Here is a 71,381-nt window from a genome sequence, read left to right on the forward strand (position 1 = left end):
ACTTGGCTTAAGGCTGTACCTTCTGGCGTCTGCAGTTTGATCCCAATGCCTGTACCCATCTGATTTGAGGATCCATCAACGAAGAGTTTCCATAAGCACTTACAAAGATCCTCCTCCACGTCTTCTGAATCACATTCTAGTAAAAAATCTGCCACCGCCTGCCCTTTAACTGCTGTTCTAGGTTCGTATGTGATATCAAATGAGCTTAACTCTATGGCCCACTTCGTCATTCTTCCGGAGAGATCTGGTTTGTGCAGGATTATTCTGATAGGGAAAGTGGTTAGAACGATAATAGGATGGGATTCAAAATAATGCCTGATTTTCTTTTCACATGCACTAGCGAGAGTATCACCCGCTCTGCCTTTGAATAACGTCTTTCGGCCTCAGTCATTGTTTTGCTAACATAGAACACTGGATATTGCTTCCCTTCTGCGTAGCGGATCAGAACGCCACTTGTTGCGATGCTGGATACTCCGAGATACAAAAACAGCTTTTCGCCTGACTCTGGAGCTGACAGTACCAGAAGGTTCTGCATATATTTTTTCAGAGCAGTTAACGCTAGGCGTTGTTCATCTCCCCAAACCTGCCTGCCATGGCTTCGGATTGTGTCAAAAAATGGTTTGCATCGATCTGACAATTTGGAAATGAAACGGCTCAGTGCAGCAATCCGTCCCGTAAGTGTTTGCACCTCTTTGATTGTCATCGACTCGGCATTCTTAGTCAGAGCATCTACTTAGGCAGGGCTTGCCTCGATGCCTCTGAGATTAACCACGTGCCCTAGGAATTGGCCTGAACTTACACCGAACAAGCACTTGGTTGGATTGAGCTTCATTCCATACCACCGCAAAACATCAAACACGCCTCGAAGATGCTGCACATGATCGGCTTTCTTCTTACTTTTGACCACCATATCATCAATGTAAGCCTCCACTGTCTTCCCTATTTGTTCCTTAAAAATCTTGCTAATAAGTCTTTGGTAAGTTGCCCCGGCGTTCTTTAGTCCGAACGGCATAACTTTGTAGCAATACATCCCACGTTCAGTAACGAAAGAAGTTTTTTCTTCATCAGCGGGGTCCATGGGGATCTGATTATAACCCAAATAAGCATCTAAAAAGGTCAAGCGTTTATATCCAGTTGTTGCATCCACCATCTGATCAATCTTTGGCAGCAGGAAGCTATCCTTCGGACAAGCTTCGTTTAAATTGGTAAAATCAATGCACACGCGCCATTTCCCATTTTTCTTTTGCACAACGACCACATTCGATAACCAGTCGGGGTAGCGCACTTCTCTTACGAACCCCGCATCAAGCAGCCTATCAACTTCCTCGGCAATAATTCGGTTGCGCTCGGGGGCAAACCGTCGCTGCTTCTGTTTTATAGGTTTTGCATTGGGATTAACGTTCAAGGAATAACAGGATACCGAAGGATCGATCCCAGGCATGTCCAGGTGACTTCATGCGAACACATCTGCGTTTTGAGACAAAAAATCAACTAATTCCTGCTTTTCCTCCTCAATGAGTCGTTCCCCTACTCTAGTTGTCCGTTCTGGTCGGAACTGATCGATCTGCACATCAAGCAAGGGTTCTTCGGTCAAGCCCTCAGGTTCCTCCTCTCCGTTCTGCCTGGAGGGAGGTTCCTGTAATTGCTATCTCGGACTTATTGAACGAATGGGAGCTTTCCCCTTTCCGGCATGTTTCAGCGTTACAGAGTAACATTCTTTAGCTGCAACTTGGTCTCCATGAATGTCAATCACTTTGGTTCCGTCTGGTGCCAGGCATCTCATTACCTGATGCAGAGTGGAAGGAACACCTCGAACCCTGTGGATCCACCCCCTGCCCATCAGAAGATTGTAAGAGGGATGAATTTCAACAACTACAAAGGTTTCCATCAAAACCCTCTCGGCAGCATGTACCACTACCTCCACCGTGCCGACGGGCTCCACTCGCTTCCCATCAAACCCTACTAGTGGATTCCCGGTGGATTTCAGCTGATCTTGTTTGATCTCGAGCCAATCGAATGTATCTCTTGGCATGATGTTCGCACTACTTCCAGGGTCAATTAGAACTCTGCGCACCAAGTATTTGGCCACTGTCAAACTTACGACCAGTGGGTCCTCATGAGGGATTTGAACACGCAACAAGTCTGCTGCGTCAAACTTTATCTGCGTTGATACGCTCTGCTGGTGTAGAGTGTTTACACTGCCTATCCTTCTCTTCATCCGTGCCTGACGAAGGCGTGTTCGAAGCAATTCATCTGATTCTTCAGCAGGTTCTGGCCGACCGTGAATTGCATTAATTACTCGAACTGGTTGCGTGTTGTGAGAATTCGATTTCTGAATCTTCACATGCTCCATTGGCCGGTTCTGCTCCACCGCTGGTCCTTGAATATAACTTGCGAACTCCCCTCTGGCTATCAGCATCTCTACCTGTCTCCTTAGGTTCCTGCATTCGTTAGTCTGTTGGCCAAAATCAGAATGAAATGCACAGTGTTTAGACTGATCCCTCTGTTCGAGAGGTTGCCTGATTGGTAAAGGAGGTCGGAACTTATCTTTATTTTCTTGGTACAGTCTTGCTAGGGTAACTTTCAATGGAGTAATCAGCTCTTCCTCTCTGGGCCTCTTCTCAGATTTCCACGATGAGCGTTGCGGTTGGACCTGTTTTTGCCTGATCTTTGCTTTGGTCTTTTCTTCCGTAGATATAACAGATGTCTTCCGAGCGTTTGCCGCCTCTTCTTCTTCCAAGCGCACAAATCCATCGGCTCTTTCGTTAAGTTCATCCATAGTCCTCGGCGTGTTGACCACCAAGCTTGTGTGGAACGGGGTGCCACGATTCATAGCCAGAATGAATGCTTGAACTGCCGTTGAAGGGTGACATTCAATAACCATGCTCTTGGTAAGGTTAAACCTGGTTAGGAAAGCCTAGAGACGCTCTTCAGCGTGTTGCTTCATTGTGAATAAGCTCGAAATATCTTTCGCTGGACGCTTGTTTCCATAGTATTGGCTTATGAACCGATCGCACAGGCTTCGGAAACTATCCACCGAACCCCTCGGCAGGTTCTTGAACCAATTCAGAGCTGGTCCGGCTAGACTCGTAGGAAAGCACTTGCACATCAAAGAATCATTCTCAGTGTTTAGAGCCATTTTCAGCTGGACGTGATACACATGATCGATCGGATCAGCCGTTCCGTCGAATAGAATGAAAACGGGCATGGAAAATTTCCTCAGACTCGGAGCATTCAGAATCTCATCGGTGAACGGTGAATCCACCGTTCGAGCTGCTGAACGGAGTGCTTCATTCTCCCTCTGGAATCCCGCGGCTGCTCTCTGGTCTACTGATCTCCTCTCTGAGCTGTGATAATCGAACGTCGTCATGGAGGGCCGGTAGGTCGGATCGAAAGATCTATCCTCAACAAAGTCCTTGCGCCATGGAGGCATAGCTTTCTGACGAATCAACTCTGTTGCTTCACCTCGGCTGAGCGTCTCTTGATGTGGATCAAAAGTCATCGCTTCGTTTCGCCTGATCTGCTCACACTGTGGATCCATGTGAATCGATCCTTCACGATCATCCATACGACGAAGATTTTGAGGCAAACCGTCTCACCGGATTTCCTCACAGTGAGGATCAACTAGTTTGTTTTCAACCTCTTCACCGTGATGTGCTGCATCGGTACGTGCACCTTCTTCGCCTACCGGAAGTGGTCGTGGAATTACTGGAGCTTCTTGACGCTGTATTTCATTCCTTAAATCTGCATTTTCTCTCCGGAGAGCTTCGATCATGTTCATCAACTCATCAAGTTTCACTTGCTGGACGTTCTCAACCGTATTAGAGTTGTCACCCCCTATCATGATTCCGGATCGAAGCAAAGGCATGAATTACGAACTTCGAAACAGATCTAAGCGTTACCGATGCAAACTCCACTAGATCTGGGCTTAACTTTACCGAATCGTGATCGCTGTTTGCTAGATCTGAACTTTTCTAGCTTCAAACTCGTCGGATCTGACTGCAACTGAGCAAATCACAATTACGTCCTTCCAGAGTAAATGCCTCAGAATCCACAATAAGCAAGAATTCTCTCGGAACAAACTACAATCTCACTGATCTGGATTCAACTTCCAGAAGTCACACTACATATTCACAAACTCGATTGAACTAATATGGTACTGATCGGGCTCGAATTGATCTTCGTCCTCGTTTCCTACAGACGGCGCCAATTGAAGATACAACATTCCGTTTTATCTCTCTCACTCTTACTTTCTCTCTCACTCTTACTTTCTCTCTCTCTTCTCTCCACCCGTCATGATCTATTTATAGGCCATGACCCTTTTTTGCAGTTAACCAATTACATTGGGCTTATAGCCGAAAGTTCTCTTCCTTCTGGGCTGGGTCTTGTAATGGGCTTGACCTTCCTCGGTAGACCCCCCATGTTCGGCCCATTCCAGGGTGCTTTGGCATGGATCCTTCTTCAATCATTCGACCCGATCTCGTTTCCGCGATCCATATCCGGCCCATGCCACTTGCCGCATCCTCAGGAGCGGAGTTAGACAATGAAGTTCTGAGCGTCTCCCACGAGTCCGGTAATGAACCAAGCAACCATAACCATTGTATCCCATCATCAAACTTAATACCCATTCCAGCCAGCTGATTAATAATTCCTTGGAATGTATTCAGGTGATCAGATAAAGGAGTCCCGTCCTGGTATCTCAAAGCCATCATCTGCTTAATCAGAAACAATTTATTATTTCCAGTCTGTCTAACATATAGCTGTTCAAGCTTACTCCATAAAGAACGTGCATGTGTCTCTCCACTATCAACCAAATAATGGGTACACAAATTCTTCTCTAATTGCAATTAGAGGCTACAAAACATCTTATCAAGATAGCAACAATCTTGGCAAAAAACAAAGAGAATTGGAGAGAAAAATACCAAAAACCGGTTACTATTCACGGGCACGAATCACTGTTCTCGAGCTCAAAATCCAATCTTCACCGTTCAGATTTTAACTCATTGAGTCGTGAATCTCTCCTCCAAATTTTAGCTCGATCGGACCACGGACGAAGCAGGATCAGACGTTTGATGAAATCTGGGCAGAATAGAAAAACCTGCATTTTCCTACCAAAACCCGGTTACTGTTCACGGGCACGAATCACTGTTCCCAAGCTCAATCTCCACCGTTCAGATTGTGCATCACTGAGTCATGAACCTCTCCTCCAAATTTCAGCTTGATCGGACCACGGACGAAGCAGGATCGGACGTTTGATCAAACCTGGGCAAAATGGAAAAAAAACCTGCATTTTTCTTCTCTTTGTTCTTCTACTTGCAGCTAACCTCTTTCTCTCTTTATACTAACTTCCTTAAGGTTTTCTTTTCCCTAAAGGCTGGGCTTTGGGCTTTTAATAAAACCCACTTAGGCTTTTCTCCATATAGAAGGAAATAAACCCAACAGTTCTATATATTGACCAATTTTAGCACTACTTGGGTATTCATTTGCCACAAACGACAGTCAAAAATCAATTTGATCGGCGGTTGCAGGGTCTCAAATTGTTCACCCCACGTACTCTCCCTTTGGTCAAGAATCAATTCGATGGATGTTAGTTGCATAAAGATGGGTGCTTTCTTTCAAAAAAAAAAAAAAAAAAAGTCATAATTTTTATTTTATTATAAAACAATCAAATCCCAAAAATATATATTTCTTCATTTTTATTATATAAGGCCATCAAGTCATATCCATGAATAAAAATATGAATTTTTTTTTTTTTTTAATAATAGGATTTGATGGTCCTACAATATGAAGGATGAAGTGCTCTCTTACAAACACGACATTTACGTTGGACTTTTGCTTCAATTTTTAAGGTTAGTACAAAAACCAATCAAAATGGGAGCTAAACTACCAAGTAGATCCCACCAAAATAATTCAAGGTAGATTTGTTTATGTCACACAATACTTATATTTTCACCAATAAAAATGTATATCGTCTTCATCGTTAATGTAGATCAATAACAAATAGATGCAATCTCACCAGCGAGGATTTAAGTATTGTCTGTGTTTGACTCCCCTTCAAATACTCTCTAGCCTATATCACTATGGACAAGATGCAGGTCTTCACTAGTGAAGATCAACATCATCCTAAATGCCGATATGAACTAACAACAAATGAGCACGTCCTGTTTTAATTATTAAATTAGGGATAAGAATTAACTCATCATCTCTAATTTGATAAGTAAGTATGTACTCCACCATCTCTGATTTGTTAATTAAAGAGTACATGTCCATATGTGATTGATTCATATCAATAATAAGGATAAAATACATTAGTATTGAACCTAAGTATATTAAACCTAAGTATTGTCCGATCATTTGTATATTCAAAGTGTTGTGCGTCCACATAATTAGGTTTTTGACTAGTTTATGCCATGGTCAGCATAAGTTTCTCGTTGAAACTTTCTAATGTCCTTAAATTATATTGTCGGACTTTTTTTATTATTATTATTATAGGTAAGATGAGTTCAATTCATAGAAAAAATAGAATGTACAGCATCGAAATTGAAGCAAGCTTAATAATAAAAAACTAGATTACTGGGCTTGTCCTAGAATGGGCTTCTTGCCAATGTTTTGCATTGTCTGAAAGTCCATGCACTTCTTTGTTTTTTAAGGCCTAAAGCTATGAACCCTATGGTTTTTCAAAGGCTTGCTAGTTTAATTTTTAACGAATTTCATGGTTGAATTACTTCAAAAGGACCTGTATAATGTAATATACTTAGCCTTGTTTAGGGCACATGACCTCTGAAATTGCTAGATCCATTACATACTTTTCGGATTATTATTCAAAGATAATAAGGTTTAATAAGATTAATTATAATTAATCTAAGTCAACAAAGTAATGCTTTGCAAAAAAGGAGACGAACAATGTTCTTTGGAACTTGGAAAAAAATAAAAGAAAGTACGCTAGAAGAAGGGTTTGAACCTTCGACCTTGTGGTTAACAGCCACACGCTCTAGCCAACTGAGCTATTCCAGCTTGTGATGCCCTTGATTGCAAAATTTTAATAAATATATAGCGATATATAAAGTTTCTCTAGCAAAACCGTGATCTTGTGTTGTTTCTAGGGCCTTTGGGCCTGTTTGCTGGGTCCCCCTTCCCTCTGATTTGTGTAGGCCTTTGTCTGGGTCGCGCCCACTGGCTTTGCCAAAGGAGTAGCTTTTGTTTCACAATAAAACTCAGGTGGTTGTGCAATTTATTAGAGAGAAACACATTGGAAAAAATTTAAATATGGAATGGATTGAGACCAAAATAAATAAAATAAAAATAAAAAAGTAGAATAGTATTATTAGATCACGAATTTTTTTTAAAATGGCTGTATAACTTGAAATTAAATCACAACTAAATTCTCAATTTGCATGTGATGCTTCGACCAATAGACAATCATAGAAATTCTCAATTTGTCTTGATACATGAGAAATTGAGAGTTCTCAAGAAAAAAATATGATTGTCCATTAATTGTTACACATATCAGTGATGTTATGTTTGAAAATAGCGAATCAATGCATTGAATTTAAAATTAAAAAAAAAAATTATATTAAAATTCTTTCCATCCCAAATTCAAAATAAATGAGGGATGCTATCAACCCTAGCACGAGAGAATTTCAAATGATATTAATAAACCAGCTCACTGAAAGATATATGGGATGCCTTTGCCTGCTGTACTGAATGATGCTATTTCACCAACATTGTTACGTAACATCCCTTGAACCCACAAACACATATGGTTATGTAATAAAGTGGCTACTCCCTATATAACCTAGACTTGTCCGAAGCTAGAGAGAGAGCACTGAATGGTGCAATCTGAATTTCCATTTTTTACTAGCTTGCTTCTCAGGTTTGGCTTCCCATTTCATACCATAAATGCAATCTATTACGGAGTTGTATTTAACATTAACTATGTATTCTACATATTAACACTTCCCTCCCTTCTTTCCATCAAATAAATCATTCATCAATTTTCACACATACACATCAAAAATAAAAATAAAAAAGGGACAAAATTAAATGATGACAGTGTGATATGAAGTCAATTACTCTTGCATGAAAAGGTGCTTCAAAATGTAAATGAACTTATATTCCATTATTAAGTATACATGGATGAATTAGGATTATCCCCTCTTCACCAGACAATTTAGTTCAGTGTACAAAGAAGGATTGAGATTTCAACGACATTAAGTATGGAGTATGATTCTCACATATCAACCTTTCTTGTAGACGTCCAATACATAAGAAGGGATTCGACGGATTCAGTCCAGTATACGAAAGAGGATCCCGAGTTATGGATGAATTAAACCTCCAAATTACATAATTACAACGTAATGGCAGGTCACAGCAGCAAATTAGAGAGGACAGATGGATGGTCCAGGTTAAATGTAGGTACACCAGCCAGTCTGTTCATAGCCCACCAGCCTGAATGGAGTTGACTGAAGCATATATACTAACTTGAAAGTATTAACTAACTGATCAATCTTTTTGCCAGTAGTGAATGTCAGATCAGACACTGATCCTATATATATGTATTAAAAGATGTGTCTCTGTCAAATGTCAATGGATTACTTCTTTTTTACTGCAGAATGACACTATCAAGAAAAAAAAAAAAAAAAAGACTCTGCAGTCCTAGGCATGAGCCTAGATTTCATTTTTACACACCTTATCAGAGGTAGTACAGGTTTTCCAGACCCAAAAAGGGTTCTGTTAGCCTAGCTCATCTAATACTGTTTCAGACTGATTTTAGACACACAAACACACACAGAGAGGGGCTTGTTTTCAAGGCAAGTAATCAAAGATGAGAAAGGCAGAGAAATAAAGCAGATTAATCATAAGGTTTTCAAGTGAGTTGTCCAATGAGAAAAACAACCTTTTATACCATCTTTTAGAGGTTGGAAGGAATCACTTGTTTGTGAAGCAAGATCTCTCTCTACCAATGCAACTCTGAGGGACTGAGAAAACCAAGAAATTTTCTAGGTTGCTTCTTGGGGAAATGGAATTTGTTTTTCTAGGCCTTTTCTCCTTATTTATATGCCAGCAGCAATCATGCATGGCCTCATCCAGTTTGAGTGATCCAAATACCTCTCTCTCTCTCTCTCTCTCTCTCTCTCTCTCTCTCTCTCACACACACACACACAGTCACACACATTATCACTATCATCATTTGAGCTTTGAAGAAATGAAGGGAATTAGATTATGTTGTTTCCTAATAGCTATGCAAGTATTGATCAGTGGGGTATGTGTTACAAGCAGGCCTTTTCCACCAAATGATGATCATGGTGGTGTTCATCAACCAGGTTAGCTACTATTATTACTTGTCCTCCCTTTTAAACAAATATATTTAACCCTTTTCTTAATTAGTTTCCAATCATTTGCAAATAATTTCCCGTTTTTTCCCTCTTGCAAAAGTCACATCTCTATGGTTTTTGCTTTTTTACCTTTTTCCTCACTTGCCCAGACATTATTGTTTTAAAATTTCATTTGGAGTCTCTATTGTCAATATTGTATTAGCTGGTGTTTAAGTTAATGTACAACTACAGAAATAAGTTGTCCTCCTCTGCTTTTGAAGACCTCGTACTACCTTTGGCTTCAGCTCTTTTTTTTCTTTTATTTTTTATTTTTTATAATTCTCACAGGCATCCACAAATGCCTACTACAAGACTCGAATCCCTCAGCTCCTCGGAACACTTTTCAGAAAAAAAAAAAAAAAAAAAAAAATTCTTCTTTTCAACTTTTCCCTCATAGTGTCCACCTCTTGTTTGGCTTTAGCTTCTTGACCTTATCGAGGATCTTAATCCTAAATCTTTATTTACCTTGGAATTGCTTCTCCTAGTCAGTCTCTAGCTTCATTATTCAGAATAGATCTTCTTTTCAACTTTTCCATGTCATGCCAATTGTTTTGTCCTTAAAGTCTATTGTTTTTTTTTTTTTTTCTTTTTTTTTTCTCAAATCCTTAAAGTCTAATTGGAATTCCAATAAAATGAAAAGGGTGGTAGGTGTAAAGGAACACCATAACTACTTTTTACTGAGACAACTCTCTCTCTACATGTATACGCATACATATACACACACACACACAACACTTAATTGCTTTGAATTACTATCCTAACCTTACTTGCTTTATTTCAGGTCAAGAGTCTTTGCAAGCTACCTTGAGGTCTAAAGAGGTCTCTCTCTCTCACTTTATCTGTGTGTGTTTCTTTTTTCTTTATCTTTTTTTCTTTTAAAATATATATATATTAATTTATCTGAAAAAGGAAAATGTTAATTGTCTTTTGAAGGGTGATAAAAGCATGGAAGGAGTAGGAAAGATGAATGACGAAGCATATAATGAAGGGGTGAGGAAAATAGGGTCAAGGCCACCAAGTTGTGAGCACAAGTGTTTTGGATGCATACCATGTGAAGCCATTCAAGTGCCTACCAACACAGGCCATGTTGGTGTCCAGTATGCTAACTATGAGCCTGAGGGTTGGAAATGCAAGTGTGGTCTTTCCTTCTATACTCCATAAACGACAACACTGTCAAACTCTATCTCTTCTCACTCAATATGAACATGTCCATGCATGTCATGTGATGTGATGTATAATAGCTGGCTTAACAATTGTGCTTTATGATATTATTCACCATGTATATGTAATTCAAGGTAAATATATATTTAACTACTATGGTTAATGTGGTTGCTCTAGTAGTCAACCAGACATATAAATTGCACTCTACATTTCAAGAAGTTATTATATGGTCCAAGACCAGTGGTCTCAGGCCAATCACCAATGGACACGTAATTTATGGTTCGCCGTATCAATCGATGCGCGACCATTTTTCAAGTCTGATACGCGATCTGTATCGGTCAGTTTATATTAATTTTGTTCAAGTCCGTTACACCACAACTGTAAATGCGTTGGAAACAATTGTGTCGAAAATGTGTTAGCATTTTTTAGGTTTTTATCTTACGTGTTCAATGGTGATTAGCAGGTGGGACCATCTAAAATTTATCCTACATTTGACCCAACTGATTTGATCTATCAACAAGTACAAAATATAGGTGGAACAACTGCCCCACATAATATAAGTGTGCACAACAAGGCCTACCCCGGCCCACAGAAAAAAAATTTGGAAACCCAAGCCCACCCTGCGGGTTGTGGCTTGGAAAGCGCTTTTGAATTTTATTTTGAAATGGACTTTATTTGAACGTGGTTTGATTTAAAATACAAAAAAATAAAAAGCTATAAATTTAAATTACATTTTTTTTAAGATTTGTCAATATCTCACATAAATTTTTTTTATATTTTATAATCTCACTTACCTTCTCTGTCAATTAATTTTTTACCGTTTTGTCCATCAAATGTTTGCTGTCATTTAAGACATTAGAAGGACAATATGGTCAGGTAAAGAGAATTTGTTACATAAACAAAAACCTCACAAGTGAAATTATGAAATATAGAGAGTGTCTATATGAGATATTGACAGAGATAACTGAAATTAGCCCAATCAAGAATTTCGGATCTTCAAAACTGAGTCAACTGACACATGCATTCCCGAGTTTCGCATGCAATAAACTTCATCTCATATTAAATGTAGAGACAGAGATGGGCATTACGTATGAGAAAAGAGAGGGGAGATATGAATGCTAAAATAATAGAGTGAATTATAAATGTGCTTGTAATTAATAATAGTCGCACACAATTTTATCCTACATTCAAGCATTTAGATCAAATTTTGTGGGCGACTAGAATCATCACATTGGCTGGCATTCAAGCACGAGTTTTGACCAAAATTGTAGCTGCAAATACAATCCATTTACATCTAGCGAGGACCAATTATTTATTTGCTGTAATGAGAGATTTTATATGTAGGAAGATCATATATGTTGGGATTTGCTAAACAGTACCATATGATAATTGTTATGAGATTCACCGTGACAATATTATAATTGACTTTATTTGGTTGGAGGGATGGAAAAATGGATAGATGATGTATCTATAGGAAAAAGAAGGTGTTTTCCTCCCTTCTTTTTTTTTCTTTTTTTTTTTTTTAATGAAATGAATAATAGAAAAGATTAATGAAGTGATATTTTTTTTCTTATTTGGTTAGAAGGGAAAGAAAAAGTATTTTTATATTCTTTTTACCAATATACTCTTATTAAATATTTATTTCAAATTTTTTGAAAAGGTTAAAATTGTCAATTAAAAATTTATAGATAATTATGTCTTTTTTTTTCTCCTCTCTTCCCCCAAAAGTGAACGAATAAAAAAACATAAAAGAACGAGGGCATCCCTTCTTATTATCTCCCTCTCTTTATTTTCTTCCAATTAAGCACAAAAATATTTATCCATCCCCCCTCTCCTTATTTCCCCTCAGTCGTACTCTCCAACCAAACATAAGCACAAACTAACTCAACATACCTAACCTACATCTCTCTCCTTGACATGAACCAAGTTGGAATAACATATTTTCGGGTACCATTTGGATTAGGAAAATATGATAAAGTGGCCAACACGCCTTCCCACTTAGTTATTTATGTGGGTCCCGAACATGGACCCCACATTTTTTTCTATTTGAATTATTCTCACTAAAATTTATCAAAATCACACGAGCAACAATAATGTGGGGTAAGTCTTCGTCTTCAACACAAGTCTCTGGTCAAAGTGGAATTGAACCTATAAATCATTATTCATTGTATAATTAGTTTTTGTTGTCAAAATCAATTGGGGTAGGCCCATAATGTGTTTTGAGATGTGTGGAAAAATAAGAGCCGAGATAAATATTTAATAATATAAAAATCTTAGTGCATAATGTTAATTGAGATATTTTTATCATACGTGCTTTTCATGTATTCATGTTACGAAAATTTATCAGCATAAATATATTAGTGAGATAGAATTATAATCGGATGTAACATATATAGAGACATCTTGTCTCATTCTTAATAGTAGGAATTAGGTGCTTCACATAGTTAATTTTTAAGAAAAATTATAAAATGTCCATCACTATGAGATGTTGACGTATTGATTCTCAAATCTACTCATAATATAAGGATTTGCTTGATTTGTAATTTTGGTAACAATTTTATGTTTTTAGATAACTGAAAATATAAATTATACAAAAAATTTGCTTGATTCAGTTTTCTAAAAACTCCATTATAAAAATATCTAGAAAAAACAGATTTTGTCTTTCCTTCTTTTTATTGAGTTGGATAGAAGAAAAGAGAATAAATTCACAATTTACTATGTTGGTTAAAAGAGATGAAAAAAAAAAAATTTGAATTATTTTTATCATTATATCCAGTAATATCTATAATATTGTAATTTATGAAGAATAGTACTGTAATTTCATATCTATATAATTTAAGTCCTCCTCTCTAACGTCCATTTTTTTAATAATGAAAATTTATAAAGGAAAAAGTAACACATCCCTCCTATTATCATTTATTTCCTTTTATCATTCCCGTCCTATAAAAAAAAATTGTTCATTCTTATCTACTTTCTCTCGGTACCACTTATTTCCTTTCTTTTTATTTTCTTTTCACATCTCTTATTTCCTTCCTACCTAACAAATCAAAATCTTTTGAGTGTGAAAGAATTTTCATTCTAAATAGTATAGTCCTCAAAAAAGTACTATTAACATGATATTTAAATAAAACAAATTCTAAGGTTCATATTTCAATGTCCTTACCAAAGGACTAATTGCTTTAACTTCTTAAAAAACAAAAAAAAAATTCAATGTCCTTGCCACTATTGCCTATCAATGCCCTACCATCAAGAATAATAGTGGTGGCGCCAAATAAGCCAGCATTTGTTGACCTTCTAGTTCTTCATTTTATAAAAATTGGGTGGAAAATTAAGGAGGAGACCCAACCAAAGCCACTAGAGGACATTTTAAAAATGGATTGACCCAAACAGGACAGTCACACTAGATACGAAAAAAATAATAATAATAATATGAGTTTATATAAATATCTATTAGTCACCTGTCAATCAAGACTCGCAATGGGTGGTACGTTCGAGTTTGGTACTTCAATTGCCAAAGAACATGCCCTAGCTCTGTCGTTTTGCTGAATTTTCTCGGGAAAGAAAAGTTGAAAGGGAGAGATTTGCAGCTTCAAAGAAATTTCCTTGCAAGGTTACACAAATGACTTTTCATTTTGGAATTCCTTTCGTATTCACATTGTGATACAAGTTTCTTAATATTTATATACGAGTAATGTTAGACAACGTTCAAGAAAAAAATGCAAAAACTGTCAATCAAAACTCATAATGGATACATTCGAATTTGGTATTGCAATTGCCAAAGAAAATGCCATAGCTTTGTCGTTTTGCTGAATTCTCGGGAAAGAAAAGTTGAAAGCGAGAGATTTGGAGCTTCAAGTGGAAGGTTACACAAATGACTTTTCATTCTGGAATTCCTTTCTTGTTCACATTGTGATACAAGTTTCTCCAAAAAAAAATTCGTATATTTATTAATGATAATCAAACAAAATGCTCACCATTGAAATTTTTATTGTACGCGTATGTGTACTATTGACCATTTACGTACGCCCAAATATAATGTGAGAGAGTTTTTCCAGTGTCAATTTAGATTAAGTACTGTTTTGTGTATTTAAATTGACACCCCAACTTAAATGGAAAATGGTATAATTTTTTTTAGAAAGAAAAATGGCATAATTGACAACTTTTAATATCTAACTTAAAACCGACAAAGATAAAGATAAAATTTCAACTTAGATAAGCATCATTACTTTTTTTATTTGTTTTCATAAAATACTACTCTTATTTGTTTTTATAAAATAGGTCTCTTGTTTTTATTTTTCACATTGAGTTTGATGGTATTGGAATATAAGATTTTGATTTGTACAAAAGCTACAATGTTTTTGTAATTTTTATTATTATTATTATTTTATTTCTCTCCTTGTTTTTGTTTCAGGAAGTGAGATAGATCATTTAGTTTAAACCATTATAGTAATTAACAAATGCGCATATAAATATTAATGATCAAAGACACGTCTTACATATATAAACAGACACACACAGATATATATATATAACTATGGATACACACTGAAGTTGTATACATTATAAGAGACGCAATTTGAAACTCTAATAGCCAATATTGAGGGAAAAAAATTTAATGGCCAACAAATATACTATATTAAAATAAAACCCAAAAAAAAAATAACAAACATACTTAGAATAGGGACAAACAAACAACTTTCCAAATCTTTATTTACCTTATATTTGACACATGGGGAGTGGGTTTTTATTTGTGACGTTTTAAAAACTGATAAGGTCACAAACTACACAATGATGTTAAAATAAGGGTAAATTAGGCTGTCTTTCCTTGAGGTTTGGGCATATCATACATTAATGGACAATTTGGTCTTTATAACTTTGACCTCATTTTTTAGTGCAAAAAAATCAATAATGACCTTTATTTTTAAATATTTTTTTTATAAAAAGTTAGTTTTTTTTTGTCTAATATTATTAAAAACACCCCCACTCAAATGAAGGGCAATATGGCCATTTTATTCTCAAAAAATAAGTGAAGGAGTGTCGTTGAACACACACACCAAACTTCAAAGGAGGTCAAAGTAATAAACATCAAATACTCTATTCACATGTAATTTGACAAACTTAAAAGGAAATCAATGTAATTTACTTTTAAAATAATGATGGGACAGCTCTGTCACACAATTTAACATGTTGCATGTATAATGTAACAAGTTCATGTTGCATGTATAACGTAACAAGTTGCTTTTGATCAAGGACGGATCTACATAAATATTCCCTTGATGTTTTTATTTTTTAGTAATATATTCTTGTAATTTGTTCATTTTTAGTAATATACATATAAAATATTACTTTTATCCCCCTAAATTTTTTAAATAAATGCATTATTACCTCCCAAAATTCATTTCCCCTATACCTTACGTCATGGCTCCGTTCCCATTTGTGCTATAATGTGTTACACTATTGATTTAATAGTGAAGACAATAATATTCAAACGGAATTCCACAATCTTACTACAAGTGGCATGGCTCCGTCCCCATTTGTGCTATAATGTGTTACACTATTGATTTAATAGTGAAGACAATAATATTCAAACGGAATTCCACAATCTTACTACAAGTGGCAAATTTGAGATTTACATGTAGATTTTTTATTTATTTTTTAATAAAACAAAAAGAAAAAACCATATCTTAATATGTAAAAAATGACAAAAATTATATACATATTAGTTTCTAGAAAATGCATAGACCTTAGTGACACATTTGTGTGAAAACCTTAAAAAAAAAACACCCACTTGTATGGTGCAAACTGCAAAGATCAAAGTTAATGTGCGCGCGCGCGCGTAAATTCTTAAATACAAAAAATGAAATGTGTGGGAATGCTTGTAAAAATTCTTCTTCTAGAGGGTCAGAAAAAAATAGTTGCAAGTGCAGAGACGACTTTGGCAATCACGGTCCAACTGATTTAACTCTTGATATAAAGAGCTGTACGCGTTTAACGTGCGCATGTGAATCACCTGAATCAGAACATTCTTGGATAAACCTGGGACCACTTTTGTCTGGTTGTTAGCCCCACACCATCATACAAACCGTTAACATCACGCTCTACCAAATTGTTTCATACTCGTATTTGGCAACCCTAATATTGCGAATGAGGTCCCTTGTAGGTGCACGCGGTTTGTCGTGGTGTGCAGGGGTTTACATTCTCTTTATTTATATTACAAAATCGAAAAAATTCCAATTTTTTTTATAAAACACCTTGTACATGCTAGTTGCCCCTATTAAAGTGCCTAAATTTTGATAATAATCGAAATGAAAATACTTATAAGAAAAAATAAGTGAAATGAAAATATGAGAAATTTTTAATTAAAATATTAATTAATATTAAATTTCTTTTATTTATTACAATTATTTAAAAAAAATTATATCATACATATCACTCGAATACAAGCACAGTTGTTCGAAAAGTTTCGTCCTATATTTAAGCGGCCCCTTCTTAAATTTTGTTGGTAGTCACTGGTCATTCTCACAATTATTGTTAGGTCCACTGCATTATTGTTTTAGGGACATCAGTGGTGTTAAGTCTTTAACACATAAGTTTGGTGTGAGTTACACGTTTGAATATAGGATTTTGAGAAACTTGTGCATGATTCCTTTTCCATTGTCCTTTCCTTTTTCTTTTCCCTTTTCCCTTCATGCCCTCCAAATTCATTCAGACTCTTGAATCATGGCGGCTTTATCTGCATGAATTTCCACAAAGCAAGCTGCCGTTCAAATACATCCAAACAAAATTGTACCCCGAGGAAAGTGGGAAAGTATTTTCCCAAGAAAGTTCGCGGAAAAATTTAAGAATAATTATTGTCTAGCATAGCTAATATTAGAGCGATTGATATTATAAAATAATACTATATTATACAAGACTGTCAAATATAATACTAGTTTAATTTAACTAAAAAAAATAAACCGTGTAATTTATTTTATATGATTTTTGTTACAAATTTTTAACTATATAATTTTAATACAATCTTTAAAAAAATAATAATAATAATTAGATATTCGTATCAATATTTATACATGACCACAAGATTAAAGACAAAAAGATACGGCAACTGTCATGAGTTCGACCTCATGTTGCCGTTCAAATACATCCAAGCAAAATTGTACCCGAAGGAAAGTGGAAAAGTATTTTCCCAGAAAGTTTGTGGAAAAATTAAGAATAATTACATTGTCAAGTAGCCAATATTAGAGTGATCAATATTATAGAGTAATGTATTATACAAGACTGTCAAAGATGATAGTTTAATTTAATTAAATAAAATAAAAATATACAAATGTTTTAGTAGTCTGGGCTAACTGAGAAAACATACTTAATTATTTTGGGTATATAATTCCGTTGAGTTTGAAAAAATGAGTAAATAATGACTTATGTTGTGTATATAAGTATGTTAAGTTTGAAAGATAGCAAAAAAATGACTTGAAGTCATTGTTAAAATATAAAATTTCGAAAACATTTTTATCCCTTCTTATAATGGCGAGGAAAAGTGAAAAAAAAAACCCTCTAATTATATATTTTTGGCTAACAACACCAATATCCTTTATTTTGAAATAAGTCTATTAAGTTTGAAAAAATGTAGTAAATAAGGAATTAATGTCATTTTTTCGTTATTTCTTTTTATAAATGTAAAATTAAAAAAATACCCTTATCTCTTTTGATATGTCCTTATATATATATACACACACAGTTGTCACATTTAATTAATTTTTTTACCTAATTTTTATTCAATTGTAGATGAATATTTTAGTATTTCCATCATTTAGGTATTTGTTTATACCAAAATTGATGTTAAGGAGGTTCATAGGGGGTTATATATTATATATGCATACCACAAGGGTTTTTTTTTTTGTCCGCGGCCCTAAATTATATATATATAAAGAAGGACAGTTTAGTTATTTCACATTTATTAAGATTTTTTATCTATTTTTTATTCAGTTATAAATGGACACTTTAGTCTTTTCAATATTCAGATCCTTGTTTGTTCCAAAATTAAATATTAGAACATATAGGGGGATACACTCTATATGCATACTATATAAATGTTTTTTGGTGTGACCTATTTATTTTAAATTAGTTTTTAATTTTATAATTTTAATACAAATCCTTTTTTAAAAAAATAGGTACTCATCTCAATATTTATACATGATGAGGGGATTCAGGACAAAAATAAATAGAGCTCATGACAATACTTCTCAATATTTATACCATATGAGTGTTTGTGGTATCACATTATTATTATAATCACAAGATTCAGGTTAAATAGAGCTCATGACAATTATTATGAGATCGAACTCATATTAATATAATTAAAAAAAACAGAAGTTAAATATCTAACTATGTAGTATGTACTTCTATGATATCGTGAACAAATAAATTAATTAGGTTGATTCACTAAATGAGGTGATTGGGCCAATCTGCTGCACATTGGTTGAATAAATCAGCCTAATGGATCACTACCAAAATTTTCATTCTAAATCACTATCTTAAATACGTGATAGCATCATTTTTCAAATAAACAGGCTCATTAATGCTTCTTTTTGTTTTAGAAGCTAGGTAACAAAAAAGGTTAATCATTATATATATATACACACACACACACACACATAACATAAATATAAAGTTTGTAGAGCATTATTCAATCTCTATATTTGTCTTAATTTAAAGGCGTACGAACGCATGTTGGAAGAAAAACAAAATTACATAATTATCCTCAATAACTACATACAAATTAAAAGAAAATACAAATATTAAAATGAAAAATAATTAAGCCAAATTGCACTAAACCCCTATATAATTAAATAGTTGCAAAATACCCCCTACCAGGCAGGGATCTATGGTGGGTGCGTCCACCCCATTGAAATTTTTTGTTATTGCATTTTACATTTCTAAATTTGTATTTTTTTTCATTTATGCCTTTGAAATTTTAAAATTGTCTCCACTTAAATTATAAAAAAAAAAAACCTCTATATAAATTTGCTCCTCACCATATGAATTTTTAGATCCATCCTTGCTCCTACGCTAATTTGATTCAATGTACCAAAAGTTGCAAATGACTTTCTCATGGCAGACAAATGTTGAAATTTTAGCATTAGCGGTGACACATAATTTTTTTTTTTCCCTTAATTGGGATTGACACACGTTGTCTTTACTGAGGTTCGAACATCTAAACTCCTTTTGGGAAGTAGGAGCTTTATACTACTAGGTCACAGACTTGTTGGTATAGTGACACATAAATTGATTATTTTAATAAAAATACCCTTATGTATATTTATTCTTTAATTTGTAATTAATTAATTTTACAAATAAAAAATTGAGAGTGTTTGTTGTATCACACTATTATTATCACCAAAATAATTATGTGCCTGCTACTTGACTACTTCAATATTATAATTTCAACTTCAGGGCCAAAGGGGAGTAATATGAATTTTTAATTTTTTTAATAAATGAAGAGTATTTGTTGTAAAAGATAAATGAGGTATTTTAAAGTATTTTGTAGTACAGAAGAGGTTTGGTGCAATTTGGTTAAATAATTATATAAAAAATTTAAAATATCTGATCGATTAAAAAAACATTGATGAGAGTAGGCCAAGAATTGATAGACATGGAAATGGAGACCAAAGAGTTGGTAACATGTCATCCCAAATGCCAAGGAGCTTGATTAAAAGATATCGACAAAAAAGTGAAAAAGTGATCAAAAGTTAAACATATTATATGCACACAATTGTATATATCCTTTTTTTCTTTTGCGAAAAACAGGTAAAGAGCTAAGAAAATATGTAATATTTTTTTCACTAACTTTTTAACGTAGTGCTATCAAACGTGAGGGAAAAGTAACAATTAACTTATTTATTAGTAATATAATATTAAATTCTTTGATAGGTATTTTCAGAATTCTAATATTAAATTCATTTAAAAAGTGTCACTTCACCTAAAATAGAATCCCACTTTCATCGACATTCGAGTAAAGATCCGTATAAAAGGTGCCAAAAGTACTTGATTCGGATTAGCATAAGAGAGTCAAGTTTTATTGTATATCATTATATCAAAAAATAAAGAATTATTGCTCCAAATATTTTGTAACTTTCCAAACTATTACAAAAAAAGCTAATAATTTAACCTTTACTAAGATGGCTGTAAAATTGGTTTTTAAAATTACCAAATTGACATTAGAATTGCACCCCGCCCCCCCCCAAAAAAAAAAAAACCTAACCATAAGAAATGTTACATGCATTTTAAATTTTTTTTTTTTAAAAAGTGATTTTCAGAGTGAATAGTTAGCGCCAATGCGTGACCAAATCATTTATAAACATCAGATGTATCGAAATTAATCTATATAAACCATTTTAAGATATGTAATGATAACAATTAATTAGGTTAGACTATTCGACGCGACTATTCACAATTATTTATATTTTTAAAAGTTCAAATATTCTGATCTTTTATATTTTATCCATAAATTAGACATGAGGTAATTTTTTGCAAATCTTTTTTTGTAGTTAAGGGTAGTTAGATTATCTACCAAAAAACAATTATAATAACATACAAAAAAAAATATATTGTAAACATTTTATGGTTTTGAGAATTTTTTGCCCAATTAATTTAAAAATAGAGTGGAGTGGGAGGCCTTATTGTGGGCTCCACACATTCTAAACCCCCATAGTTTTAAATTCACAATCATCATATCTCATTGATACCTTAGCAAAGCAACGGTCATGATCAAACAAATACTCCGTATAAAGTAATCTAAATTTTAAATCACAAGCTTCTAGTATTAAATAGACAGTAGTCCATTTTGACGGTTTTAATCCCAATCAATGAGTGGGCCCCACCAAGTCAAATAGACCAATAAAAGCCTAGGTGTTGCCAGGTGGAAGTCCTTTTGGCAACTGCCACGTAGGAATTAAGTGGGACCCACCAAGTAAAAAATAAAGAGACTGACCCATTCTACGTTAACTCTTCACCAATGGCTGGCAATTCTAGCACTTTGCCAGGTCAGTTTTGACATGCCAAGAACTAGCTAGTTGTATATATAATACATATGTATGTACGTATATATAGGTGTATGTATTCATACATATGTTAATATTATATAGTATATTACAGCAAAAAAAATATTTTAATAAGTAAATAAATATAGAAAAACCCGTAAAATCCTGGCATTGGTTCGGACTTGGGACGGAGAGAGAGGTCGTCTTTGCCTAAACCCCTTTGTCTATCTCTCTCTAGATTTTCTCTCTCTAACCTAACCCCCTCTCACTCATTGCGATCTCTGCGACTACGGGACTATCATTGTTCGATCTCTGCATCTCCTTGACGGGCTTGTTCCATTTCCATGGACGAAGCTCGTTTTTCCAGGTACTCTTTCTCTTTTTCTCATTGTATATATGTCCGGATTTGGGTTTTTCTGGTTGTATAGTTTTGATAATTTTAGGGTTAATTTGTTACGTTTTAGTTAATTTATTAGGAGAAATCTACACGCGTCAATTAGAAGATTCTTTAATTACGGTTTTAGCTGGGAATGCTCTGATTTTCTTTCTTTCTTTCTTTCTTTTTCTTTTTTATTTTTATTTTTATTTTTTTCCCATATTTTCAAGTTCATAATTTTACGGTTTTTTTTTTTTTTTTTTTTTAATGTTTATTACAAGAGGGGTGTGGGTTTTTAGCTGTCTATTTTGAGTTTTCCAATTTTATTTATTTATTTATTTATTTGGGTTGATCTTGTTTCAAATCTTTGGATATTAAAAAGTTATAAGCATGTTAAAGTTGGAATTTGAATTTGAGTTTTCCATTTTTTTTAAAAAAAAATTGGGTTGATCTTGCTTCAAAGTTTTGGATATTAAAAAATTATAAGCGTGTTGTAGTTGGAATTTGAATTTGGGTATGATATTATTATTAGGATCGTTTTGTAAATTTTATTGCCTTAATTGACTTAATTTCTGCTTTTACAATTTTAAATTTCATGCTTGGCAAATTGTAAATATGCGGATGCAAGGGTAAATGGATGAAGTTTGATTTGCATTATTGGGTTTGATATATTCTCAGGCTATGCTTTCCTGCAACTCTGGGAATCTACATCTTGTGACTTAACTTCCTCTGGGTCTGTTGAATTCAGTCTTGGAGGAGGATATTATGCGTAGCTGGTTCATTCAGTTGCTGTGTTGAAGGTGTCATTTTGGTGGGAGGGTCAGGTTGTTGATCTGTTTATGTGGTAATACAGTTGTATTTAAGCTGAAAACCTGTAAAAATGACCGGGGGCAGGATAAGGGCGAAATTTCGCCAGAGCAGTTTGTACACATTTGGATGTGTTTGGCGGTCTCCTGCTGCTGAAGCGGAGGGGCCGAATCAGTTCCGAGGCCCTGGATTTTCACGAATGGTGCACTGCAACCAACCTCGCCTCCACCAAAAGAAACCTCTTAAATACTGCACAAATTATATATCTACCACAAAATACAATTTCATCACATTCTTACCCAAGGCCATTTTCGAGCAATTTCGTCGTGTTGCCAACTTATACTTCCTCCTGGCTGCAATTCTATCACTCACAGCCATTGCACCATTCTCAGCTGTGAGTATGATTGCTCCTCTGGCCTTTGTGGTTGGGCTTAGTATGGCAAAGGAAGCTTTGGAAGATTGGCGTAGATTTATTCAGGATATGAAGGTTAATATGCGGAAGGGTAGAGTTCATAGAGGCAATGGTGTATTTGGCCATAAGCCGTGGATGAAGATGCGGGTTGGAGATGTGGTGAAAGTGGAAAAAGATCAATTTTTTCCTGCAGATTTACTTATTTTGTCATCAAGTTATGAAGATGGGATTTGTTATGTGGAGACTATGAACTTAGATGGAGAAACAAACTTGAAGGTGAAGAGAGCTTTGGAGGTAACCTTAGCCTTCGATGATGATACAACTTTCAAGGATTTCAAGGGAACTATTACATGCGAAGATCCCAACTCGAACCTTTACACCTTTGTGGGTAATCTTGAATATGATCGACAGGTTTATCCCCTTGATCCAGGTCAGATTCTCCTGAGAGATTCAAAGCTTAGGAATACATCTTATGTATATGGAGTGGTGGTATTCACGGGTCATGATAGCAAAGTCATGCAGAACTCAACAAAGTCTCCTTCAAAAAGAAGCAGAATCGAAAAGCAGATGGACAAAATTATTTACGTTCTTTTCACACTCCTTGTGTTGATCTCATTGATCAGCTCCACAGGCTTTGCTGTGAAATCGAAGTTCCAGATACCAAAATGGTGGTACTTGAAACCCGATAATCCTTCACCAGTTTTCAATCCCAATAAATCCTCCTTGACTGGCTTCTTCCATTTTATCACTGCTCTTATCCTCTATGGATATTTAATACCAATTTCGCTCTATGTTTCAATAGAGGTTGTGAAGGTCCTACAAGCAATGTTCATTAACAAGGACATACATATGTATGATGAAGAGACCGGTACTCCTGCACAAGCGCGGACGTCAAATTTAAATGAGGAGTTAGGCCAGGTTGACACAATCCTCTCCGATAAAACTGGCACTTTGACATGCAATCAAATGGACTTCCTAAAGTGTTCCATTGCCGGAACTGCATATGGCATGCGTTCTAGTGAAGTTGAAGTTGCTGCTGCAACGCAGATGGCTATCGATCTCAATGAGCAGGACTCCGAGATCTCAAGCAATCCCATCCATAAAAATGGTGCGCATGGTTTATCGGAAAAGAGAGGAAGTGGATTCAGGGAATCAGAAATTGAATTGCAGACCGTCATTACTACTAAAGATGAAAAGGTTCAGAAACCTATGATTAAGGGGTTCAGCTTTGAGGACAGCCGTCTCATGAATGGAAATTGGTCAAAAGAGCCCAATGCAGATCTCATTTTGTTATTTTTTCAGACACTTGCACTTTGTCAAACTGCAATTCCAGAGCTAAATGAGGAGACTGGAATCTTTAACTATGAAGCTGAGTCACCAGATGAAGGAGCTTTTCTTGTTGCGGCAAGAGAATTTGGCTTTGAGTTTTGTAAAAGAACTCAATCAAGCATATTTATTCGTGAAAGATACCCTTCTTCTGGAAAGCCAACTGAAAGGTCAGGCAATGAAATGAATAAATTTCTATATTACATGGGGTTTTTGTTGATTTGATTGGATTTTTGGTGTCTTAGCACCTTATTTATCTTCCGGAAAAATTTCAGGGAGTTCAAAATCCTCAATGTGTTGGATTTCACTAGCAAAAGGAAGCGAATGTCTGTCATTGTACGGGACAATGAAGGAAAGATTCTTCTCTTGTGCAAGGGTGCAGACAGGTTTTGCTCAAGACACTTTTCCTTTCTTCTTTTTTTTCTTATTTATATATATAATTTCTGTCAGACGATCTTACAGTTGTATAATGGTATAATTTATTTGTGTAATGGTATAATTTATGTAATCTGTGTAGAATCTTCTGTTAGCTTCTGCATGGTGTTGAGACAGTGTGTGAACTTGTATGTTGAATATATTCTTTAAAGGTTGATGGTTTTAGGAATTAGACACAGAGCTCTATAAATTTTTGTTGGCTCTTCTAGTTCATTCCTTTTTGTCTATAGTCTTGACTGTCTTTAAGCAATTTTGAGTTACTTAAAAATCTAATCCATTTTTCCTTTGCTTGGATGATACAGCATTATCTTTGATCGTTTGTCAAAGAATGGAAGAATGTTTCAGGAAGCTACCACTAAGCATCTGAATGAATATGGGGAAGTTGGCTTGCGTACTTTGGCACTGGCTTATAGAAAACTCGAAGAGGCCGAGTATTCTGCTTGGAACAGTGAGTTTATTAAAGCAAAGACTTCCATTGGTGGTGATAGGGAGGCAATGCTTGAACGGGTATCTGATATGATGGAAAGGGATTTGATTCTTGTTGGTGCAACAGCTGTGGAGGACAAACTGCAGAAAGGGGTATGTGTTATCATTACCATAGAAGCATAATTTACCCATCTTCCTTTGCTCATCTCCAACTTATCTATGGTAACTCTTCTCTCTAGGTGCCTGAGTGCATAGATAAATTGGCACAAGCTGGTCTCAAGCTCTGGGTTCTGACTGGAGATAAGATGGAAACTGCAATCAATATAGGGTCTATCTCTTGCCAATCTAAAAAAGCTCTGATTAATGCATTGTAACTTTTGGACTGGACTATGCAGGTAAATACATTCCAATTACTGAACAAGGATTCTTGTTTGTGTAATGCAGATTTGCATGCAGTCTGCTTCGACAGGGGATGAAACAGATTTGTATATCCACTATGAACACAGAAATGTTATCCCAAGATACCAAAGAGGTGCGTAACTTTTAGAAAGATGTAGATCATTTAGAGAAACTTTATTTCATTTTATGTTTTTGACTTCGTTGCTACTTGTTCCTGCTCAGGCTGTGAAGGAGAACATTTTGATGCAAATAACCAATGCCTCCCAAATGATCAAGCTGGAAAAGGATCCTCATGCTGCATTTGCCTTGATTATTGATGGGAAAACTCTTACTTATGCTTTAGAGGATGATATGAAACATCAATTCCTAAAATTAGCAGTTGATTGTGCATCTGTCATTTGCTGCCGTGTCTCTCCTAAGCAGAAGGCCCTGGTATGATTTTTTGTTTTCTCTTCACCCGATGGACGTTGTTTATTGAACATTGTTTTTCATGCTATTCAATTTTAAAAGATAAACTACATTCATATAATTGAATGTTTCATAAGTCATTTTCTTTGATTTTGTTTGATCTTCTTCTATATTATTTATTTTTTAACATTATATTGGGGTTATAGGTAACAAGATTGGTAAAGGAAGGAACTGGAAAAACCACCTTAGCAATTGGTGATGGTGCAAATGATGTTGGAATGATTCAAGAAGCAGACATTGGTGTTGGCATCAGCGGGGTGGAAGGCATGCAGGTTGGTAATTGATCTAACAGGCTCTATTTGCATGCTACATCTATTAAAGCTTTGGAGTAAATATTTAAATTCTAACATGTTTGTTGTTTAGTGCACAATAAATCATTTACATAAAATTGTTATTTATGGTAATTGAAACTCTTGGGGTGGTGTGTGGACAAAAGGTAGCTCTATCCCTTGTTTTTCATATTTGAGATATTAGACAAAATGCTAAGAGAAGGGGAAGACCAAACTTAACATGGGTTAAGATACTTAGGAAAATATGATAGCCTGTGGTTTAACCGAGCTTATTGCCTTAGAGTTAGTGTAAGAAAAGGCTTAGTGAGTTGAGTTGTATATCAGACAAACTGCCCAATGTTGGTACCATCAATTGAGGGTGTTCCGAGGTGGGAATTGGGTGGAGATCTAACCTTTGGCTCTTATGCTCGAATCCTTGTTCTTAATTCTTACACAACAACCCAAGCTTTCTCAACACCAAGTAATCATCCTTGCAGAAACTTACTGAATATAGACAATTTTAGTTTCACTTCCTGCTTATTTCGGAAAACAGTACTCCCTCCGTCCCAATATACTTGTCCATATTTTTATTTTGGGATGACCCAAAAAACATGTCCAATTCCAAATTTGAATGTACTATTTTTTATAACATTTTGAAACTTCACTCTTATCAGTACAATAAAAACTATTAAAACCCCACTACCATAAAAAGTTGGATTCCCCATACAGGACATGTATTTTGGGACAGAGGGAGTATGAAAATTTTGGATGGTTTACTAGCAGCATTACAGTTGCTTTATATGTTGAATTTGTTATATTTGTCTGAACTTGTTATGGCCTACAAAACAAATAGCTAGATGCACAAAATATTATGGGAGCTGTCCTTGTGGACATGAACTAGTGAATTTTTTATCTTTTGTGTTTTCTTTATTTTAATTGCTCTATTCACATTTTACTAGACGGTAGGTGTAGGTGGTAAGTACGTTGCAAATATAATTAGATCAGCTGCACAGCCTAATCAGCATTTTGTTAGCTGATCTCCACTTTTTTAGAAATAAAAAACTGTATAAATTGCGCAATTTTCTGATTCCTTTCGTGTCATGACGATGAGATGATGAAATCCAAATCCATTTTTTTGAAATTTTGAGTAGTTCAATCTACTTTGGTCTTTCAATTTTATCCCACCACAGAAAAATTAATTATTTTCTTGGGGATTGTTTCCATAAGATTGAATAGTGGTCCAGGAACTTGTTATGATTGATATTTATTTTGCGGGTGGGTCTAGGTGCAATGGTAAGGTTGCTCTATTGTGATATGATCATGAGTTCGAAACTTATAACAGCCTCTCTGCATGCGGAGGTAAGGCTATTAGACACTCCCCAGCACCTGCAGTGGCAAGAGCCTCATGCACCGAGTTAGCCCTTAAGTAGCCAAGGGAATGTGTATTTTCTCTTAATGAGCATGAATTGCTTCTGGATGTCATACTGAAGCTCAGAATTCTCTACTTTTTGCAGGCTGTGATGGCTAGTGACTTTGCTATTGCACAGTTCCGGTTTCTGGAGCGACTTTTGGTTGTCCACGGACACTGGTGCTACAAGAGAATTGCTCAGATGGTAATAAATAAAAATAATTATATTGACATCCGTGTCAATGATTGTAGCATGTTTTCCTATACACAGTGCACTTATTATGCATATTGCAGTTTTCCGCCTTTAGTGCTTACTTTTTGCACCACTAATTTGTCCTCATTTGAATTGTGATGCTCTGCACAGATTTGCTATTTCTTCTACAAGAACATAGCTTTTGGCCTCACACTTTTCTACTTTGAAGCATTCACTGCCTTTTCTGGGCAATCTGTTTATGACGATTGGTACATGCTGTTGTTCAATGTCATTCTTACCTCATTGCCTGTCATTTCGCTTGGAGTTTTTGAACAAGATGTTTCTTCTGAGGTCTGCTTGCAGGTTAGTCCGATAATAGCACTTCATCTGGAATTTCCATGTATGTTCTTTCTCCCATGCGTCAAATATTTCGTACTTATGCATACTTCACACTTTTGCAGTTCCCCGCACTGTATCAGCAAGGACCAAAAAACTTGTTCTTTGACTGGTATAGGATTTTTGGGTGGATGGGAAATGGTCTATATTCATCTCTCATCATTTTCTTCCTTAACATTATCATTTTTTATGACCAAGCCTTCGATGTTGGAGGACAGACTGCTGATATGGCTATAATGGGTAGCACGATGTTCACTTGCATCATCTGGGCTGTCAACTGCCAAATTGCTCTCACAATGAGTCATTTCACATGGATTCAACACCTCTTTGTTTGGGGCAGCATTGCCACTTGGTACCTCTTTCTTTTACTGTATGGCATGATGCCTCCATACTATTCTGGGAACGCATACCAAATCCTCGTAGAAGCTCTTGGTCCTGCCCCAATGTACTGGTTTACCACCATCTTAGTGACAATTGCTTGTAATCTCCCCTACCTGGCTCACATTTCTTTTCAAAGATTATTCAATCCATTGGATCATCATATCATACAAGAAATCAAGTATTACAAGAAAGACGTTGAGGATCGACACATGTGGACAAGAGAAACGTCCAAAGCAAGACAAGAGACCAAGATTGGGTTCACAGCAAGGGTGGATGCAAAGATCAGGCAGTTGAGAGGGAAGCTGCATAAGAAGTATGCGTCTATGAGTCCGTCTCGTATAGCCACTTCTTTGAGTCCGTCTCGTATAACTTCCACAACTTGACAGCGTTCTTGTTTTTCTTTTTTTCTTTTTTTTTTGTTTACCTTTTTAGGGTTTTGGCGATTTTCAGTTCTATTTTGTGCCTCTTTTCAATTCATTTCTTCATAATTTTTTATCCAGGTTAGCCAGTCGTGAGGTCCCATTTGTTACATTAGAGCATTTGAAGCCGTTGTATGTACAATATTCAAAAGTTTCCAGTATAGCTTGTGAAAAAAGTCAATATCTATCTGCTTTTGTCCTCTTCCCTGTATCTTTGTGTATATTTTGTACCAATATCAAATAGAAACATTTTTTTGTGTCCGCAAAGCAGGAATAGCTTTGTCGTCTTCTTTCTATATGTATATTTTTTGGTTTGCCGTTCTTTTCACACACACACACACTAAACAACAAAGAATTGCTTCAAAGCATACTTCAAAGTCCAGTCATTGCAACAAACAATTGCTTCAAAGCATTCTTCAAAGACCTGTCAGTGCCTTAATGTTTTTCCTTTATGATTTGTGAAGTGTTTGTTTATATCCAGGACATTGTAATGTGATTTTGCTACCACAGCAATTTGAACTAGGAAGGTGAGAGTGGAAAATTCCGACATTATAGTTATCACCAGATCTCCAAATCTAAACACAATTTATGCGAACTTACTAAGGTATCTACAAGATTATTTATGCCAATTTTGGCATCTTGTCTATAAACAAATCCTGTAATAACTGCAATTACTTGCTATAAAACATTCCATTTGTTTTAAAATTTTTATGCCCTGGGATTTTTTAATTTGGTAATTGATTGGAAAATACAGTAGAAAACTAAAGATCTGCTTTAGTTTTCTATTCTCTGGTACTAGAAAAAGACAAGACAAAACAAAATTCTTTTGTGGTTAATATTTTTCTATTTGAAAACCGTTTTTTTTTTTTGGAGTGCACAACTCAATCAACTCAACAAACCTTTTCTGAATTACTTGGGGTGAGTTCTGTGATTTCTATTTTGTCTCTTTCCATTTTTTAGTTTTATTTTTTTCTTTTTTCTCTTTCGTGACAAATTAGGAAGATAGGAGATTTGAACACGGAAAAACTTGCTCGAGGAATTGGGCGCTCTACCAATTAGGCCACTGAATAATGTCCCATTCCATTCTACAATTGCATAGCCCTGGTCAAGCCACGTTCTGCTCTACCTGATTCTACTCATATTAATTTTTGCCTTTTCCTCCCCTATACGTGGGCTATTTCTTAACCGGCGTACTTAGTGGTCTTCTTTAAATATGACCAAACTATCTTAATTAATTTTCTCTCAATTTATATCCAATTGATTCTACTCCAACAATTTCACTAATGTTTTCATTTCTCGTCTTGCCGCACATCGATCGCATTATTCGCATTTCTGCCACATTCACCATACATATGTTGTTTCTTAGCAGCCTAACATTTTATTCCATAAAACTTTTGGTGCAAATGATTGTTCATTGAATAAACAAGCCAAAGCTCGAGCTCGAGCTCGAGCTTAATTTTTGATCTTGTTTAGTAGACAAGCCGATCATGAATTGTCCCAGGCTCATGAACACGTTCATAAACATAAACTTGTAGATTCATGAACATAGATTTGTGTATGGTCATTTGAGTTGAAGAATGTGCCAAAAACGATGATGAACACAAGTTCAAATCAAACTCGAACACAAATATGATGCCAAGGTTGGTCTTTTAAATAAATTAATTGAGTTTGAGCTTAATTTTTCAAGCTCGTCATGGATTCCGAGTTGAACCACAAAGGAACGAGACTAGCCCAAAGACATTAAAGCTCACCGCGGCTCTATCATTTGCAGCCTTACATAAAGCATAGATGGTCTAACATCTGTTTAATAACACTTTCCTTTCAATCTTAGATGCATATGCCGATCACACAAAATACTAGATGTTTCTCCGGGTACCCAACCTGTCATGATTTTTACCTTCATTACGAATATTTGAGCATAAAAAACGTAAATGTTCATTTTTATTATTAGTTTTTTTTCTTGTATCTATTGATCCTCAATCTTCACTCTCCCTATATTTATCTTTATATTTAATAAAATTACACTTCATGCATTCAGTTTTATTTCTACTTATTTTAAACCCTTTTTATTCTAAAGCTTCCCTCTAAACCTTCAAATTGGCACTTCTTCGTTGCCAAATAACATACACCATAGAAGGGCTTAGTATCGATCCTCGATGTAAACTTATCATAACTGAAAATTCACTTATTTCCTCCACAATTATTCTAACTATAGTCACACATAGATCAAACATGTCTTTTGTTGTGTCAATTATGCTATTGTTACTCATTTATTTTCTAGACTTCCCATCTACCATCTTAGTCTTTTGACTCTTTGTTCAATCACACCCTTCCAAAATTTTATAGCATGGTTCGTTAATTTAATACCACGGTAATTAGTACAACTTTGTATTTTTTCTTTATTTTTATATATTGACATTAAAATACTTTCTCACCCCCTCTTCACGCATTATTTTAGTTGTTATTATTCTATTAAAGAATTTTGTGAGATATTAACAGGCATGTGGCCGGTATAAGGCTTTTACTTTCCAAAGGGAGATCAGGGATTCGAACTTCAGTGGAGACAGTGTGTGTGTGAGTCCCAACTAAAAAAAATTAAAAAAAATAAAATTTGTGAGCTAAGATGCACCATCATCCAGCAACACTTCCAAACCTCAATAGTATTTTTCCCATTTACACTATATTTGCCTCTTTAACTTTTTCTTTTATCTTCTTTATTGACATTTTTGTATATTTCAAGGGTTTTTACTTTTTGAAAGTGCAAGTAAAAAAAGTTTGGATTCCATAGAGCCTAGGGTTACTTTATTTTAATTGGAAAAAAGAGTGAATATATTTTATTTATGTTTAAAAGTAATTATACAGTACTTTTTCACATTCTGAAGTTGAAGGTTGAGGGTTTAAGTTTTTTTAAGAGGCAACGTGGGGGATGTGTCATGTGTGAGTGGGTTTTTTTGCTGAGGGAAAAAAGAATAAAAAGTAAAAATAAAAAAGAAAAGAGTTTTGTGAGAATTGAAAAAAATATATGTTGTTTTATAAAGCTAAGTCTTATTTTAATTGTGTTTCGGTATAAAAAATTTAAAATTATATTATCAATCAAATAATTTATTATTGTTTTCTAATTTTGTTTTTTAAAGCAGTCTTAATAAACAAAATATATCCTAACTCTCCCTTCTTCTTTTGATAAAAGCTGCAACATTAATAACAATGGGCAGTGATCTAGCAAAAAAAAAGCTGCAATATTAATGGTCCGTTTGGTTTAGAAGCACGATTAACAAAGTCAATAAATTTCTTAAATTGGACTTTCTGTAAGCTACACACTTTTTTTAAGTAATAAATATACTCCATTCTTTCCATAATAATTGTCTATTTTTTTTTTTTTGGATTGTCCCAAAATACTTGTCACTTATCAAGTTTAAACAACATATTTCAATCTTTCAATCAAATAACCTTCAAATTTTAAAAAAATTCGAACTTGATTATATATATATTTAAAGTTGGAAGGGTAACTTTGTAATTTTTGAAGGGGACAATATAATAATTACATGTCCCCTTAAAAAGTTCTAACTTATTTCTAGTATCATTATCTTTCTCTTTTTATATTATCTTCTTGATTAGTTCTCTACCCAACAAAATAATAATAATGTTAAGCAAAATTTTACATAACTTTATTTAAAAAAATATTGTTGAAAAAGGGGAAAAACTTTTATTAACTTCTATTTGGCTTCAAAGTTCAATCCTACGTTGAATTTTAAATAACTTTTCTTTCTCTCAAAATATATATATGTGTGCGCGAGCGCGCGTGTGCGTGTATGTATGCTTTGCACTATCCGTCACGGTAGCGGTGTAACCGATTCGGACAAAGTCAATGTAAACTGACCGATACGAGTTGCTTATTGGACTATACGGCAAACCATGATATATACGCACAATATATATAATTTATATATATATTTTTAAGGCTACCTGTTCCTCTGTGAGAGTGATTTATAATTATAAATAAGAATAAAAATGGAATATTTTTGCTATCATATATTTCTTTCCTTTTCTTTTTCTTTCCTTTTCTTTTTTCATCTCTTTCAACTTCTATCACGTAGTCAAGGAAAATAAAACTTCTATCGTGTAGATTGGGTAAATTTGTATACCTCACAATCTTCACTATGCCAATTATTCGTTGATACATCATCGGCAATTTCACTCAATCACTTTTTTTTTTCTTTTTCAATTCAACTCTTTGCTATTATTCATGATTTATTAAGAATATAATTGTTAACTTAAATTATGAGAAAGTGTTAATTATAAGAAAACTCTTGTAATTTAATAATATTCATAATAGTTTTGCATTTCTGCCTTTGTATTTTTTATCCATATTTAAAGAAATACAAATATGTGAAGAGAGAAAAATAACTTACTTCCACCGTCATATTTTCTCTTTCTATTTCCTCTTCTCTACCAACTTCCTTCCTTCCTAAGACCAAGTCCCTTCAAATAAAATCTGAAATGGAAGTCAAAATTCTATCAAGAACTTTCCTAGCAAATTAATTTTACACGAAACATGCAATTCACATAACAATGACTGGTTAATTGAATAAATTTAATAAATCTAATCTACATTGTTAAAAGTCAAACAAATTAGTTAGATACAAAACTAAACGGATATGCTGCCCAAAAATGCCAATTCGAACACCTGTTTATAGAAAAACGTAATTAAGGGATTATAATTACAATAAGAGGTTCTAATATTTGATTTAAAACCCAAAAAAGAAAATACTAATTAAGAAAATACAGTAATATTTGATTTAAAACCAAAAAAAAATAGAAAAAAAAAACTTTAATTTAATTTTATGTGTATATAAAAAAGTAAAAGAAAACTAAAAAAAATTAAATGGAGTAGCAATATTTGATATAAAACAAAAAAGAAAAAATTAGAAAAAGGAAAAAGAAAATACAGTAATTGTATATGCGTGCGTTTATATATATATATACACACACATATATACAAATATGTGTGTGTGAAGTCTGCTTCGATTATATCAAAGCGCGAGTGAGTGAAGATATCATGATGCCTCTCCTTTCTTCTCCTCCTCCTCCTCTTTCTCTCTCTAACTCTGCAACCTAAACTTCCATCCAATTCAACTAAACTTCTAGAGAGAGAAGATCTCAAAATTTGCTACTTTTTCATCTATTTACCTTTCCCATTGATCCTCTCAACACTATATCCACAATTCCCCAACCATATCATATCTCTCTTCATTTGATCAACGAAATCTTTTCGTGAAATTCTGTGAGGCCACAAGCTCTATCCACCGTCGATTTCTGATTATCGTATTGGACGAGTTGGTCAAGGGTTTGGACAGTTCGATTGTCGATTTATTTATTCATTTTTTAGCGAGGAAAATTGAGTCAAGCGTTGAATTGGTAGCTAGGGTTTTTTATTTTCTGTTTGGTCTTTGAATTTGGGACTTCTTGATGGAGCCTCGTGTCGGTAATAAGTTTCGGCTTGGCCGGAAGATCGGTAGCGGGTCGTTCGGAGAGATCTATCTTGGTTTGTTCCCGATTCACTCAATTCATTGTTCTCATTTTTTGAAACTGTGCTTAATTTTATTTTTGTACAATTTTGCAGGTACTAATATCCAGACAAACGAAGAGGTTGCTATTAAACTTGTGAGTGGTTCCTCTTAGTGTATTTCAATTGTTGACTTCTGTTTGTGCTTTATTATCCGTATAAGAAGTTTTGATTTTTTTTTTCTTGTTTGCAAATTGCCGTCAATTTTGTATTTTGTAAATTATTTACTCCTTAAGTAAAAAATGTGAACTCTTTTACACCCAACAAGCATTTACATGTACTCAACGTTGTGCACATTGACACACAGACAAATTCCATGTATAAATAGATGTGTGAGGGTTATAATTGGTTGATGTGATATGTTTAGAATATTTAGCTTGAAAATTGGAGGGGATTTTTTGTTTCCTAATAAGGGCACTGAATGAGGTGGACTGGGCAATACCTAATGCTTGGTATAATTTGCTTTAAGTGGCCTTGAACTTGTAACCCCATTGCTTTAGGGCTTAATCTGTTTGTGATTGCTTGGAGCAATGGGCCCTTGTTTTAAGTTGATCTCTCTGGTAGACAGTTTATTTCAAAATCAGACTCAAAAGTCTTTGTGACATAGTTGCATCCATATGCTTACTTCTCGTGGTGGACTTGGAAATTCTAGCTGATTAGAGAGTCTGTCATCAAGGTTGTATTTGCAATTATGGGTATACCATCATGCTTACTTGAAATCGAGGTGTGTTTGGTTAAATGAGAAGGTAAATTGCAGAAATTTACGACTTGGGTCACTGATCACAAAATTTATTGCTTTTTCTCGGTGGTGGATATGTTGCATCAGTTAAGAAATGATCTCCAGAGTAGTTGTAATTGAGGCTAGTTGAGTGGAGTGGATTTGAGTCAAAATGTTGATCTCATTATTCATGCAGTGATGCATTCTCATTCCCTATTAATCTCGTATGGCTCACTTTTTCACCATAGATAATAACACTAAACAGTTCTCGTTGATGCGTGATAACATTGGCACAAGTAGCTCAAATCTAGATTACAGCCTCTACTGCTAGTCTTTTATACTATTTCTAAAGAGGGCCAATTTATTTGGTTCGAATTAAATGACCTTATGTATTAATTTATTGAATTGTGTTGCTTTCTTGATTTGCTTTCCAATACCTCCTGCCAGAATTTTGTATGACAGTGAATGTCTTTAATTAATGAGTTTATTTTATTCTTTTTTCTTATAAACAGGAAAACATCAAGACAAAGCATCCCCAATTGCTGTATGAATCAAAATTGTATAAATTACTACAAGGAGGAAGTAATGAACTTTTCTCATTATCCCACTTTTCAGCCTTATTTTCTTTTCTTTTTTCTTTTTTCTTTTTTTTCTTTTTTTTTTTTATATATTTATTTTGCTAGCTATAATGTTTATAAGTTTGCATCCTTATCAGTTGGCAATTTTTTCCAATTTTGGTAGCTGGAATTCCAAATCTGAGATGGTTTGGGGTTGAAGGAGACTATAATGTTCTTGTGATGGATTTACTTGGACCTAGTCTTGAAGATCTGTTTAACTTTTGTAGTAGGAAGCTGTCCTTGAAAACTGTTCTTATGCTTGCAGATCAGATGGTAAGATTTCTTTAACTGCATCCATACTCTTATAACAATTACCATAGCTATGTTTAATTTTTTTGGGCAAACTTATTCTTTCAGATCAATCGGGTTGAGTTTGTGCATTCCAAATCATTCCTGCATCGAGATATTAAGCCAGATAACTTCCTTATGGGTTTAGGGAGGCGTGCAAATCAGGTTTTGGATTGAAATTCTTTTTGTACGTTTAGTTTCTTATTTGCTTTCAGGAGCTGCGCAATTTTCTTATTTGCTATGTAATGTGTGTAGGTTTACATCATTGACTTTGGCCTGGCTAAGAAGTATAGAGACTCCTCAACCCATCAGCATATTCCTTATAGGTGAGCTCTTTAGAACTGTTCAATGGGGAGTTTTCTCAATGCTTATATTTGTTGGATTTGACATTGCATAGGCTTGGAGCTGATCAGCTATTTCATACATCTGAACCAATATTAATATGTGTTCTATATGGCTCTTTGCCATAATACTTTTTTTTTTCCCCTAACATTACTTGGTGTAACGGGTGGGCGCTTGCCCATTTACCGAAAAGCTCGAACTATTGAGTAGTGCTACCTACTCACCCATTTATATCCAATCACTTTCTTATCCGATTCCGATGTGAGACAAACGACCCTTATTACATTTTCTCCCACCCAAACTCGCAACGCCTTCGTTGCGGCTCGGGCCATCCTGCCTACCCAGGGTGCTCACCCGGACGCCATTTGGGCCGGGTGCTTGACGTGACACCGGATCAAGGACTGGGTCTGGCTCTGACACCAACTGTAATGGGTGGGCGCTTACCCATTTACCCAAAAGTTCGAACTATTGGGTAGTGCTGCATACGCACCCATTTATACCCAATTACTTTCCCATCCGATTCTGATGTGGGACAAATGACCCTTGTTACACTTAGTCTCTTGATGTTTATGGCATGGAGTGACAGATTGTTATTCCTGTCTTTTGGTTCCTTTTTTTTTTTCTTTTTTTTTTTTTCAATTAATGTATTCCTTGCTCTTGTTGATGTCCTGTGCACCAAGAATGAGTTCTGCTAGTTGTGGTCCTCTGAAGTATTGAAAAAAATGTTGAGCATCTGCTCCATATTTTTCTTTTAATTTCTGGACTAGATTTATATGTATTCCGCTGCTGCAAGAAACCTATAGTCCCTTTTATTCTGGTTGCTTTGTAAGTTGTAATGCACCCAACTACTCTGCTACAAATTTCTAGGTTATGTTCGTTTACTGGTCAGTAAGGGTAAGGTGTACCCCGTAGGAAGATCCAATGCTACTGAAGTAAGCTGTTATTGCCTATGTTGAATTGTAGTGTAGTCATGAAAGTAGTCACAGCCCTATTTGTTTACATTTCTGATCGAATTTGTTATAGATTACACAATATAGTTATACTTTAACTTTGAATGAATTATATGGCAATGGGAATAAGCATATGCACAAGTTGAGGATTAGAATGATGGATTTTTTATTTTTTATTAGAAGTCATTCTTACATGTGATTTTTGTATTTGGTACTGGTGGACTATTTCCCTATAGGTCACATCTAATTAACCACTTGCTTACCCATCAATAAGTTAAATTTTATTTTCATTCTTTTCCATTTTTCCTTTGTGTCCTCACTTTCTCCTGAATTTTAAGTTTCTGTGCTTGTGTGCACGAGGCCAGGTGTAATCCATTATTTATTAAATTTGTGTATCCAATATTATCTCAAGGCAGCTTTGGACTCTGCACATGTTAGGCATATAAATTTTGCCAGTTTCACCATTAATGTTACTTGTTCTGATTGCGCTTGATCATCTTGTTTTCTTTCTTCTGGTGATATTGGATTTCGAAGCATTGTCCAGTCATCCTCTTTACCTGGAATTTTTTCTTTTTCTTTTTCTTAGGGGTTATTAAATTACTTGTTGAAGTCAATTTACGAAAAAATCCCAATTTCTGATTTTTTTTTCTTTAATATATGATTTTGTCATGTAAAATGCAGAGAAAATAAGAATTTGACGGGTACTGCAAGATATGCAAGCATGAATACTCATCTTGGAATTGGTATGCTTATTGAGTTTACTGCTATTTTAATCGTGTCTTCTTATGTAAATAAGCAATTTTTGGTCAAGTGTTGATTTTTTAGGTAGTTTGTACCCTCAATCTTGTTTCTTTGTTATTTAGAACAAAGCCGGAGGGATGATTTAGAATCACTTGGTTACGTTCTTATGTATTTCTTAAGAGGAAGGTACTTATTCCTGCTTAACTTTATTATTATTATTATTATTATTTTATCATTTTTCTATTGTGTAGTTGTTTAGTTACCGCCACATATATTTTGTAGTCTTCCTTGGCAGGGACTGAAAGCAGGAAACAAGAAGCAGAAGTATGAAAAGATCAGTGAAAAGAAAGTTTCAACCTCTATTGAGGTAATCCTTTTATTCGGGTGTTTTGAAGCCATTGGTATATATTAAGTAGCATGAAACTGACTGGAAAATTCACTCTCTTCCTCAGGCCTTATGTCGGGGTTACCCTACAGAATTTGCATCCTACTTCCATTACTGCCGTTCATTGCGGTTTGATAATAAACCAGATTATGCTTACCTGAAGAGAATTTTCCGCGACCTTTTTATTCGTGAAGGTTTGATTTTCTTGTTCATTCTATTGTTCTTAGGTTATGCATGCAAATGTCAGCGGACAGCAGTTATTAGTTATGATTTTGATTTCAGAGTTATCCTTTTAACAAAACAAATGCCCCTTGCTTCAGGTTTTCAGTTTGATTATGTATTTGATTGGACGATTTTGAAATATCAGCAATCACAGCTTGCCAATCCTCCATCTCGTGCTCTTGTAAGTTACATAGTATGATTAGTTTCTTTTGGCCCCTTGATGGCAAGTGCTTTGTATAATACAATACTTTGGACAGGATACTGGTGCTGGAACAAGTTCTGGGTTGGCTCCTGCTACCAATGTTGAGAGACAATCAGGTAGTTCCTTCCATATCCTTTAATTCAAGTTACTATTGAGTCAAATTCAACTGCATAGGCAAAACTTCCTTGAAACTAATACATATTTCTATGTCTAACATTATTAGTTGTGTGTGGATAATGCACACAATTGGTTTTTCTTCACGACACTGCTGGTTTTGTCATAGACAATGCAGATCTTGTATCAAATCTGTTACTTATTCAATGAGCTAGTCTCTTGTTTGTCCATGGGTTGTTTTTTTTCTAACAAATATCGATCTTATCCCAGTGTCCTGATTTACTTCTATATGCTCAAGAGTTGAATATGGTATATACTATGAATATCTTGTAGGTGGTGAAGATGGTAGGCCTGCTGGTTGGTCTTCAGCAAATGCCACTCGTGGTAGAAACTCTGGACCACTTGTAAATGCTGGAACTTCTAAACAGAAAAGTCCAGTTGCAAATGATTCAGCCATGACCAAAGATGGTGTGGTGAGTTTGACATATTCTATTCTTATATTTATTGTCACAAGATTCGTGGATGTCACCTATCTCCATTCATGGGTTGACCTACCCTTAGTTATTAAAGTTATTGTTAAGAAAAACCGATCCCGATGAACCTGCCCGACATAAATGTGCTTTGTTAGGTCTATGCAAAATGAGTTGAGTTGGTTTTATCTAATTAACACTGGATTTTGTACTTGTGTTTGTGCTCTTGATGATGACATGAATGTGATGCCAGACATGGTGGTATAATATTCTAAGTGAATTTGACTCAGGGCTGTGCTAAAAAATTATGCCAAACGTCCATATTTGTTGGCATATTTGATGTAGAAAATTCCCTAAGAGAGGGTTTCCTTACATAGGTTATTAATTGTTGAATTTTACATCTAAGCTTGTCAACTTTGAATTTTACCTTTTTGATCGCAATTACTGCAGCCCTTTAACCTATGCAGTATTTTTTTCATGTAAGGAAGTCTGAGGTTGCATGCCAATAGTCACTATTGTAATTTGTGAATGCTTGAGAACCTTTTAAATTCCTCATTATTAGCGTTAGCATGTTATCAGCAAGCCTCGTGGATCATAATGATCACACAATGATACTATGGTTTAGAATATGTTCAACTTTCAGCTTAGACATGGCAGTTTTGATAGATTCTATTTGCCAGACTGCACTAGATTCAATTGAATGGAATTGGGAAGAACTTGGTTGAACAATTAGCCCTAGCCTTGTATTAGGAAGATCTGCTTTGAATTAGCTTTCTTGCAGTCAGTATCTTTTTGTAACTTCTCTTATAGAATATATGCATGCATTACTGGATTGCCGATCCAACCTTGAGTATGTGCATGATAATCTGCGTGAAAATTTTAGTTGTGGACAGTTAGGTGGAATTTTGTCCGAATGACCAAATACTTGATACTTCTAATTCAAAGATTGTGAGTCATATTAAACTCAGCAGCTTTGTGTTCTGGCTTTCAGCCGAATTGGAGCTGCCTTCGTAGAACAGTCTTTTTTGAAAAATTGAATGTCAACCCTGGTCATATAGTATTGTCTAATGCATAGGATAAAGGTACATCAGTTGTTGTCCTTGAATAATGCTATTGCTGCATTTCGGTAAGTTTGTTACCTGTGCTTGGGTTTGTGCAGTTATCTGGTTCTAATATGTTGCGGTCAAGTGGATCTTCAAGGCGACCTGCTATCTCGAGCAGTCGTGACCCTGTGATTGTTGGCACTGATTCTGATCCCTCTCGCCTCCTTGCCACTGGTGCAAGCCCAGGCATGTCGAACAAGGTTTCTAGCACAGCACAAAGAAGTTCACCGGTCATATCATCAGATCATAAGCACAATTCTAGTAGAAGCACCTCGAAGATAAAGAACTTCGAATCCACCCTCAAGGGAATTGAGGGCCTGCATTTTGACAATGATGAGAGGCTGCATTATTAGTTTTTGTCTCTCTCTGGCCCTCGTCCACTGTAAAAATTAGAATGGTATATTTTGCCATGCACTTGGTGTGGAATCTGTTGTGTGTACTCTTTTTTTCTTTTTCTTTTTTTCTTTTTCGAGGAAAGCTTCAACTACCTGAAAGTTGAGGTGGTACAAGTTGGAAGTTGTCATCACACTAAAAACTACTACATAAATGGAAGAGATCCCGGCATTTCAAAGGTTCGAAATCCAAACTAAAACTCACCTGGTGAAGCTTTGTCAATGCGCGTCGAGCTGTTCTCTTTACATTTTCTTTTTCCCGCTTTCTTTTACAACATTTCCCATCTTTCTTGGTTTTTAAACACTCGATAATTAGATCCCATTGTATTGAGTTTCCTGGTTCATTTTAATTTCTATAACACTGAATATGAATATTATTAAATTTAAGCATCAGTGTTTGTTGCACCTACACTATGACTTGTTCTTTTTTTAACATGCTGCTGATGGGAATTGGAAGGTCTGTGTGTGTGTGTGTGTGTGTGTGTGGATCTTTGGAGCTTCATTTGTCATGATAATGTGTGGCATAGCTTGAAAATTCACATTAAATTCGGTGGTGTTATGTTTTCTCTTTTAATTCCCCTTTTTATTAAATATTTTTTCTTTCAATTTTGTAAAATATACCATAGCCAACCAGTACTGTGAAACATTTCTATAGTGTGATTCTCTCTAGTTAGAAATGAAAATGCTAATTCAAAATATATCATAAAAAGAATATATATAATGGTATACCATATCTCTAGTTGTCCATAGAAGAATATCTTGTACTCTAGGAGGCTGGGACCTTCTGCATAACAATGGATATTTAAGGTGGTAAACGTCTAAGTCAATGGCCATTCATGTACCTTCTGCATAGCAATTAATAGTGGAGTAAGATCCGACTCACCGACACCTTTATGTTATAATGTTGGATCGAATTTTTTATTTTGTTTGGTAAAGAATTTTTATCAATTTTTTTTTTCTTACAAGCATTAAAGGTTGCAAGTGTTTTGTCATTGGTTATACATAAAGCGCATTAATTTCATTGACACATCCATTTGATTGTACAAAAATGTGATTGCAAGTTAGATTGTATTGTATTAAACAGCTCCCAATCAATGCACATGGCGTTGGGAGTTGTCGGATGCAATACGTATCCGATCCCAGCACATTGCCCAATCTAAGTGAGCACATAGTGTTACGAGTTGTCGGATGCGTAGTGTGTTGGGAGCCGTTGGATGCAGTAGCAATAGTACTGCGTAAGAAGTCCTTAAAAAAAAAAAAAAAAAAAAATTAATAAATAAATAAATCTCTAAATTATAATGATTGGTCAAATAAAACCAGAGTGAAAAGCTCATGATATAAGAAGTTCTTATAAACAAACTAGTAGTATTATAGTAGGCATAGTGAGACCATTGTTTACCAATTTTCAAGTTATTATTCAAAATTGAAGTCATTTTCAAATATAAAACTATAATTGTTAGATATTTAAAGTCAAAATAGGTGGCCTTTTCAAAGAAGGAGAAATATCTATCATCAGCACTGGTCCATCAGGTAGGCAAAAAGTTGTAGCCCTAGTGCAAATGTGACACTGGATTGTACAAAATCCCCATAAACAAGAGGGGATGTAGATCCAAAAACACGCATCGTTGAAGCTTTGTCGTATTAAATTTAATAATATAAGTATCATGAAATAGACGGAAAGCTCATAATAACTGTCATGACGTGGACATCATTGTAGCATTACTCACTATTGTGTTTTTCTTCAAAATTGTGTAAGTGAATCATTTCTAAGTAAAAAGGCTCTTAAAGCCAAATGTGGTGATCTAGAGTGACGTGTATGGTCTCAGTGGTTGTTAAACGCTATACTCCCTAAATGTATTCTCTCTCTTATTTGAATGATATGGTTGGTTTTGATAAAAAAAAAAAAATCATTTCTATCTCGTGATTCTCTAATAAGAATTAAAAACGCTAAATCAATTCATATAATGAAAAATCTCTAAATCTATGATATATAATAAAAAAATCTCTAAAGCTATATTCGATAATAAGAATTAAAAACACTAAATCAATACATATAATGAAAAATCTCTAAAACTAAGATATATAATGAAAAATCTCTAAACCAATATTCTCGATAACATCGAATTGGCATCTTAAAAATGAAATAAGAAAAAAATAATAATTCAATAGGGTAATAGTCAACGAAAGAATATTGGGACTTTGGAAGTTGAGACCATAAACCTATCAATTGATAAATAGTTTACCTATTAGAATTAAAATCTTATCTAAATAAACGGTTCAACACACAATAAAAGAGTAAAAATCACCTCATGTAAAGTATAGTTGTTGATCTCACGAAAAAAATATGTAATGTCTTGTCAATAGTTGAAGATGATAAATATCTATAATTTGGATGTAGAAAGAAGTGATTGCAAGTCACTTTAAGCCAATATATTATAGGGATTTGGGAGAAGAAAAACAATAATAGGAAAAGTGTAAACAAAACAAAACAAAACAAAAAACACAGAAAAATGATGAAAGCAAATGGATCAATAATTAAAGTTTTGACCAACCCAAGTGGTGTATTAGTACTGAGTTGATTACAAGCCCCTTTCCACTTATAGTATATAATTAGTGATAATACCCTACAATTCCAACTACTGCCCCACTGATCTGATATATATATGATTGTCCTCTCAAATTTATTTAGGGTTGTACCTTGTAGACCTAAATTTTAGACCACAAAAAATTCTCTCAATTTTAATGATTGGTCAAATGAAATCACACAAGTCAAGTTCGGTGGTTCTTTTTATTTTTTGGATTTTTTTTTTATTACCAAGTAAAGTTCAGTTGATTATTTAAAATCAATAAGAAGTCCTTATAAACAAGTAGGCTTATATGAACTTCCGAAAAAAAAAAAAAAGTAGGCTTATATAATTTTTATGTAAAGTTGATTATGCTGGATATTTATCAACTTCAACTATTGACAAGACATTGTATAATTTTCGTTGTCCAGCATCTTTCAATTTATTAATCAAACTTGAAAAGAAAAAAAAAATTAGTATACAAGACTTTCTTCATTGCAGGTCGGGAGAACATAAAATATATGTAATTTTATTCTTGTATGTTGGGAGATTGGTTTTATAATTAAAAATTCTACAATAAAATAACCTTATTGTTGAAACAGCCACAACCCACAACTTTTTTTTTTTTTTGACAGTTAAAAAGTATATACATGCTACTTCCATCTCCAAAAATGTCATGTTTCGGGAATCGTGACAGTTCAATTTATAAAAGTCACAATTCTCTAAAAGTGACACTTTTTATAAGAGAGCATGAAATATATGTAATCTTATTCTTGTATGTTAAGAGATTGTTTTTATAATTAAAAATTCTATAATAAAATAACCTTATTGTTAGAATAGCCACAACCCACAACTTTTTTTTTGACAGTTAAAACAACTAACTGATGAAGTACGTAAGAAAAAGATCCACAACTTGACGTTGGTATATATATGCTACCTTCGTCTCCAAAAGTGTCATGTTTTGAGAATCGTGACAGTTCAATTTATAAGAGTCACGATTTTTTTAAAATGACACTTTTTTATGAGACGAACAAAGAAAAAAAATATTATATATATAATTTTTAGGTCGATTTTTCTAACCTATTTATATTATTGAAGAGCTTTCATTTCTTTAATATAATGGATAAAAGTTATACTTAAACTTGTCCACTTCATCACGTGTATAAAAATTTCATTGATTAGACTATTCCGCCAAACAAGTAAACCATTTCGATACTCAAACAAATTATAATTCAAACCTGTTGTAATTTTCAAATATAAAACTAAATAGAATACACTCATCAATGAATTGTTACATATATAAAGTCAAACTAGGTTGAGAAAAGACATAAAGTTGTAGCACTAGTGCAAAGATCAAGAATGGATTTAACTTTAATCACATAACATATAACAAATATATAACTTTGTACTGGTACTAAATTCCCTATTAACATCCTCCTTCACACATTCCAAGGTTTCCTTCTTTGAAGGTCAATTAATACAGTTGGTTACTGAGAGAGAACATGGCGGCAATAAAGTATAAATAAATACAAAATCATATCTTCTCTGGGAGTAGATAGCCGTTAGTATTGTATCGCGTAAGAACGGACGGTTAGGATGTGTCCCGTAAACTTCGTATATATTCTCCTTCATGTCCTCTGCTAATGCTAGAATGACGTAATAATATAATCTTAAATTTCTAATGCAAGAACTACGTAAATATGTTAAATGCTCAATTTAATTATGTTGCAGTGTTGTAACATGATATAATAGCTGCGCGAGTATTGTGTATTTTGGATTTAAATGTGTATAGCATATTTTTATTACACGGGTCTGATTGCATTTCGTGATATAACAGTTGCATTGTCACGTAGTGTGTTGCACAGAGTCCACTGTACAGGAGGGATCGATATCCAAATACACACACAGTGAGAGAGAGAGACAGCTGAAGCTTCATCATACTAAATTTTATAAAATATCTACCAAATGAGAAGAATTAATGTGTTCTTTCATTTTGAAACCAGTATTACATAAACAAAAAGTCCAAAAAAAGGACTGAATTGATTGTTATAAAAAAAATAAATGAGATCCAATGCCCATTTCCAAAAAGAATTATTCCCACAATTGGCACTAACTTTTCAAAACTTCATAGAAAACAAATCACAAAGTTTCACAAGATCAAACACTTACAAATAAAAACACATTAATATCATTAATATATATATATCCAATATCATGAAGAGAAGAACATATCATTCCACAACTCCAATTCACAGAAGATCATAGTTACAGAATTTCTGATTATGTAAGGCTCAAGATTCATAAACACAGGAACAGAATCAAACACATGAAATCAACATAAATAAATTAGCAATACCAAGTAATTAATTAATTAATTAATCCCACCATCCATAGACCACATGGGTGTAGGTGTCCTTGATCCACCTGAAGCTCTTCCTGAGTGAGCCCTTCATCTTACCCTCCACTCCATACACCTTATAGCCTGCAACCCTCTTCTTCCTCTGCAACTCTGCATCATTGAAGCTCCAACTCTTTGAAGACGATGAAGATCCAACACTGCTCTTCACTTTCTTCATCTTCACCTCCTTGCCCATAATATGAGGTGATGAGACATAAGAATTGGTGCTGTAACTCCTGAGATCATGCATGTTGGGTGGAGCTGACCTACCTCCTCCGTAGTAGCTCCCTATCTGCATCCTATCTTCCCTGCATGACTTGGATCTGAAATTCTCCATGACAAAGTGTGTGTGTATTGTGTGTGTGTGTGTGTGTGTGTGTGTGTGTGTGTGTGTTTGTCTGAGTGAGGAAAGGGGAAAATGTTTGATGGGTTTGCTTTATTTTGGGGTAATTACTGATTTTAATGAATTGGGGGACAGCTCAAGTTGGGGGTTGAGTGATCTTTATTCTTTTGGTTCTTTAAAGGATTTATATAATGTGGTTTTGGTTGTATTTTCATACTTGTGGAGTTGCACGAGGGTCTTAATTATACGAAATGGTCATTGGTAGCTACATGCCGCATGAAAATGTAGCTATCAATTACCATTTTATTTCATTATATATATATATATATATATATTCAGAACACATATTAACTGTGCAACTCTCCCTATTGAAGATGTACTAAAACAACACTCTTCTTAGAATTTGGTTATTTAGTTTGATTTTTCATTTTGCAAAGCAATATTTGATGTCACGTTTCAAAAAATAAGTATACGTACACAAACACATCACGTGCCTCTCTGCACATAAATTGTTAGTACAACACAATATATGTGCAACCAATATTCAAAAACAAAAAATCAAAAGAAAAAAAAAATCATTATAAGTAAAATTATTACACAAGCTATGCAATAGGCAAAGACTTGACACTTGATAATATGATAAATCGAAGAGATATATAATGCATACAGAATAAAGTGACAGATTGAAGAGAGAATCCAAGATCTCACAGGATTACCTCTCTAACAAGCTCGAACACTCGTCGTTTTTTTATCAAGCATTTAATGATAAAAATCAGTTATGAATGTGATGATCCCATGTTTATAATAATGGTGCTGGTTTTGATGTAACCACACACATTATATATATATATATATATATATAGATATATATATGCAGAAGAACTGAAAAATATTGTGCTGTGAATTGGACCAACAAATCTTCGAAAAAATGCGGTGAGGGTAATGTCACACCAATACAAAGAAATAAATTTTACCACCCAATGCCTCGGCAACCTAATATTATACGGAGAGCATCGTTTGTTTTTTATGAAGGTGGGGACCATGGAGGAAATATGGCAGATCGAAAATGGGACCACCAGTCGCAAAAGTTAGGTTGGACCGTTGACCAAATCTAGCTTCTCAAATCTGAACCATCAAATTCGTTTACTACTTCAACTAGGGTTTGGATAGGAATGGCAAAATCCCCTATTGAATTTTCGTCTTGTTCTATTCCCTTTTTCTCGGACTGTCTATTAGAATTTCGCATAATTAATAACTGTGCAAAGTTCGAGAGAGAAATTTCGTTGGAGATGATCCATTTTCACAACGTGAGGGGGAGTTTTTAGTGGAGGCAGGAAATAGCCCTTCTTTTTAACAAAACTGCCATAAATTTTATTTACTTTTGGCTTTATGTTGATTTCTCACATTTCCCATGTTGCATCTCCTTAATTAATATATTAACAAAATACTAAATATGATCTTTTAAAAATAATAAATGAGTGGGGTGGGTATAGGGAGAGAGAATTTCAGTATGAGGAGTCTCTTACTAAACGATTTTGGCCGATTTTGGATTTGGATGGAAAATGCTATATCAAACGAACAAGGAACGGAGAAGGGGTCTCCTACCCCAACTCCGTCCCGTTGTCATTCTTAGTACCAAGTGACAATCCGCCTAATCATAGAGCTCTTCATCAAAGAGCCAATTACCTGAATTTATACAAAAGTATGTGATCTGAACTACCAGCTGCTAACTAGGTAAGGCCGCTAATAAGACGATATATAGATATAGTTGTATATATGTGTATATATTTGGAGAAGAGAGAGGGTGAGAGAATGAGCTTCTGTACCGGTAAAATACTGTTCTTAAACAGCATTCACTAACAATCTTTATTGAAACTGGTTTGAAAATGAAAGAAAATGATGGGAAGTGAAAAGTCTGTTATGAGCTGTGGATTTTCCTCGTTGGCATTGCTATGCCAAGTCCTATAACAACTTGGAACCACACCTTTAGCATCTTCTTCAGTGTTCTCGAGTATTTGAAAACTTTCTTTGCTTTAAATTTTCCCACACAAAATGCTTTACAAACATAGGGCAAACACAATCCGCCCACAGGCACAAGCAAGCATAGCAGCAAATCATGCAAATTTTATTCATTTACGAAGTGCTGGGGCAGGGACAGAACACTATTTACACCTGGAGGGGGTACAGTTGCTCCATTGTAAACTGGAAGTCACGGTTCGAATTACAAATACAGCCTCTCCAAACCCCACAACACCGTCCATCTGGAGATAAATTCCTACTGTCAAGAACACGATAAGAGTAACAAACATAGGTTGCATCTGACAACAACTCGATCTACTCAACATTTATATGCTGGTAATATTTCACATCTCTACAAATTCACAACATCGATGCATGAAAGAGAAAATACCATACACACAATGCAAATGATTTGGTAGCCCCAACCTATACACCAGTGCCCCAACTGATAATCAAAATCATGCAGAATTACATTCACATCTGCCGATTCCCAAACCCCACAACTCTCACAGACCCTGCCACATTTGACTCTTCCCAAACCGCAATGGCACCTGGACTAGACCTTTTATTTACACCACCTATAACAAAAAATGACAACTAAATGTAACTCCTTTGTGCACAAATACTATTGGAATAAAATTATTCAAAAACATGTTTCAAATGCCATCCTCATTCTCTATCAAAAATTCAGGCAATACCTACCTGTGCTCATTTCTTTTTACATTGCCATCAAATGTATCAGATTCAATTGCAATGTAAAATTACAAGTTTTCACCATGTTCTATGGTTTTAGCCTTTCAGGCCTCCTTAGAAATGAAAGAAAATATTTAATTTATCAAAAGTAAATCGATCAATAATCAGTTGACATCTTAGGGGCTCCTCAAGGGAGAGCTCATGCCATTTCACTTCCTAAAGCTTCTTTGCTAACCCTAATGAACATGAAGCATTTTAGAGCATAAATAGAACTTTTCCACAAGAACCAGCTATAGAAATCAAATCACACCATTTGGGTCATAAACACTGCTGTTGAGAACACGCATATATATAATATGTGTGTGTGTGCACATTTTCACTTCCTGCACTCACAAAAATATGATTTTATGGTGCCAACCTCCAAATTAGAAGTCATTGCAGCTTTTAATAAATGAGGCTATGACAGACCAACTATAACATAAAAGTGGAGTAAATGAAAAAAAAATCTTTATCCCATTTTATAATGGATCACCTTATCCTTGAAAATTAAAAAGCATTAAAATATAAAGAAATAAATCCAAACTACAATCTCTTTGATAATTAAACCCAAAAAATCCAAAAAAGACATACAACACAAAATCCTACCTGCAACAAAACTTGCAATACTATATGCCCATCAAACTGAAAATGGGTAACTCGACAATCACACACCCAATTGCAAATGTGCAGGACACATCATTAGATGGTCAGATGTTTTGCAACATTAATTTAAGAAGCTAAACAAGAACGAAACGAAAAAAAATATTTAACTAATACTTGCATATAAGAAACCCCCTTACCTCAGTGAACCTAGTAAAAAACTCATCACAGGAGATCAGCAACATTCGAAGGCAGCTCTTCAACAACCACATTGTAGAACTTCTGAATGTCAAACAGCATTCTCTCGTCTTCCCTAGTCACAAAGTTAATGGCAACACCTTTTCTTCCAAACCGTCCACTACGTCCTATACGATGGAGGTAGTTTTCTGGCTGAGTTGGCAGATCAAAGTTTATGACAAGGGAGACTTGCTGCACATCGATACCACGGGCCAAAAGGTCAGTGGTGATGAGAACACGAGAGGAGCCGGAGCGAAATTCCCGCATAATTATATCCCGGGTATTCTGATCCATGTCTCCATGAGTAGCAGAGACTGTGTGGTCACGGCTTCGCATTTTGTCTGTAAGCCAATCAACCTTGCGCCTGGTGTTCACGAATATGACACTCTGGGTGATCGCCAGGGTCTCATACAGATCACAGAGTGTTTCAAGCTTCCATTCTTCCTTTTCAACGTTAACATAAAACTGCTTAATACCTTCAAGAGTGAGTTCATCACGCTTCACCAGGATCCTCACAGGCTTGTTCATAAACTTCCTTGTGATCTCAAGTGCCTCGGGTGGCATTGTGGCAGAGAAGACCCCAACTTGGACTTTAGATGGCAGCAGCTGGAAAATGTCGTAGATCTGACAGCACAAAAAATAAATATTAGAACAAAAACTATCAGAAGCCTACCAAAAAATCAAAGCTCAATTAAATCAATTCAAGAAAAAGAAAGAACTTTAAACAATTGATCAAGGCAACAAAACTTATCAACAAACAACCAAGCAAGCAGAAGAGCATCATTGCAAACATAATCATCCATTGTCAATATAAAATTTTATACAGATTGCCATGGAAGGTAAAATTTTATGTGCTTATACATGGTCAACATAACCTTCATACTCTTTGAATTTAAAAGGAACAACCATTATATGCATAAAATAATAAAGGGTTCATATGATCTTGTCCAAATAACTTTAAAAAATGTTATCCCCTACAACAAAATTACAAAGCAAGTAAATCATATCCCATATAGGATTTGTTTTCTAAGGAAGACAAGGTGCAGAACAATAAAATCATTGGTAGTTCCAACTAAAAATAAAGAAGATTTTTCTTTATCCCGCAAGCTTTTAAAATTACCATTATTTTAGTACACACTATTGTTCTTCTGGAAGTATAAATCCAATACATAAAAAAATAAAAAATAAATTATTAAAAAGTACAAAGAGTTTCAGTACATTAATCGAGTTTCAGTACATTTTTTTTTATATAAAAATAAATAAAAAATTCATGTCATTTAGTTATATCAATATTCCTTCCGCTAACAAATCTATATCAACTATATTCCTACAGTAGAACTAAATAACTATTCAACACACTCTTAAACAAGATGAAGAACATTAGATGAAGCAGGAAACTGACAAACATTGTGGATTGAATTTTCAGCAGAAAATAGGGTTTTATTTGCCATTTTCATTAAAGAGAGGAGAGGCGTTCTCATCTTTGGATGAGAGCCATTTTCATTCTCTAAGTAGTCTCTCTCTAATTTGTATAGAATAAACTTAACTATACTGAAATGGGGTATCGCTAAGCATTTTTTAGATCACACGGTAATCTCCTCTATAGCATATGGCCTATAGCCTAGGATGCACGGACATGCCTAAAAGGGCAAAGAATCAGTATTGGACACCAACACGCACCGGACACACCTCAACACGTGTCGGACACACCAAAAAACGTGCCCGAATATTTTACAATTTCTTGACTATCCAAACACGCCTTGCACACACGTTTGACACGGATGCGTGTCCGACACACGTGTCCCATTCTTGGAGATTTTTAAGAAAATTTTGGAAACAAGTTTGAATTGGAAGTATAAATATTAGGATTTGTTTACTAACTTTCAGCAATATGGTGGTAATTACATAATTACTTAAAAAGTTGTTTTATAAAACAATTTTATATTAAAATAATTAGATATTTATCCTTATATTTTAGTTCAAGGTTCGAACTCTTGCATGATCATCTTTGACTCTCTTGTTCTCCCACTAACCAAGCTTCACTACCGGTGGATGGTCTCTCTATCTCTCTTCTTCTCCTAGATACTTCTTTTTGTCCTTTCACAATAAATTTCTTTTTGCGTTTCTTTTTTCTCTATTCCCCATGAACTTTTTTTTCTCTTCTATGAATTCTTACCTTTATTTTTAACCAAGGCCTAGTTCGTATTCTAACAAAACCCTAATCCTCTTTGTTTCTTTGTGTTTTTTTTCTTTCTTAACCGTCTTTCTATCATTCTTTTTTCTCACCCAGCAAAACACAATTTTTTTTTTCATTATGAGGTGGTAAAAATTAATATTACTCTTAATTTCTTAAAGTACAACATAGTACATCATATCTATAAAGAATATATTTATTATTTGTCGTATCCCCCCACCGTGTTCGTGTCCTAATTTTTTTGGATTTGTCGTGTCGCCGTATCCGTGTCGCGTATCCATTTCCATGCTTCTTAGCCTATAGCCACAATGTTTCTCAGTTTCCTGCTTCATCTAATGTTCTTCAGCAAAGGGCCATAGACTATAGAGGAGATTAACATGTGAGCCAGAAGATGCTTCGTGATACTTTTTACGCCATTTCAATATAATTGAGTTTATTCTATACCACAGTTCAGTTTAGAAAGAAAATGGCTCTCATCCCAAAGATGAGAATGGCAAATAAAACCCTAATATTTGCTGAAAATTCAAGCCACAATGTTTAATGTTCATACTCTTTTCTAAAAAAAATTTAACACAAACCCCTATTTAACAAATTCTTAAACAAAACAAAATCTTAACCAATCTATAGTGTTGCATCCTTTTTTATTGAATTTTGATTGTTATGCAGCTGGGATTCTTCCATGACGGGGATGTTGCACCAAATGGTAAACCCTAGAGGTGAGGAGATATTAGAGGTTATTTTATTTAAAGAGACTTCATAGATATGCATTTGTTATATCATAATAAATAAAAATTTATAGAACCATTTATTTTTCACACTTCCACTTACAATTATCAGTTTGAAAATCAAACATGAAGGCATAAAAATTAAAATAACCTCTAATATCACCTCACCTCTAGGGTTTACCATTTGTTGCAAAATCTCTCTAACCGAAGCACCATTGATCAACTTCAAACTTGTTTAAGAACTCAAAAGGTAATTCTCATTGTATCCTTGATTAATCTGTTGGTGGTGGTGGTTTTGGGTCTGGGGAGGGGAAAGAAGTTAATAATCACAGCTGCATAACAATCAAAATTAACTAAAAAAGAGTCCAACATTATAGATTGTTCTTAATTAATCCTGCTATTGGTCATAGCCAATGAATTGGTGCACCAAATGGGTCACAAAATGGAAGCACCAAATGCTTTTGAAAAAGTTCTCATGCTTAATCTTTAGTGATACCAAGGAAAATTTCTCCTCCCCAGGATCATTACCAACCTACAACATAGGGGTAAAATGGGTGTGTATTTCTTGCCAAAGTATAAAAAATAAAATAAAAAATCCAATTGAAATAGACAATTTGATTGAACTCTATATATACACAAAAATGATCCCTTGCTCACCAGTGAGAAAGAAATTCATCCACACCATGCATAGTCAAGCAGAATTAGTTATTAGTTTAAATAGAATTAAAGGAATTCATTTTGTTTAAGAATTTGTTAAATAGAGTTTGTGTTAAATTAAAAATAAAATTTTTTAAAAAAGTAAAGAGTAAGGAATTCATGTTGTTTAAGAGTTTGTGTTAAATAGTTATTTAGTTCTAGTATTATTATAAAATTGTCCTTCAATTTCAACTAGACTTGGTTTCTTTGTTGACTACATTTAATCTGGTCCATATCCACTCCCAATTCAAGATTGAAAGGGGAGTAATTTCACACAAAGTTACCATGAAGTTTAAAAAGCTTCACATAAACTCATCGGAAATGGTAATTAATGAATTAAAGAACTCTTAAGAAGCTGACTTATGAGGGCTTCACGTCTTGCTAGGAGATTTATTAATCTACCAAAAATGAATTAATATTGCCAACAAGATATCTAGCAGGGAATGCATCAAACATACAGGCACTCAACTTATAACAGCAAACTGATGTACTTGACCAAGATACGCCCATCCATGCAAAGACATACATATATACAAGCATTCATACATTTATATATACAAAAACATATTATATACTATGTATACGTCATTTTACAATCAATGAAACAATAAAGATTAATGCAAAATACCTGATCCTTGAAACCACGTGAAAGCATTTCATCAGCCTCGTCCAATACGAACATCCTAATATAATCAGGTCGAAGTGACTGTCTCCGCAACATGTCAAACACACGACCAGGGGTGCCAACAACAACGTGAACACCACTTGAAAGAATGCGTTGATCCTCACGAACACTGGTTCCACCAACACAAGCATGAACCTTCACACCAAGATAATCACCAAGTGCTCGCATAACCTTCTCAATTTGTTGTGCAAGCTCTCGAGTGGGTGCCAAAACCAATGACTGGCATTGGACCACACCATAATCAAGTTGCTGCAAGATTCCAGAGCAGAAGGTTGCTGTTTTTCCAGTTCCAGACTGAGCTTGCTGAATAACATCAAGGCCCTTGCAGAATGGAACAATTCCCCTTTGCTGGATTGCTGAGGGCTTCTCAAAACCTTCAACAACAATATGGAAGCCAATATTCAGCATATCTTAGAAAAAGAACACTATACTAGAACATCAAAAAGGATGAGAAGACCATATTTCATAATGTTGCACATTGTAAACTAAACAATGAAGTAAAGCGCTGCTTAGCCTACAAATGTTGGTAAGCCTTTGGAATTAAATATAGAGGGGAGGGAAAACACCATACAGAACCAAAATATGATTTAGAAAATGGAGGATATAGGAAAATTTCAATAACCAGTTCCAAAACAAACTATCAGTGGTTAAGGGCCACTTCAGCACAAATAAGAACCATAAACTGGCTAAGCAAAAACAGGTTTCAGCAACACAACTTCAAAGTTGTAAAACAGCTTTGAAACCCTTACCAAGGTGGTTAGTCATCTTATCGGACATATGTCCCATGAACTGGTCCAAAACAAGAAAAATTTTCAGTATCACACCTTTGAAGTTGTAAAACAGCTTCAGAATAATTACCGTAAGCATAGATGCCCCTAAGGAGGTTCTCTTGCAAGCCCATTGCATCAAAACTGTCATAAACCTCATCATATGATGTGAAGAAATCTTGTCCATCAGATGAAAGCCTACATCAATCAATTTATCACCGTTAAAAGGGATAAGCATAAAGAATCATCTAATAAAGCCAAAGCAGGTAATCGAGGGACTTACAATTCACTCATTTTGGTATCATATTGTTTAGCATCAAATTGTGATCCTTCTGGTGCTAAACCTGCCATAACTGGAACCCGAAAAACATATATAAAAATTAATACTAAGGCCCTTAGAGAGACAAAAAGCAAAATACTTTCACATTTTACTACGACATCGAACCATCTAAAACAAACTTATTTACATAATCAGTTCTTTGTTCACAAAATTAACAAAGAAATTCACAATCCAGAATTCCACAGGAACTAACCCCCACCCCCACACGAAAAGAAACAAGAAAATACCACCCCAAAAGAGGGAAGAATCTTGATGAGTGGTTCAATCATTTGAATTTTTCTCTTTTACACACAAACACAGAAGAGAAAGATGATGTAACAACTTGATGTATAAATCCAGAGAGAGGGATTTGGAGGACCAGCGAGGCGGGAGGGAAGGAATTAGGATTATGGCGGGGTCACAAGAGATGGCAACGGCGTAACTTCTCCTTTCTAGGAATATGTCACAGAAGAGCCAAACTTGTAAGCCATACAAAGTGGAGTACAAGCATTAACTTCTGTTTCAGTATACGGGGAAGACGTGCTGTGAGGCAAACGACCATCAGATAACCAGGACATAAATCCTCCACAACTAGAAGTCGCTTTACCCCCTCCCCCAAAGTTGACTGAGACAAGTCAAGCACTTGCAACTGATATACGACATAGGAAGAATATTACTGCACACTTAAGGAATAGAAAGAGGAAATGTTATGTAGCATGACAATGATTACATCTAAAGTTTAAAATGATGTGACAGCAATTCAGAAAACTTCAAACCAGAATTTCTGTTTTAAAATATAAAATATCACTGGGTCTAATCCCAAACCCATCCAACCATTTACTCTTTACCCTATGCATTGCCTGAGCACCACTTGACCAATGACATTAACCCCTAAGAAATTTTTATTCAAGACCTTTCTAACCTGATACAGCCCTCGCAATGTCAATGCTGTTTGAATAGGCCAACAGGTCATTAATATGGGTCTCGAGAATTAAAATTTAAGAAATACATGATTACATAAAGGGGGAAAAAAAAAATGAGAATATAAATATGCACATTTTTTCAAATGAAAGTATGATTTAGTTAATGCCCGCTGTTACTCGCTTCACTCACATGGCCTGACAGCTCTTCGGAAAGGGGAGGGATCACCAGGTCACGTGTACAGCACCAGCTAAAACATGCATATTAGGTCTCCCCTCAGCAATCATCAGCGCAGTACACATACATATTAAACTCACCAATTATCCAAACAGCTACTTCTAGAGAATAGTATATCACAAGTGACAACCTTATCATCGAATGAATAGGTGAATTTGACATTCCGATAACATGCTTCTATAAATAAGATTTTAGTTCTATATATCATGTATTCCCACACGCACACGCGTATTTGAACATTCAGATTGCTTTACAAAACAATCAACCAAAGCTACACGGAATATAATTTAACTGCAGTGTGATATCTGGTACGCTTTGAAAATTTAATAAATTCCATCCATTAAAGCTATGACCTTTCAGTGATTCAATAGAAAACCAAGTAAATTCTGTTGTTTTTTTCCAAAACCTAAACATATCTGAACAGTCGGATTGCTTCACAAATCAATCAACCAAAGCTAAACAGAATATAATTCAGTTGCAGAGAGAGATTTGGTACACTTTGAAAATTTAATAAATTCCATTTATTTGAACTTTCAGCGATTCAATAGCAAACCAAGTAAATTCTATCATTTTCCAAAACAAAACAAAAATTCAATTTTTTGTTTATTTCTTTTTCTAATCCTCATTTTTTTCATCAGTCTGTAGTCAGCAGAGGGTTATTAAAACCAAAATCACACACACACACAAACAAAGAGATCAATATCAAATCACACAAACACAATCATTTGACTTTTCTCTTTTACACACAAACACATATGAGAAAGATGATGTATCAATCCAAAGAAACTTCCCATTTCTAGGAAAATGTCACAGAAAAGCCAAACTTGAAAACCATACAAAGCAAAGTACAAGAATTAACTTTTGTTTCGGTATATGGGGCAGACATGCTTTGGGGCAGATGGCCATCAGATAACCAGGACATAAATCCTCCACAGCTAGGAGCCGCTTTACCCTCTCCCCCAAAGTTGACTGAGACATAAAAAGCGGGAAGGCTATGTAGCATGACAGTGATTACAGTTTAACTTTAAAATGATGTTTTAAAATCCCTGAAAGCAATTCAGAAAAAAATAAGAAAAACATTTCACCGGAATTTCTTTTTTAAAATATAAAAGGTCTCAGGGACTAATCCCACACCCATCCAACCATTTACCCCATGCATTGAATGAGCACCATTTGACAAATGGCATTTACCCCTAAGAAGTTTTTACTCAAGACCTCTATCTAACATGATGAGTTATGTACTCCCCAGGTTCTTCCAAATACGGCTCTCTCAATGCCTAGGCCCTATGCCGTTTGAAAAGGCCACTAGGTCATTAATATAGGTCTCAAAAGAATAACAATTTAGAAAATACACGAGAACAAGTAAGAAAATGAACATATAAACATGCACATTTTTTTTTGCAGAATGATAACGGGACCATACAGCACCAGCTAAGATGCATATTAGGTCTAACCTCAGCAAACATCAGTACAGTACACATGTTAAACTCACAAATTATCCAAACAACTACTAGAGAATAACATATCACAAGTGAGAAACTTATCATCAAAGGAATTAGTGAATTTGACATTCTAATCACATGTTTGTATAGAAAAGATTTTAGTTCTCTATATCATGTGTGCTGGAAAATATTTTAGTTCTCTATATCATGTGTGTTTGGAAAATCAAGTGTTTGTATAGAAAATATTTTAGTTCTCTATGTCATGTATTCCCAAACACATAGACACACGAATATATTTGAACGTTGAGCGAGATTGCTTCACAAATCGATCAACCAAAGCCAAACATAATATAATTTAACTGCAGCACAAGATTTGGTATGCTTCGAATTTTAACAAATTCCATTTGTTAAAGGAATGAACTTTCAGTGATTCAATGGCAAACCAAGTAAATTATATTGTTTCCCAAAACAAAATAAATCAATAAAGATCCATTTTTTCGTTTCTTTCCTTTTATAATCCTCACTTTTTCATCTGTCAGTAATCAGTAAAGGGCTACACAAAACCAGAATCACACAATACACAACAAAACCCAAAAAAAAAAAAAAAAAAAAAAAAAGAGATCAATATCATCAAATCACATTATGTATAGGTATACATAATAAAATTATACTACGATCGACCCTTAAATCAATAATGCAAAAAAAAAAAAAAGTATTTGAACAGTATAAGATAGGTATAGATGGGAAACAGTTACTGAAGAAAATATTCATTGGAGAAGAAGAGAACAGACCTGCGAATGATGAGAGAGATAGATTGGTGATGATCGGAGTAGATAGAGAAAGACAGCTTCCTGTTGCGTTGTTCTGATGAAGAGCTAGGGTTTACCAACTCCTCGGATCTGCGCCGTGGAGTCGAAAGAACGCAAGTATAGAGAGAGAGACAGGATGTGGAAAGAGAGTGAGAATTGAGGAGAGGTTTACATTATATCTGAGTTCGACGAATACGCTTGTCCCGATTACTCTCGGTTTCCGTATTTGCCCTTTCGTTGTTTCTTTTATTGCATAAAAACCCCAACACTATAATTAATTTACGAGTAGTGATATTTGGGCAGAAGAATTAAAAATGTATTGTTTTATAAAACTGAAAATTAAGTATTGAAAATTTTAAGTAAGAAATTTTATGTGCATAAGCTTTTAAATAGTAGCTAAAAAGTAAATATCTTTTTATATTTTTTTTAAAATCTTTAGGGTTCGGCATTCAAATTTGAAATTATATTCTTGTCAAATTTTAAGTGATATTTAGGCTATGTTTAGTATGCGTGAATGGAATCAAATCGGATGGAATTTAATGATTTTCTTTCCATTCTTGTGTTTGGTGTGAGTTATTAAAGATGGAATCATCATTCTCCACCATTCTCGGAGAATGGTCATTCCATCAAAATCATTCATTCTCTTTACCAATGGAATAGGCATTCCATTCCCACATGGAATATGATTAAAAAAAATTATGACAAAAAAACCTATTCATCATCCCTTTTCTAAATCAAACCCATCGACATCTTTTAACCTATTCGTCGTCTCCTTCCGCTGTCTTCCTCCGCCACCTGAGACAGATTCGTCTTCCTCCGTCTTCCTCTCTCACTACCCTTTATCTCACCACTACTGCCAGAGACCACAACCCAACCTAGTCGCCTCTCTCGTCTCCATGGTTTTACCTTCGTCGTCTCCTTCTACTGTCTTACTCCGTCTTCCTCTCTCATTACCCCTTATCTCACCACTGCTACCGGAGACCACAACACAACACAACCCAGCCCAACCCAGCCGCCTCTCTCATCTCCAAGCGCTGGTTTCACCTTCGTCGTCTCCCTCCGCTGTCTTCCTCTGCCGCCGGAGATAGATTCGTCTTCCTCTCTCACTACCCCTTATCTCACCACCGTCGCCGGAGACCCCTCCTTGCCCTAATCTTCAATAACTTGCTTACCCCAAATTCATTTATGACGTTGATTTTTTTTGTTGAATTTATTTTCTTTTCTTTTTTAAGTTAAATTTATTTATTCACGATAAAGGATAATTTGGAGATATCAATGTAAATTAATTCCATTCCAACTTTTAAATGTGTTCAATCAAACACATGAATGAGAATCATCATTCCATATTTACAGCATTCCATGTCTGCAACCAAACACTAGAACCCATTCCATTCTCAGCTTCATTCCATTCTCACTATATTTCATTCTTGCACACCAAAGTAGCCCTTACTATTTTAAGTTATGTTCAATAAAACTGTTCATAATTAAGCTTTGAGTTGAGCTATCAAATAACTTAGGCAGAATTATGAACCGAATACATTTGATTCGTCATTAATACAATAAATAAAGAAGGAAGTGGTATACTTTTTGATATTTTGCATGCATTGACCAATCGGGTGTATTGGATTAAAAAAATTATGCCTGAATCATTGCCTTAAAATATTTTTTCTTAATTTACATGGTATTTGCTGGAATAAAATTAAATACTCCCCCTATGTAAAAGTTATGTAATACAGTAATACCAAGACAATTGGTCTAGTAATTAAAGATAAATTTAGGCTGAACTCAAAAATCGTAGTAAATTCGCCTCTCACAATATGAAAAAGTTTGTTTTTTTACAAGGGATAGAAAAAAAAAAAAAAAAAATTGAATAACACTAAAAACTTGTGTAACTGTTAAATGCAATTTGAAAATTATACAATTGTACTTTAAATTAATTACATAAAAAAAATAAATAAATAAAAAATTGGGTTATAAAAATTTGCATGTTGCACATATAAATTTCTTTATTGTTTAGGATTTTTTTAGATCTTAATGAAATTGGGTTTCTTGTAAAAGTTTTGGTATTCTTTTTTTCTTCTTCATTTTTTTTTTTTGCCTAGCAACATAATGCCCTACGGCATCTACAAGAACTGAACAACAAAACAACCACAGCGAAAGGAACAAACAACCAAAGGGTACAAAAGAACCAAAGCCCCACAAAAAAAACACATTCAATAGATCAGTTTGACGTGTCAACATGAGGTTGAGCATCACCAACCAAAAGAGCCAGCTGCGTAACAATAAACTGCGATGGAGATGATTCCGAGTTAACTGAATCGCCAGTCCGAGCACCAAAAGGAATGTTACTTGCAGCATCAAATGAAAACTGATTCGTGATCAAACAGGCCGTAAGAGGAGCCACTGAACCTTAGGCTTCTTCCCATCAATCGGAGTTGATCCTTGACCCGAAATAGGATTAAGTGGGTGACACTTACGATTGTTTCTTGCAGGAAAAGAGCCCTGGCTATGAAAGGATGCCAAATAATCTGAAGAACGGCATTTACGAGGCACCGCCGGACCTTTACCTTTCCGACCACCCTTGGAAAGTTGATCCCATCGCCACAAAGGCAACACCGGCCCTTGGTCCTGAGAAACGGAAGACACGCATTGAACTGGCTCTTCAATATGGGCCGAAGCAACAAAACTCTGAGAGGGGGAGCCATGAACTTCATTATTGGCCGAACCATACACGCCACCCGCCCCTACCTGAACACATTCATCAAAGTGACCAGAACCCACGACCTCGGTAATGTTGGGTTTGTGGCTCAAAATTTGTGCACAGAAAATTAGTTTCCTTTTTCTTTTTGAAAGTTGCAAAAAACAGTTTCCTGATTGGTTTTGGAATCCAGAAGACTTAGGGAAAAAGGTTAAAGATTTAGGAAATAAGTTATACCTGTTATTTTAGAGTTGAAGATGGATATGGTAACTCCTTGTAGGTAAGTTGATCCTTGTCCAACAAGGAATTAGATTTGAGGAATACTTGTCCAACAAGGAATTGAGTTTTGAAGACTCTATAAATAGAGATAAGTATGAGAGGTTTAGAGAGAGAGTTAAGAAAAGATGTAAGGGATTTAAGGGTAAGTGTTGTTAGGAGAAAAGTGAGTATATATAATTCCCGAGTGTATATATGTAGCCTCAAAAGAGATGATGAGTGAGTGAGTAGGGTTTTAATATGTGGTTGTATATTATCTTCATTGATTCATAATAGAGAAATCTCTCTCTCCCCATTGACGTAACCCTAGAGTTAGGTTAACCATGTAAAATATTATGTTGTGTGTGGATGTGCATGATTGTTATCTCCATATATGCTTGTGTTGATGTGATGTGATGATGCTTCCGTTGTGTGTGATGAAGGAGGGATTTAACTCTCAACAATAGTCGACCGTTGAGTGGGTTGGAGGAGTTAATTATCCCCAATAGGTAACACCCAAATGAGAACCCGCAAGTGGAGACTTTGAACATGCACCTTTAGTAACACCAACCTCTCGCAAAACCCCCACACCTATAGTTGACAGCGTCCCTTCCACAATAGGAACAGTAGCGGAAGGAACCGGACCATGAGGTGCATTCAAAGTGAGGTCGCCCAAGACCCCATCAAAATCATCTCCCTCCACATAGAGCCAATTCTTCCCAAAACTCACAGCCAAAGATTCATTTCGATCACCACCGAGATTCTAAATATCCTTCCCTAAGTAACCCTCAACACCTAACCAAGGACCATACTCCATCAATTCCACAGGGGGCCGAGAAGCACCAACCGAGCAGGCCTTCCAATTATACCCAATAATACCATAAGCAAAACACAAGGATGAGAGCTTTTCATATCGAACTTGAATCCAAAATTCCATATCCGATGGACCTAATAACCGCACATTCCGACGAAGCGGTTTAGAAATATCCAACTCCACTTTGAGGTGAAGAACCCTACTATCAAATAGTAAAGTCTCATTGTTCTCCATCACACATTTGTCACGCAATTCCACCTTCAAACACCGGCCAAAAGACTCGGCAATGCGACGACCAACCTTTTCAAAGAGGTAATTAGCTGGAACATCACAAAGTTGAATCCAAAATAGGGAAAGCTAAAACGCCGACTCAGAAAGGAGAAGACCATCCTTTAACTCTTTGAGAACCACCAGATGCACATCAAACAACCATGGACAGCCGTGAAAGATCCTGAGACGAACTGAACCGTCCGAAATGACCAGTTGAAACAAATTCCCTACAATCTTATAAACAATGAGACGTGAGGACATAGCTTCAATCTGTCTTTCCTTTGACCACAACTTTTGAAACATCCGGCCAAAAGTGTACTTAGCACTAGCTAGTGTAATACTCTTCGAAGCCCAAACTTTGCCAAACAAACTATTACAGCACATTTTCACCCCTTGACCAGTAGCCTCAGCCGATAAATGAACAGGCTATTTTTCCGCACTCGTAAGAGTCAACCCATTCAATTGAGCAATCAAAGAAGACGCCATCAACCCAAGAGAAACCGGAGAAATAACAGTACAACACAAGAAGACCCGCAACTGTCTGGCTTTAGAAAGGCAAAAACATGAAACACACAAAGAAACTCAAAAGCACCAGGGAATATAACCCAAAAGAAGAACATACGAGAATAGTATAGAAGCCAGTCAACACGTGGGCGCTAAGTAAAATATCCCAACCACAAGTAAGTATAAGGACTACAGGAAGTACAACTACAACAAAACGTGCTCTAAAGCAACCCACAATTTTTAAAAGAACCTGACCGAGACCCACGTGAAACATCGAAATAAGGAACGAAGTGATATATGAGGACTACAAGGTAAAAAAGCAACACACGTGGCAATAAAACTGGCCATGCACGAAGAAGCAAAAGGAAGTCATTAAGCTCACCTGCAGAACCTGACATAATCCCACGTGAAGTATCCCCACATGGGATTGACCGGTACCGTCCCAACCACACAAGACACACCAAAGCCAGAGCCACACCAACTAAGAACACCACCACGATTGGAGCCGACGACTAATTCCGACCAACAACCAACAAAGAAAGAGGCAAAAACAAACACCATATGCCGCCGCCGATAAACCAACCAAACAAAAACAGACCATAGAAGCATCGTAAGGAGAACAAACCAACAAGACCACTGAAAGAAAACCTCATAACCGAAGCAAAAACGGAACCGCGAATAGCCTTTAACAATCATCATGCCCAAACCACAGCAAGAACAAAGAACATCAGAAATAAGAAGGAGAAAAATAGAACTCTAATAGCACAAAGAACTCAGCCAAACTAAGAACTCTCGTGAAAGAGAGAACAAAGAAAACATTAGGGAAAGAGAGAGGTCCTAGCTTTTTGCTTTGCCATGGTTGGATTTGAAGACAGCTCTCAACGTTGAAACAAATCTAAATAGTTTTGGTATTCAAAATGGTAATCAGTAAAAAAAATTGGGAGATTACCAACGCCTTGAAATGATCATACTAAGATTAGGGCATTATGGTGATAATATTCTCTACTAGTGTTATAATCAAATGTCTATTCAAGCTTTTCATTTTTTTTTTTTACTGTTTGGCAGATTTCAATGATCACCCTCTTGAAATACTCCCACACAAAAGTTGAAATAGTCATTTCCGATTTAAGATTATAGATTGAGCATTCCATTTCCGATTCAATTAAAATAATAGCACTAATATCTATATATAAAATAATGTGATATAAATAATATACTTAACATATAAATTATATAATATATTATAATAAATCAAATGTATTTTATAATAAATCTTATACGCAATAAAATATCTTACATATCTATTATTGTAATATTCATAAATATATAAATATAGTATAAATGTAAAATTATGTACAATAAAAATAAATAGTTTAGTGTATATATGATATATATAGTACGTTTCTACTGGTGTACAATATCTATTATGTATTAAATTAAATTTATTCTTATTGCTAATTTGTACAATAAAATTTGGTAAATAATATATGACATTATATAGTATATAAAATATTAAAATAAATAAATAAATATGCACGATACTGTAAATATTAAGAAATTGTGTAAATATATTATATTACATAATTAATTATTAATTGTAATAATATATGATGTTTTAGATTTCATTTATTATTGATAATATACATAATATATTATATAATAAAATTCAAATAGTTAATATAATACTGTATTACATATCCGAAACTTCTTATATAAACTAATAACAGGACATGCTGTTTTAAATGTTAACATGGTTTATTGTATATATTTAATATTATTAAAAAATATATCATAAATTACTTACTGAAAAATAATTATTATATAACATGCATATTTTTATTATACCTTATAAAATATATATGGTTATAAACATTAGGTGTGTCACTCCAATTGAGACATTTTGGAGGTAAAATCTAAGAACAAAATTATGCGAGTTCGAACTCAAAACGGACAATACCATATCATGTAATAAAATATATCGTTACAAATGATATAAGAGTCTATCCCATCAAGAAGTGTGACCAACCGGGACATTGGCCCGGAAAATGAGTGATTGTGGAGACATTGTGGGGGAGTGCAAGAGGTACATGTGCACAATCCCACATCGTTTGAGTGTGGAAAGGAAATATGTTATATATGTAAGTATATCGCTCCAATTGGTATGAAATGTTTTAGAGTAAAACCTAAGAACAACACCATACAAGCTCGCCTGGGTGTGAAAAGGAAAAATGTTATAGATGTAAGTGTTTCATTTCAATTGATATGAGATATTTTGGAATAAAATCCAATAACAACACCGTATGAGCTTAGACCTAAAATAAACAATATCATATTATGTGATGGAGTGAGTCGTTACAAAACTCATGGTTATTTCGTACTTCTCCAATGTTCTTTCACATAATATATAGTTTATGATATTATATAAAATATTTATTGTAAATAATATCAAATTGTATAGAACAGAAGTACACGTCACTCTATTTTTTAAGTTACCTTTTTATTGATAGGAATAGTTTGGAGGTTAATTCAAACTAGCTTATTCCATCCTATAGCCTTTTAACTTAATCTATATACTCTATCCAACCCAGTATTATGATTGACCATTCTATTATAAATATTCATAATTGCAAAATCATTCTATTCTAATACCATTTTTATTCCATTTGTTTTTTTACATTTCATTTATAACTCATTCTATATTTGCGTATCAATCTTACTTTAAGCCTTCGATATTATGTTTGGTATGTAAGAATGAAATATAATGATAATAGAAATAGAATATAAAGATCATTCTTATTTTATTGTTTGGTTACAAATATAAAATATGTAGTAATATAATGATAATGACCATTTTAGCATAGTATTTGATTGAACCAATTTAAAATTTATAATAGAAATAATTTCACATTGAATTCTCCAAAATACCATACTTAGTGACAAATAAATTAAATTAACAAAATAATATTCTTCGATATTTTTTTAAAAATAAATGTCGGTGGTGGAGGTGAAAAGCGGTAGTGGTATTAGCGGCGGTGGTGGAAGGCGGCGACGACGGTGGTGGTGGAAGGCGGTAGTAGTATTGGTGAAAGACGATTGCGGTGGTGGTGGTGGTGTAAATGATAACGGTGGAAGGCAGCAATGGTTTAAGTGGCAGTGGTGGAAGGCAGTGAAGGTGACGGTGGTGGAAGTTGGCGGTGGTAATGGCGGTGGAAGGCAGTGGAGGCAGCACGGATGTGGTGGTGGTGCAAGTTAGCGGCAATTGTGGTTGGTTGCAGTGAGGATGGTGGCAGTGGTGATGGTGGTGGAAGGCAATAGAAGTGGCGGAAGGTGGTGATAATGGTAGAAGTCGATGGTGGTAGTGGTGACGGTGGTGAAAAGTAATGGAGGCGGTGATGGTGTTATGGTTGAAACAACAACAGTGGTGACAGTAATGGAAGGCAATGGAGTTGATGACAGTGAAAGGTGAGGACAGTTGTGGTGGTGGGCGTGGTGGTTTTTTTTATATATTTTAAATATATATATATATATATATATATATCTATATATATATATATATTTGGGAATGGATTTTTATTCACAATAATGAATTTTCATTCAAATGAAATAGTTATTTTCACTTTAAATTGCATCCAAACAAAATAATAATCAGAATGGACATTACATTCTTGCACACAAAACCCAGCTATCAAAAAGGATTTATTTTATTTTATTTTTTATTCATTGCTACGGAAAAAAATGTGAGTCGCACTCAAGGTTTATTTCTTTACGTGAAAATACCTCCCCTTTGCATTATGCATTATTTCATACAGAAGTTAAAATTCAACGTCTTAGTCCCCTTGTATTATTTTCGAAAAAAAAAAAACAGAAGTCCCCTTGTATTATGCAACATTGTACATAAAAGTTAAAATTTGAGGTCTCTCAAATAAGTTTGGATAGTAAAAAGAAGAAAAATTTAGGGAATGTAATTTTCGCTTCCCATAAGAAAATTTTCATTTGTCGAGAATTTTTCAAGAATTTAAAATAATGTGTTTTATTTTCTTGTAAGTTTCATGCAATATTTTTTAAGAAAAAAAACAAAAGTAACTTTTTTCAAATAATGAAATATTACTTCTCACCCTTTCACTCGAAAAAAAGAAAAGAAATTTTCATATTTTTTTTGAAAAATTCATACCAATTAAAAAACTATTTTTATCTCATTCGCATATTATTTCCCTTTTTTGCCCTTTTCCATATGAGATGGGCGAATGTTATCAAAAGACAATTATGCCCTTGTATTTAGTTTGTAATTACTAAATAGTGGCGCTTATTGGACTAATAATGCTTGTTCTATTTCCTCTACTTCCATGATTACACCCATAGTTTCCTACTTGTTTTCCAACGCCCCCATTTGTTCACTTCTGTCTATAGGACTCTCCTTTATTTATTACTACGCTCTGAAACCCTAGATCTCCATCATCTGAAATCGGACGATAGCTCACAGAGATTGCTTCGAACAATCAGAATCGAAGGCAAGTTCTTGAATTCAAAGTCTTGAGTTTTCTGTATTTACTAAATAGTGAATCTAAATTTTTTATGTTCATATTGCTTCAGATCTCTACAATCTGTACTTAGGTTTTGATGAATCTATTACCAGAACATACTTATTCTTAATTCACAGTTCAATCTCAAGAAAACGTTGGAAAATATATATAAAAAGAATGGAAATTTCGAATTCTTTGTGTTACTTTGCTTCGTTTCGGATTAACAACTCTAATCAAGATTACAAACTTTTAGCCCAAATCAGTAATAATCAGAGTTGAATGTAGGTTCATGTTGTCTTAGAACCCAGATAGTGAAACATCTAAGATTTTAATTCATACTTTTGTACACTATTAGTATCTATACATATGTGTTATTTTACTTTTTTTTTTTTCGTTCCCGTATAAACCAAACAGAGATATTGATGGTCTTGGATTTTGTTAATTTGAATTCAGAATATAATTATTTTTGCCTATTGTTAATTTTGAGTAATATATTGTATTGTCTTACAGACTAGTTTATAGAATTTACTGAAAATGCTTGGTGATGGTGAAAACCCGGCTGAAAGCCAAAACCCTGATACTGAGGGGGGAAATTCTACGATTGATGCACTGGCGCGAAAAGTTCATGAATCACTCTCTCTGGCAAAGAGACACAAATTTTGGGAAACCCAACCTGTTGGGCAGTTCAAGGATCGTGGGGATGCGAGTTTGTCTGAAGGTCCCATTGAACCTCCAACGCCATTGTCTGAAGTCAAACAAGAACCTTATAATCTTCCCGGTCCATATGAATGGATCACTTGTGATATGGACTCTGAGGAGATGTGTGCAGAGGTTTATATCCTTCTGACCAACAACTATGTTGAGGATGATGAGAACATGTTCAGGTTTAACTATTCGAAGGAGTTCCTTCGTTGGGCACTTCGCCCCCCCGGTTATTTCAGGAGCTGGCACATTGGAGTGCGAGTCAAAAGTTCAAAAAAGTTGGTTGCTTTTATTACTGGTGTTCCTGCTAAAATCCGGGTCCGTGATACTGTTGTCACCAAGGCGGAGATCAATTTCCTCTGTGTTCATAAGAAGCTTAGGTCGAAAAGACTTGCTCCTGTCATGATTAAAGAGGTGACTAGGAGGGTTCACTTGGAGAATATCTGGCAAGCGGCCTACACTGCTGGGGTGATTCTTCCTACACCCATATCAACTTGCCAATATTGGCACAGATCTTTAAATCCAAAAAAGCTTATTGATGTTGGGTTTTCAAGGCTTGGTGCGAGGATGACAATGAGCCGAACAATAAAGTTGTACAAGCTACCAGATTCAACAGTCACTCCTGGGTTCAGAAAGATGGAGCTACATGATATTCCTGCAGTTACGCGTCTGCTTAAGAATTACTTGAGTCAGTTTGTTGTTGCACCTGACTTTGATGAAAATGATGTGGATCACTGGCTTCTTCCAAAAGAGGATGTTGTGGACAGTTATCTGGTTGAAAGCCCTGAGACTCACGAGATTACTGATTTTTGCAGTTTTTACACGCTTCCTTCATCAATTCTTGGCAACCAGAACTACTCAACTCTGAAGGCTGCTTATTCTTACTATAATGTGACTACAAAGACTCCATTGCTTCAGCTGATGAATGATGCTCTTATTGTGGCGAAACGAAAGGACTATGACGTTTTCAATGCCTTGGATGTTATGCAAAATGATTCCTTTCTGAAGGAACTGAAATTTGGGCCAGGGGATGGGAAACTCCACTATTACCTCTACAACTATCGAATAAAAGATGTTTTAAGACCATCAGAGCTGGGGCTTGTGCTTTTGTAGTTGGCAGTTAGTTTCTGCATGCTCCAATGAGGACATATTTGGTCAAGTATGCTGATTACTTACTTTGCATCAAGCTGTCATGTTATACTTTGTTGACAATGCATTGTAGGATTTAGATTTTATTGTTATTGTGAAAGATAAATTTTGTGAACTTTTGTTGCCTGAGATTCATGGGCAATTCTCCAATGTTGAGCTCCCCCATGCATTGTTAAGACTGAAAGATATGTCAAAACTTTTTTTTTTTTTTTTTTTGCTTTTTATGCCCTGTTTTCTGCTGATACATGATCCTAGTTTGTTGTCATTGTATTTTTGTCACCTCTGACTCTCATTGATGCCTGAGCAAGAGTTAGAATTAATTCTCACATGCTATTGTTTCTACTGCTTGAAATGATTGCTTGAATTTATTATATCATGTGTAACATTTCGTACTTCTATAAATGAATAGCATGAATGAGAAGATCTAAGCTTGTTTGAGTATTGGATTGTAGAAACTCTTAAGAAGAAGGTACTTATCAAATGTTTGAAGTGAGTGCAATTGGAGTGTCTATTTATTTATTTTATTAGTGGGTAACATCTGGGAACACGGCGTTTGACAGTCAATAGCGAGTGGAGTTTCTGCTTGTTAATGTCTTTGTTGGCCTTCAGGTTGGACTAAATTGTTTCTTCTAGCTATGTATTTATTCATATTGTAGAAGTAATTTCACACGCGATTATATATCTTGCAAATGGGGCTGTTTAGAGATGATGTGAACATCCAATTTCCATTGTTTTTACGGCACAATTGTTAAAGAAGCCTAGATTGTTTGCTTTAGTATTAAAGATTATTCTTTTCGGGTTTAATCTCTATCATTGTCACTAGCCAATGGCTTGTGCATGTCATTGCAATGTTCTGGCTTCAAGCCTGCATGCAGCAACATCTTTCGCATATGGCCAACATTGTTTTGTTGCATCCTGCATTGGCTGCTTGCTCAAGATGTTGAGGCTCAGCATTAGCGATCTTTTTTTGAAAATTTGACTTGTTGGTTTTGCTTGAATAGATGATCTCAACTGTTAGATTTTGTTCATTGTAGGTAAAAGTATTGGAAAGGAAAAAGGTATAGGAACTGGATGCTTTTCAACCATGGATGCTTATTCAGCCATACTAGTATTTGGACATAACTTTTTAAAAGGTGACCATGGATGCTTGGTGCTGAGGAAAACTTAAATGTGCTGGGTGTAGTAATGACATGCTATCTCGCACTAATTATACATTGAAACATAAATAAGAAAACATCTATTTTAGTGGATCCTATCACTGTGTGTCGGTGTATAATTAGTGCGTGATATTATGTCATTAATACATTCGGAACATGTAAGTTTTTCTCGTTGGTGACGATATCGCAGGAAGTTATTCCTCCTCACTGGCTTTGCAAGTTGAACCAGGG

General features: G+C 34.9%; 6 protein-coding genes and 2 non-coding genes across 10 annotated transcripts in view; 4 read left to right on the forward strand and 4 right to left on the reverse strand.

Annotated features, from left to right (window-relative positions):
• Positions 1-6,940: 6,940 nt before the first annotated feature.
• On the reverse strand, positions 6,941-7,014 carry TRNAN-GUU (transfer RNA asparagine (anticodon GUU)). The gene has a single exon. It is a non-coding gene; the product is annotated as a tRNA-Asn (tRNA).
• A 1,518-nt stretch (positions 7,015-8,532) lies between these two features.
• On the forward strand, positions 8,533-10,714 carry LOC132284946 (EPIDERMAL PATTERNING FACTOR-like protein 6). Its single transcript, XM_059787092.1, has 3 exons — positions 8,533-9,323; positions 10,156-10,193; positions 10,308-10,714. Exons 1-3 carry the CDS (start codon positions 9,020-9,022, stop codon positions 10,533-10,535), a joined length of 570 nt encoding a protein of 189 aa, XP_059643075.1. The 5' UTR covers positions 8,533-9,019; the 3' UTR covers positions 10,536-10,714.
• Positions 10,715-21,723: 11,009 nt separating this feature from the next.
• LOC132286645 (probable phospholipid-transporting ATPase 4) lies at positions 21,724-29,582 on the forward strand. The gene is made up of 11 exons (XM_059789001.1): positions 21,724-21,938; positions 22,626-24,662; positions 24,768-24,878; positions 25,230-25,506; positions 25,593-25,681; positions 25,798-25,885; positions 25,975-26,184; positions 26,367-26,492; positions 28,004-28,102; positions 28,262-28,453; positions 28,552-29,582. Exons 2-11 carry the CDS (start codon positions 22,828-22,830, stop codon positions 29,248-29,250), a joined length of 3,726 nt encoding a protein of 1,241 aa, XP_059644984.1. The 5' UTR covers positions 21,724-21,938; positions 22,626-22,827; the 3' UTR covers positions 29,251-29,582.
• A 4,698-nt stretch (positions 29,583-34,280) lies between these two features.
• Positions 34,281-41,802, forward strand: LOC132281390 (casein kinase 1-like protein 2). Of its 2 annotated transcripts, XM_059783098.1 has the most exons (14): positions 34,281-34,828; positions 34,907-34,947; positions 36,080-36,149; positions 36,309-36,457; positions 36,542-36,637; positions 36,728-36,798; positions 38,446-38,507; positions 38,628-38,691; positions 38,788-38,872; positions 38,958-39,084; positions 39,211-39,293; positions 39,370-39,430; positions 39,762-39,901; positions 41,058-41,802. In XM_059783098.1, the coding sequence occupies exons 1-14, from the start codon at positions 34,753-34,755 to the stop codon at positions 41,352-41,354; spliced, it is 1,422 nt and encodes a 473-aa protein (XP_059639081.1). In that variant the 5' UTR covers positions 34,281-34,752; the 3' UTR covers positions 41,355-41,802. The 2 variants fall into 2 exon arrangements, with proteins under 2 accessions (XP_059639081.1, XP_059639082.1); XM_059783099.1 differs by lacking the exon at positions 34,281-34,828 and having other exon boundaries at positions 36,283-36,457.
• A 4,367-nt stretch (positions 41,803-46,169) lies between these two features.
• Positions 46,170-46,899, reverse strand: LOC132287120 (uncharacterized). Its single transcript, XM_059789626.1, has one exon. The coding sequence runs from the start codon at positions 46,690-46,692 to the stop codon at positions 46,333-46,335; it is 360 nt and encodes a 119-aa protein (XP_059645609.1). The 5' UTR covers positions 46,693-46,899; the 3' UTR covers positions 46,170-46,332.
• A 3,005-nt stretch (positions 46,900-49,904) lies between these two features.
• LOC132287119 (eukaryotic initiation factor 4A-8-like) lies at positions 49,905-59,238 on the reverse strand. Its single transcript, XM_059789625.1, has 5 exons — positions 59,064-59,238; positions 55,637-55,706; positions 55,445-55,551; positions 54,530-54,960; positions 49,905-50,910 (listed from the first exon to the last, which is right to left on the reverse strand). Exons 2-5 carry the CDS (start codon positions 55,702-55,704, stop codon positions 50,275-50,277), a joined length of 1,242 nt encoding a protein of 413 aa, XP_059645608.1. The 5' UTR covers positions 55,705-55,706; positions 59,064-59,238; the 3' UTR covers positions 49,905-50,274.
• Positions 56,131-56,228, reverse strand: LOC132287580 (small nucleolar RNA snoR98). Its single transcript, XR_009473079.1, has one exon. It is a non-coding gene; the product is annotated as a small nucleolar RNA snoR98 (small nucleolar RNA).
• Positions 59,239-67,959: 8,721 nt separating the features above from the next.
• Positions 67,960-71,381, forward strand: part of LOC132280742 (glycylpeptide N-tetradecanoyltransferase 1-like) — a 4,776-nt gene continuing 1,354 nt past the window's right edge. Inside the window, exons 1-3 of one of the 2 annotated variants that reach the window (XM_059782464.1) lie at positions 67,960-68,130; positions 68,653-70,003; positions 71,028-71,381. The exon at positions 71,028-71,381 is cut by the window's right edge and continues 1,354 nt beyond it. In XM_059782464.1, coding sequence (XP_059638447.1) covers positions 68,677-69,957 — 1,281 coding nt within the window. In that variant the 5' untranslated portion in view covers positions 67,960-68,130; positions 68,653-68,676 and the 3' untranslated portion in view covers positions 69,958-70,003; positions 71,028-71,381. Of the gene's footprint in view, positions 68,131-68,652; positions 70,236-71,027 lie in introns of those variants that run through there. The other variant, XM_059782463.1, reaches the window with a different exon arrangement.

This window comes from Cornus florida, unplaced genomic scaffold (assembly GCF_030987335.1).
Source record: "Cornus florida cultivar Cherokee Brave unplaced genomic scaffold, ASM3098733v1 CherokeeBrave_3.0.0_Hap2_Chr11, whole genome shotgun sequence".
Lineage (NCBI taxonomy): Eukaryota > Viridiplantae > Streptophyta > Magnoliopsida > Cornales > Cornaceae > Cornus > Cornus florida.

What these genes read in the sequence shown, in the direction of transcription:
- LOC132284946 (XM_059787092.1), top strand. Translation starts at nt 9,020, where the DNA reads ATGGAATTTGTTTTTCTAGGCCTTTTCTCCTTATTTATATGCCAGCAG. An exon ending in TGGTGGTGTTCATCAACCAG is followed by an intron (nt 9,324 to 10,155) that starts GTTAGCTACTAT and finishes GCTTTATTTCAG; the next exon opens with GTCAAGAGTCTTTGCAAGCT. An exon ending in CTACCTTGAGGTCTAAAGAG is followed by an intron (nt 10,194 to 10,307) that starts GTCTCTCTCTCT and finishes TGTCTTTTGAAG; the next exon opens with GGTGATAAAAGCATGGAAGG.
- LOC132286645 (XM_059789001.1), top strand. Translation starts at nt 22,828, where the DNA reads ATGACCGGGGGCAGGATAAGGGCGAAATTTCGCCAGAGCAGTTTGTAC. An exon ending in AGGACAAACTGCAGAAAGGG is followed by an intron (nt 25,507 to 25,592) that starts GTATGTGTTATC and finishes TCTTCTCTCTAG; the next exon opens with GTGCCTGAGTGCATAGATAA. An exon ending in ACAAGAGAATTGCTCAGATG is followed by an intron (nt 28,103 to 28,261) that starts GTAATAAATAAA and finishes TGCTCTGCACAG; the next exon opens with ATTTGCTATTTCTTCTACAA.
- LOC132281390 (XM_059783098.1), top strand. Translation starts at nt 34,753, where the DNA reads ATGGAGCCTCGTGTCGGTAATAAGTTTCGGCTTGGCCGGAAGATCGGT. An exon ending in CATCAGCATATTCCTTATAG is followed by an intron (nt 36,799 to 38,445) that starts GTGAGCTCTTTA and finishes TGTAAAATGCAG; the next exon opens with AGAAAATAAGAATTTGACGG. An exon ending in CCATGACCAAAGATGGTGTG is followed by an intron (nt 39,902 to 41,057) that starts GTGAGTTTGACA and finishes GGGTTTGTGCAG; the next exon opens with TTATCTGGTTCTAATATGTT.
- LOC132287120 (XM_059789626.1), bottom strand. Translation starts at nt 46,692, where the DNA reads ATGGAGAATTTCAGATCCAAGTCATGCAGGGAAGATAGGATGCAGATA.
- LOC132287119 (XM_059789625.1), bottom strand. Translation starts at nt 55,704, where the DNA reads ATGGCAGGTTTAGCACCAGAAGGATCACAATTTGATGCTAAACAATAT. An exon ending in GATACCAAAATGAGTGAATT is followed by an intron (nt 55,552 to 55,636) that starts GTAAGTCCCTCG and finishes TGATTGATGTAG; the next exon opens with GCTTTCATCTGATGGACAAG. An exon ending in CACGTGGTTTCAAGGATCAG is followed by an intron (nt 50,911 to 54,529) that starts GTATTTTGCATT and finishes TTGTGCTGTCAG; the next exon opens with ATCTACGACATTTTCCAGCT.